Source organism: Tenrec ecaudatus, chromosome 1, assembly GCF_050624435.1.
Source record: "Tenrec ecaudatus isolate mTenEca1 chromosome 1, mTenEca1.hap1, whole genome shotgun sequence".
Classification (NCBI taxonomy): Eukaryota; Metazoa; Chordata; class Mammalia; order Afrosoricida; family Tenrecidae; genus Tenrec; species Tenrec ecaudatus.
In genome coordinates, this window is record NC_134530.1 from 193,380,318 (window position 1) to 193,452,406 (window position 72,089).

The 72,089-nt window shown below is 40.1% G+C and overlaps 2 protein-coding genes across 10 annotated transcripts in view; one reads left to right on the top strand and one right to left on the bottom strand.

The window, feature by feature from the left end:
* Nucleotides 1-294: 294 nt before the first annotated feature.
* On the bottom strand, nt 295-40,033 carry TOR1AIP2 (torsin 1A interacting protein 2). Of its 6 annotated transcripts, none has more exons than XM_075527999.1 (8): nt 39,839-39,990; nt 28,492-28,662; nt 18,125-18,405; nt 16,936-17,115; nt 14,507-15,025; nt 7,371-7,889; nt 4,412-4,498; nt 295-3,435 (listed from the first exon to the last, which is right to left on the bottom strand). In XM_075527999.1, the coding sequence occupies exons 4-8, from the start codon at nt 16,967-16,969 to the stop codon at nt 2,663-2,665; spliced, it is 1,932 nt and encodes a 643-aa protein (XP_075384114.1). In that variant the 5' UTR covers nt 16,970-17,115; nt 18,125-18,405; nt 28,492-28,662; nt 39,839-39,990; the 3' UTR covers nt 295-2,662. The 6 variants fall into 6 exon arrangements, 4 of the variants coding, with proteins under 4 accessions (XP_075384114.1, XP_075384110.1, XP_075384109.1 ...); XM_075527995.1 differs by lacking the exon at nt 18,125-18,405 and adding an exon at nt 38,581-38,640 and having other exon boundaries at nt 39,839-39,961; XM_075527994.1 differs by lacking the exon at nt 18,125-18,405.
* Nucleotides 40,034-44,123: 4,090 nt separating this feature from the next.
* TOR1AIP1 (torsin 1A interacting protein 1) overlaps nt 44,124-72,089 on the top strand; it is a 40,311-nt gene continuing 12,345 nt past the window's right edge. The window contains exons 1-8 of one of the 4 annotated variants that reach the window (XM_075528015.1): nt 44,139-44,933; nt 47,722-47,781; nt 51,722-51,781; nt 52,881-52,925; nt 59,163-59,204; nt 63,140-63,214; nt 68,957-69,013; nt 71,524-71,568. In XM_075528015.1, the coding sequence (XP_075384130.1) occupies nt 44,453-44,933; nt 47,722-47,781; nt 51,722-51,781; nt 52,881-52,925; nt 59,163-59,204; nt 63,140-63,214; nt 68,957-69,013; nt 71,524-71,568 (865 nt within the window). In that variant the 5' untranslated portion in view covers nt 44,139-44,452. Of the gene's footprint in view, nt 44,934-47,721; nt 47,782-51,721; nt 51,782-52,880; nt 52,926-59,162; nt 59,205-63,139; nt 63,215-68,956; nt 69,014-71,523; nt 71,569-72,089 lie in introns of all 4 variants that reach the window. The other 3 variants (XM_075528012.1, XM_075528018.1, XM_075528017.1) reach the window with 3 other exon arrangements.

Genomic DNA, 72,089 nt, shown 5'->3' on the forward strand with positions numbered 1-72,089 from the left:
GTTATACTAAGGCGCTGTGCACGCAATGCTGCTCCATGATCCACAATTCAAAAGGGATGCCTGGGTAGCCCATCGGAATCACATGCCCACAAACTATTTTCCTAAGGCAAGGAAGCAACCTATCTATTACAGTAACAAAAAGTACCCGAAAGGAAGTTGGGACCCTTGCCAACATAAAACCACATGCAAATGGAAAAGCAAAACCTAAGAGGAAGCACATCAGATCGAAGATGTTCACTATGGGCACATGTAAGAGAGTCTTTGTTTTACGCATTAAAAACAATCATTTCCGTCTTATTCCACAAGGGAGTCCAGGGTTCTTTAATACATTGCTTCTTCTTTTTAAGGTGATGTTTGAAACAGAGGACAATTATAGCTGATTGCACTTATACAGGGAAGGAAAAACACAATGCCTGGACAATTAAAAAGTTGTGATTCTTGGAAATGTCTTTTGCTAAGTTACATTGAGAGGAAAGGACGAAAAACTATATTCAACTGAATGAAGAAACCAGAGCCTTGCTATCGACTGTGAACTGAGCCCTTGCTGAGAGCTGAGAGAACGCTTCCTGCTGGTTCCTTCCTTGACATGAGGTAGCACAGGCCAGGCCAACGCTTCCGTCCTATAAGGCACCACTGGTCTTTTGGACGGGCATGCTGGCATCTACAATCTAGAAATAATGAGCTTGAGTATCAAACAGAGACTGCTCTTCATTTCCTCTGGTCTTATACTGACGTTGACCGTCACTGTGCTTTCATTTCTTGTTCAGATCTTTCTTAATTCTATCGACGTTTCCTTCACAAAATTCCAAGTTCAGCTTGTTCCTTTAGCTGTGCCTGCACATACATCAAGGGGCGCAGCTTAAGGCATTGGTAAAAGGAGGCTTGTGTGTCCTTCCCGTGGCAGGTATTTCTATCAGATTCTTCCCGTCTTTCTGATCTCTTTCTCGAGATCACTAACTATCCCTGGGTCCTCTTAGTGTTTCCTAAAATGCTTCCACACTGTACTCACATCGCCTTTGGCTTCTTATGTTGGTATGTGTGCATGTGTGTGTTACTGTGTGCCTCTCGGTCATTTCCAACTCAAAGCAACCCTGTAGCACAAAGCTGCCCCATAGGGTTTCCAAGGCTGTAATCTTGAAGAGAGCCGACTGTCCCACCTTTCTCCCCTGGAGAGCCGGTAGGTCACACACAGTTGCACATACACTCTCACTAGAAGCAGAGGAGGCCCAAGCCTAGTGGGAACGTTCCCAGACCGTCCTTCAGAACGCTTTCCCTTGTACCAGAACAGCCCCTTCATTAGGCGACGGTCAGTCACTTTACTAGATTTCTGCTTTCAGGACTCAAATGCCAATCAACACCTACTGTTTCAGTCTTTCTCACAATCACAGGATCTATCGACCATGCTCTTTCCTCTTACGTATAATAGTCTTGCATTTCTTTCATCTTCATAGTGCTTCTACCTGGCCATGAAATGAACTGCATTATATCATGTCCCATCACCACACAGCAAATGAAAGTTTGCAAAGCTAGGTCAATGTACCCCAATGAGACCTAAGATCTACAATTTGATTGGCCATTGAAATCCATTCTGCTCAAAGGACACTCTCATTCTTGAAGATTATAAAAATTCCATGCAGGGGAGAGTGAAATTATAGGATAAATTAACAAAAGCACCAGAAACATGCCAGTCAATGATAGTGCACAAACTGCTGTTCCTCTGGATGTAGTCTGGATCCTCCATAAGCAGCACTTCTATACATTCAGCCTATGTCACTGCCACTCTTCCTACTCCTAAATTTCAATACATTCATTTGTTTCCACCTACTTCCTAATCCTCTAAGATGTTTCCCACTTAATCAGTAGCTTCAAACCTCCATGATCTAGGGAAATCTTATAGAAAAAACCCAACATATAAAATACTCAAAAGCCCAACTATTCCCCTTCAAAAGGGAAGGGATGCAGGTAGCTTGAAAACCATGGCTCTGAGTCATTCAAGAAAGCTGAAATAAAGAGAGCCGATGGGAATTTCTTCCTTTCCCATGGTTATAAACAATTTCCCCTTTTACTAGATGGCTTCCACGTCAGCTCAATAACGGAATAAAAGCACAGTGCTTGATGGGCAGTATTTAGGTAAGCATGATGGTTTGATGCCCGGTGCCTTTTTTCATACGACACGAAAGTGCAAGTATAGCATAAAATGTAATCCCATGACAAGGTTATTTAAGGGGCTTAAAAATATTATTTTTCTAAACATGATCACTGCTTCATAACTGTAATTGCCTTATTCAGAGTCTAAGCATTATCAAAAAGACTCCTTACAGTCTCACACTAGAAAATAAAAATCACTCTGTAGTTTCTGTGGGAAGCAAGGGTTTCTTCCTGTGCAAACGCTTTGTCGCTGTTTTGGGATTTAAAAAAAATCCTCAATTATATATGCCAGGCTGAAAGGGAAAGCAAGGGGAAAAATCAGGTCCGTTTTTAGCTTTGTCGCATATGGATTAGAAAAATACCATGAAAAGTGAAAAGGGCAATTTTTTTCTAAAGCATGCTCACTTGTACTTTTCCATCTACTAGCATTTATCAACCACCTTCCCCATCAATGGAAGGCTTTAAGCTGGCTTAGGGAAAAAGAAATCCACCTCTCCGATAGCCAACTCGGTGCTTAGCTTTCTAATGGGCACCCCTGTTCTTCGATGGTCCTCACGGGCTGGACGGGCAGGACCAGGTGTGAAATACGGCTCCACAGCCCGCTCAGTTTGTCCGAGTCCATGTGGTTGAAGGAATTGGGAGTGTTGGAGTTGGTAAACCGGGCCCAGAGCAAATCCCTCACTTTTTCCTCCGTCTCCCTTGGGCCGACACTGGCTTCCAATGTTTCCTCTTCTAGAAGGACTGTCAGGACCAGGGCCACATCTTTGAAGGCTGCATTCTCATGGTCACAATACTTGTAGAAGATCAGAGTGGAGCCGGCAGGAAGGGATTCAAAGCGGTGCACCACGGCCGCCTTCCGGCCATTCTCAAATCCAGAGCTCAGCTCGAGGTCGACTACCAGCTTGACCATGTCACTGTCCTGCCAGGTTCTTGCTGCGCCATCGATCTGAATGGCAGAGACTTTCTGGGATGAGGTATAGGCATCTGCCACGTGGTAGCTCAGGCACTTCAGGGTCTCTCGCCCCTCCCGGGCGGCTGTGAATATGACGGTGGCTGGCTCTGTGGGGTTGGAGACATTGAGGTGCTTCTGTAGAAACTTGCGTCCCCTCTGCCACAGGAAAGCACTCTGCCCTGGAAATTTATCCTTCAACTGGGTGAAATGAGCCAGGAAGGTCTCCAGAGCCGGATTTTTGTGCACTCGTTGGGCTTGAGAGAAATAGTAACTACTGACAGCACTGAGCAGAAAGATAGCCAGGCCTATCCCCGCGACGACAAAAATGATGTATCCTGTGGGAGGGTGAGAAAACGAGACAGAGTAAGTAGGAACAGAGCCTGGGGTAAGCGGAAGTGACGTGTAGAGACAGTGCTGTATCGTGCTGGTGCTGGTGGGTTTCTTTCTCCCAGCTCCTCTGCACGTTCTGTGATGAAAGTCCATCAGAACAACCTTCCCATTCATTGCTTCTCCGATTTATTGATGGAAGACACGGTATCTTTGTTAAAAGGTAAAACTGGGTTTATGCTTTTATTGGAACAATTAGTAATGTGATTACAAACTGAGCTATTAGGATAGTCTTCCGTCTTAGCAATATATCAGTTACCTGGCGAAACTTCCCTTTTCCTCAGGGCCCAGACTCAAAAAGGCCTCAAGAGAAACTAATATAGGCAAAGCTTAGCGCTCCTACAGGCTTGGCAGCAGGCTACCACAATTACAGGAACAGCACAAGCAAAATGAGGTGCACAGACTTTGGGGGATCTCAAGGCATGTAAAAAAGTATGTGCACCCTAAAGTCTACTGGGTATGCGAGCATTATGAAAAAGGTGGAAATACTGTGAGAATTAGCAAAATGTGAAAGAGACCCTAAATGAACTCATGTTGTAGGAACAGTGGCACCGACAGACTTGCTCAATGCAGGGTTGCCACAAGCCTTCAGTTCGTATAAAACAAATATACACCAAAAAACGGAGTCTTTGCGAAATGCAAGAAAGTGACGCTCAATACGATGAGGCACGCCTGGACTCTAAAGAGGCTGGCTCGCGTTCTTGTTTCTGAAAAGCCCTTCTTAATTTGAGAATTGGTGTTTGGTTGAGTACACCAAAATATCAGCCAGTTCTCCCTGAAGGGAAAACTCCTCAAGGTCCAAGCTGTGATTGTCACACTACTTCTCTGAAAAAGTACCATACTCTGCCAGTTCACTCCAGGCCCTGTTCCCTGGGGATTTCTGACCGCGAATCCACACTACGGTGAGACCAGCTCTGCTCTTACCATAATGGAATAGCTTCCTTCTGCCACCTTGTGTTCTCTTTTCGTTTTCTTCCCATTTTTGTTCTGCCTGCAGGTGACGTGTGGGCTCTGGGTGGGGGAAAGAACATCATGATTAAACTTCGCACTGAGAGTGTATGTGCATCTTTCTACTTCTCTCTTTTCAAAACAAAGAATTGCATGACTGGGAGGATGTCTACATAGCGAATATTCTCATTTTACCTAACCTTTCCCCTGTCTTTCCCTTCAGGCACAAAATTGCTTTTGTTTATTGCTACTTAGGAGAATAAAAAGAAGCACTGCGAAATTCATTTAAGGATGATGTTGCCACTTCACAGTTCTCCACTGGTCCTGATATCACACTCAAAGAAACACACTTTCTATCTATTACAGCCAAACCAAACTAAAACATGATTGGCCAAAATGTGCAAAATTAAGAAAGGTTTTAAGAAGTGCTCATTGTTTATGAGACTCAAAATCATAAGCTAATAGTGGTCTAGTTCCAGTGTTCAAGTCTCGCCTGGCTCCTTCAGACCCTCGAGTATACAAGGAACCCAAAGTTAAACCCAACCCATTGCCGTGAGCTGGATTCTGACTCAAGTGACCCGAAAAGTCCGAGGAGCGCTGCTCCACAGGCGTTGCAAGGCTCAGTCTTTGTGAATCTTTCTCACTCACAGCAGCTGGTGGGTTCAAACCATGGTACTATTGAGTAGCAGTCCAATGCTTATCCACTGTGCCGCCAAGACTCCTTGTACAAATGAGAGGGGCAGTGAATTCAGAGTAAGCAGAGATGACTGTACAGTTTACAAATCAGTTAGAAACTCTTGGTGAAGGAAGTAAACTCAGAAAGGAATATAAGGTTGGGAGTCCTGGTGGTGCAGTGGTTAGGCATTGGGCTACACTCCACATGGTCTGCTGCTCAAAACTACCAACAGTTCTGAGGGAGAACGACTGGGCTTTCTACTCCTGCCAACAGTCTCCACCTTGGGAACCAATAAGAGGGGGGGGGTGTCACTATGAATTGGCATTGAGTCAACGGTGGGAGAGAGGTGAAATATTAGAATCCAGGCCAATTAAAAATGTCTGACCGATTACAGGGATCTACATATAACCTCCTCCCTGGGCAACGGACAACAGAAAAGTGGGTGAAGGGAGACGTCAGACAGTGTAAGATATAACAAAATAATAATTTATAAATTATCAAGGGTTCATGAGGGAGTGGGGGAGGGGAAAAATGAGGAGCTGATGCCAGGGGCTTAGATGGAGAGCAAAATGTTTTGAGAATGATGAGGGCAATGAATGTACAAATGTGCTTGACACAATTGATATATGTATGGATTGTGATAAGAGTTATATGAGCCCCTAATAAAACGATTAAAAAAAAGAGTTGTATGAGGCCCCAATAATATGATTAAAATAAGAGTCTGACAGAAAGCAAAAGCGCACCTTGTAGCACTCTAAACAGAAACACTAGACAACTGAGCCTGTGTGGACCCCAGCCAGGTATCTCCAACTAGTGAGAACAAAGTTCTGCCCATAACTCAGCATGCAAAAACTCCCATACATATTTCTTTATTTACACAGATAGGCAGATTTATCTCCACCTATAAAGAAGCCATTTAATCATCCTTACCAAAAAGAACCCCCAGTTTTTAAATATCCTATCACAGAATCTAAGGAATAAAATTAACTTTAATCTAAAAAAGAAAGGGGTTCTTTAACGATCACCTGCTCCACCCCTACTTTACCTGTCACATAAAATGCCCAAGCACACGAAGGGCTTGCCAAAGGCCACCTGAAGACATGATGGCAATAAAGTTCACTGCCATCAAGTCAACTCTGACTCACTGCAACCCTGCAGGGCAGGGCAGAACTGCCCCTGTGGGTTTCTGAGACTGCACCTCTTTACAGGAGCAGAAAGCTTCATTTTCTCCTGTGGAGTGGCAAGTAAATTTGAACTGGTGGCCTTGTGGTTAACTGCCAATAAGGTTTCCTATCTCCTAGATTTCAATATAAGTTGCTTCCCACACATAAAACTACTTTGTGCAGAACAGGGGAGTGTTTTCCATTAATAGACTTCCATTTTAAAGGCAGTTTTAGGTTCACTGGAAGAAAAACACACAAGAAATGCAGAGTGCCCAAATACTCTTGTACCCACTACGCACATTTTCTCTTATTATTGCCATGCATTAATGTAGGATATATGTGTTACAACAGAAGACTGAGTACTGATATGCTATCAACCAAAGCCAATAATTGACAATAGGGTTCACAATGTTGTATAGTTTGCAGAATTTGGATAAATGCATACTTTTATGAGCCCATCATGACCAATCTGCATTTTAAAGCAGTGATTTTCTACTCTAATGGTGAAAGTTTGATCGCATTTAGTGATCTACAAAAGATCTACTCATTGAAACTTGAGAGTAGTAGTTTAAGAAAGAACAAGGCCAGGCCACTAGGGGAACAGGGAAAAAGTGGGTCTGTAGAGCCTTCCAAGCAGAGGGGAACGGGGGCAGAGAGAAGGGGGCAGGGGCAATACTTATGCTAGAGGATACAGAGCATCCCTCATCAATTCTCTCTCGAGCTTACTCCTCCAGAAATCAAGAGGGCAGAGGTGGGAGTCTGGCACCAGCTGGAGCAGGTAGGGAAATTGCCTCTAATGGAGGGTGAAGACATCTAGAGCAGCTTTCTAGGCTTGGGCTAAAGACAACCTGTGGGCAGCAACTAAGACTGCACTCAGCAACATTTTATGGCACATGCCAATACCCTACACACTAGCAGGAACCATGCAAGGCCACGGGAGGAAAATAAGGAAGTAAACCCGTAAGTTCTATTTTACCTTTACCTTGGGAAACAAAGGCAAACTAGTCGCCAAGAAAGAAAGAAGACTTTGACTTCTGCTCTTCTCTCAGCAGCAGAGCAACATAAAGCAGGCCTGACATTCAGTGGGTCCTCTCACCTGGTGCCACTAGCCGCCTCCTCAGGGCTTCCTGGCTCTCCAGGCCTGTCCTGGGACCACCAGAAGCCTGGGCATCCTGGGAGTCTGGGGCAGGGGGCTCCTGGGAAGCTGCGGTGCTGAGACGCCCTTCCTCAGGGAGGGCTGCAGAGAGACTCCCTGGGTGTGCACCTGCTCTTCCTACCATGCCACCAGGAGAATGGTTAGGATCTGGATCCAAGAGTCTTTCCCCAGGACTTCCTGGATGGAAGTGGTGGCCCTGCTCTCCATCCTGGAATATCCTGTTGGTCTCTTGCTCGCGTCCATCGTCTGGATGTTTCTCATCCATCGTGTCATCTGGACCTTCAGATCTAGCACCTGTGTCTGCACCCCCTGGACCCAATTCCTCTATCCCATGGGGGGCTTTGTTAAGGCCAGAGGCAGGCCTTGCGGACTGAGCTTCTTTGGTGGCACTCTCTGGGACTGTGGTCTTCTGTGCCTGAGAACTGACTGCTGGGACATTTTCCAAATGCCTTTGAGAATCTATTGAGATAAAAAAGGATCATTTTTCAGTGGAAAACAGTATAAGGCTCCTATTTAGCAACAATATTTATATAATAGGTTTTTATGGTTTATAAGGCACTATTCTTCAGTATTATTTTCCTTGACTTTTACTAAAAATTAATAAAACAAAATTTATTACCATGTTCATCAACCTAACAACATTAGTGCAATCATTTTTTGAAAGGCAAGCTAACTTTTAGTTATAGTAAACATATCCTCTTCCCTAAAAGAGAGCATATAGAAGCAATGCTTATCAATGGCACCTAAAATCATTAGATAAAAGAGGGATTTTGTATGCATGAATCTTAACATCACAGAAGAGAGCCAGATAGCCCCTACGCAATGTCATAGCAAGTACACTACCTCACCTAGAAGTGTCCGTGCCAGAAACTGAACCTAAGTCCAAACCCGTCTCTAGATCGACTGGTTTCCCAGAAATGTAAGAATACAGGGATTTATTAAATGATGCTTTAGGAATGTAATTAGCAAAGCCAGAGTGAGAAATTCCAAGAGATAAAGACTTTGGTTTTAAAGTAATGCCAAGAAATAAAAACAAGCGGAAGGAAGGGGAGAAAGCCTTCTTACCTACAGATTAAGAGGCTTCGGAGATTTATCAATCAAACACAGTGTGTGGACCTTATTGATAGCCAGTTTCAAAGAACCAATTCCTAAACATATTTATAAGACAGGGCATTCTGAATACTGGAATTTGATATTAAGAAAATCTTTTTTGTCCTTTTTAAATGTGATTAAGGTGTTGTGATTCAGATTTTTTTAAAATCCTTATCTTTTAGAGATATAATCAAGTGTTCATAGCCAGAATCTACTTCAATGCAATCTCTGAGGGAAAAAAGGGAATAGAGGATACAATGGAAATTCCTATCTTGGTTGATGAATACATGAGTTGTTGTTTTTCACATTTCTACTTTCTTGTGTTTGACATTTTCTCTTTTTTTAAAAAGCAACTCAAGAGATTTGCCAACTAAAAACCCTCTAGAGGGACCCTTGTTTAGTTAAATCTTGATTCAACAAACCCAACTGTAACAGGGAAATCTGAACAATGACCATATAATAATATTAAGGAATAATGGCCAATTAAATTTTAAGTGTGATCATTAATATTTTGGTTGTTTTTAAAAATATCCTCTAAGAGATAAAAACTAAAGCACTTACAGATAAAATGTTTTGATTTGTATTAAAATAATCCCAGGCAAGTAAAGATAAGCCTTATGTGGATATCGTTGCAGATGGATGCTGAAACATAGTGAAATTTGGATGGCAGATGATGGTCCTTACAAGTCATATCTGTTTGACAAATACTCACAAAGTCTTTACTCAGTGCCAGGTGCCATATGTACATGATAACAGAGAAAAACACAGTCCTTGCCTACAGTCAAGCTGTAGATGATGCTAATGGTTAATGAATATTGAAGACATATCACTGATTTACAATGAAGTCATATTTTAACAATTTATATTTGTATTTGGCAAGGCAAAGGAATATAAAATATGAAGGGGCTTCCTCAAGTTCATGGAGAAATGGAATGAAAAGATAATAGATTTTTTTCCACATACTTTTTGAAGCCCCTTCATGTTTTCTATTCCACTGACAAAAGGGCATTATAGCAGCCAGTCTCAAAGTTTGGAAAGAAGTTGAAACTATGTTTTTCTGAAAGCAAGTCATTTTTTAAAGCTGACTGTTTGTTCCCATCTTTAATTCCCATTGTGTGTACATTCTCACTGCCTCATAGCAACCCTGTAGGACAGCGTACACCTGCCCCCTGTGGGTTTCCAGACTAATTCTGAAAGTCTCGTCATTCTCCTGAAGAGCACTGATCGTCTCTCGAATGGCTGACCACATAACCACTACACTGTGACCAGGGCTCCTGAAGTGTATACCACCTTAACTACATGCTATTCAGAGGTGAGTTAATTGCAAAATTACTCAATCTAGTTTTCCTAAATTGGTAACAAACTTGAGGACAGGAACCGGATTTTAAGAATGTTTAAAGGCACATAGCTGACATCTATTTATTGTAACATGCTGAATAAAATTTCCGTGGAGGGGCAATGCCTACTTGAAACTCAGATTCTTTATACATGCTGATGAAAAGGTGTTTTTTTTTTGTGAAATCCAGAACCCAGGAATTACAAAGTTTTTCATCGTCTGTAAGGCTGTTTTCAGTGGAAAGGGGGATAGAATATTGTAGTCAGAGTTGAGAGTCTGAGAACAGTTACACAACAGAAGCAATGCAGTGTGTGTTTTCCTTATCGAAGTATAAAGTGAGCGGCCCTGCTACACGATCAGCAGACACTGAAGCCTGAGGTCCACGGTAAAAGGAAATGAAATTTCCATGAGGTTGGTAAGACACTTATTACTAGCATTTAAACTTCTTGGAGACATGAATCCAGCATTTTTTACATGTCTAATTCAGTGAGTCTGGTGACAGCCTTTGAGATGTGCAACCATTCTCTCTATCCTGTCCCAAACGATCACTGCCCTCTCAGCTGTACAGATGTACTGTGGTCAATTTAAGGTGTCCTGGAGGCACGAGGGGCTACGCGTTAGGCTACTAACTGCAGGGGCAATGGTTCAAACACAGCAATTCCAGGAAGACAGATGGTGCTGTCTGCTCGAATAAAGATTTAGTCTTAGAAACCCTAAGGCAGGGTTGTAATCTCTTCTAAGGGGTCATTTAGTCCAAATGACTCAGAGTGCACAGATGGTGGTCCATTTGATTCTCTACAGATAGCGTCTTAAGAGGAAAATACCTCAGTAAGCATTCTTTACTAAGGAAACAAAATAACTATTTGGTTTAAAGAGGACTTCAGGTGACAGGTTGGGTGTATTTAAAGACTACCCCAAGCAATAATCTAAGAGGGTCACCCAGCAACAATGGCTCCAGAAAATCGAGATTCCACGTTGTTTTAAGTGATGCCATGGAGGTCTGACTCAGGCACTGCTCATTGCCTGTCCTCACAATCGTTGCTGTGCTGAGCCCACTGTTGCAGGCACAGTAGCACCCCACTTCATTTTCCTTTGTTGATGCCCCGCTAGGCTTTCCCAAACATGATGGTCTTCTTCAACAATTGATCCTTCCTCATAAAATGCCCAGAATATTGAGTCAAGGTCTCATCACCCTCGCTTCCAAGGAGCATTCCTGCTGTATTCTCCGAGACACATATGTTTGTTCTCCTGAAAGTCTTGGCACTTTCAATGTGCAAGCACTCAATTGGCAGTCATCCTTAATCCTTGTCCACTTGCCCAATGCCTGTGAGGTGACTTGGGTCATGAAATAACATGACTAGGGGCAGGTGTATCTTTGATTTGTGTTGCTTTAAATTTACAGGTCTTTTGCTATAGATTTGTCCAATGTGATATGTCATCTGATTTCTCAACTGCTGCCTCCATAGGCAATGATTGTGAATACAAGTGAAAAATGAGTCTCTAACTTCAATCTTTTCCCTATTGTAATGTTTATTGGCTCAACTGTGAGGATTTTTGTTTTCTTTATACTGAGTTATAATTCATACCGAAAGCTGTGGTCTCCCAATTTTCATCAGTGCTTCATGTCTTCTTCACTTTCGGCAAGCAAAGTTGAACCATCTGCATAGCCACAGCTGTTATGAGTTTCCCTCCAACCTAGATGCTACATTCTTCATATAGTATAGCTTCTTGGATTATTTGTTCAGCATACAATAGAACAAGTGTGTGAAAGAATACAATTGATGCGTACTCATAATTTTCAAATACATACCCTTGCTTTTTGTAAAAACTGCCTCTTGGTCTATGTACAGTAAGTGTTAATTCTCATTCTTCACTTGCCATCCACAATTTCTAACAAATGGCACAGTTGATAAAACAAAGTCAGTCCACAAAGTGGGGAGTCAGTAAAACACAGTCAATAAAGTACAAATAAACACTTTTTCTGGTATTCTCTGGTTTTGGCCAAGATCAATCTGATGTCAGCAATGCTATCTCCCATTCTACGTCCTCTAATGAACCAACGTGAATTTCTAATAGTTTCCTGTTGATATATTGCTATAACCCTTTTCAGTTATCCCTAGCAAAGGTTATTTACCAGTTTATGGTATTAACTGCATTCTGCTGGATCATCATCTTTAGAATGGGCACAAATGTGGATCTCTTATAGTTGATTGGCCAGGTAGCTGTCCTCCAAATTTCTTGGCATCGATGTGACCACTTCAAGTGCTGGATCCATTTGTTGGAATATTTCAATTGATATTCAATTCGTTTGGGAGCCTTTTCTTCTACCAGTGCCTTCAGTGCCACTTGCTCGTCTTTCAATTCTATCAATTCTTGATCATAAGATACCCCCAGAAATGGCTGACCTTGAGCCAATCCTTGCTATTACAATAAATCTATGTCTATTCTTTCCATCATCCCTTTGTACTTCCTTCTCATTACAAATTCTGCTGATAGAATCCTTCAACATTGAGGTTTGAGGCTTGACTTTTTTCTTCAGTCCTTTCATCTTGAGAAATGTCAAGCTTACAGTTCCCCTTTGGGCTTCTATTTACATGTATGCACTTTTCACTACAAACCTTTTTTACTTTTGTCTTCTAGAGATGCTATTTGAAATCTTCTGTTCAGCTCTTGCTTCAATTCTTCCATTCGCTTTATCTACTTTAAATTCAGAAGCAAGTTTCAGACTCTCTTCTGACATCCATTTGGTTTTTTCTTCCTTCTTTTTTTAAAATCATTTTATTGGGTGCTCTTACAGCTCTTAATATAATCCATACATTCACCAATTGTGTCAAGCACATTCATACATATGTTGCCATCATCATTTTCAAAACATTTTCCTTCCACTTGAGTCCTTGATATCAGCTCATTCTTGCCCCCTTCCCTCCCTTGTGAACCCTTAATTCTTAACTTTTTTTTCATGTCTTATATCAATTGCTGTCTCCCTTTACCCACTTTTCTGTAGTCAGTCCCCTGGAACAGGGTTATATGTCGATCATTGTGACCTGGTCCCAGTCTTTTCTTTCTTATCACCTTTTGCATTCTTCATATATAATGTCCCTGCAATCATCCTCTAATTCATCTACGTCCTTAGTGTTTAATGTGTCAAATCTCGAGATGGTTCTAAATTCAGGTAGGAATTACTCAAGGTCATAGTTTGGCTCTCATGGACTTGTTTTATTTTTCTTCAGCTGCAAGCGGAACTTACATATAAGCAAGTGATATCTATTCTGCATTCAGCCTCAGGTCCTATTCTGACTGGAACTGAGCTCCCTTGTTTCTTTCAACAAATGTAGTTGATTTGATTTCTATGTATTCCATGAGGTCCAGATGTAAGATTGAATACCTTTATGTTGTTGAATAAAGGTATCTGCAGTGAGTAAGTTAAGCTGTCAGAATTCTATCATGAGATCCCTACTTCTTTATAACCAACTTACTTGATTGTCATCTTCAACAAGTATCAATGCATCCTGACTGTACATTTTATCAACTTCTGATTGCAGATATTGTTAAAAACCTTCAATTTCTTCATCTTTGGTGGTAGGTGTGGGTGCATAAATTTGAGTAATTTTTTAAAATACAGGTGATGGAAATTCTAGAACTTGAAATTCAGTTCCTCATGTCCCATTGTTTGAACAGGACCCTTATAGAATCATAGATTAAAAACATTCAGTAACGGTAACTGGTACCATCCTCTCCTAGTCTCAATGAAAAAGGATACATTTATTCAATGAGCTCATTAGAATGCATTCCAATTCCTCTTCAGACTCCCGCCTCTCACACCTTTGTTGCAACTCCAAGCAAACATAACCCAATTGTTATACCGTGTATGGCCTCTGCAGATCTTTAAGATCAAAAGGACTATACAACCAACGGCTCGGCTTTTATAAAAAGGCGATCAAATAATGTGGTTGCACACTGAAATACACCGATGGTGCACATATTATAATACTTAACCTATAAAACATCATTTTATAATTTGTTTTATTCAATTAGAATTGAGACTTGTAGAGTGTGTGGGAAGGAGAGATCAGGGAGTAGGTCAGTGTGGAAGAAAAAGTTGGGTTCTAGAAAACCTACTAGACATCAAAAGATTAAGAAATAGAAGAAAACAAGAGGCAAATAAGAAACAAGCAAAGGGTATTCTTTATGCCCCTCCAGAGATCAAGGGTTCTTCTTAGTCCTCCTGCTGGGAACAAGGTGAGGGGGCTGGCACCAGGTAGAGCAGGTAGGGAACCACAAATCCTGGAGAACACATTTCCTTACAGCAGAGAGTCGCCAGTGAATGGAGGGTGAAGACATCTAGAGCAGCTTTCTAGGCTTGGGCTAAAGACAACCTGTGGGCAGCAACTAAGACTGCACTCAGCAACATTTTATGGCACATGCCAATACCCTACACATTAGCAGGAACCATGCAAGGCCACGGAGGAACACGCCGCCTGCTTCCCAGTAGGAAAATAAGGAAGTAAACCCGTAAGTTCTATTTTACCTTTACCTTGGGAAACAAAGGCAAACTAGTCGCCAAGAAAGAAAGAAGACTTTGACTTCTGCTCTTCTCTCAGCAGCAGAGCAACATAAAGCAGGCCTGACATTCAGTGGGTCCTCTCACCTGGTGCCACTAGCCGCCTCCTCAGGGCTTCCTGGCTCTCCAGGCCTGTCCTGGGACCACCAGAAGCCTGGGCATCCTGGGAGTCTGGGGCAGGGGGCTCCTGGGAAGCTGCGGTGCTGAGGCGCCCTTCCTCAGGGAGGACTGCAGAGAGACTCCCTGGGTGTGCACCTGCTCTTCCTACCATGCCACCAGGAGAATGGTTAGGATCTGGATCCAAGAGTCTTTCCCCAGGACTTCCTGGATGGAAGTGGTGGCCCTGCTCTCCATCCTGGAATATCCTGTTGGTCTCTTGCTCGCGTCCATCGTCTGGATGTTTCTCATCCATCGTGTCATCTGGACCTTCAGATCTAGCACCTGTGTCTGCACCCCCTGGACCCAATTCCTCTATCCCATGGGGGGCTTTGTTAAGGCCAGAGGCAGGCCTTGCGGACTGAGCTTCTTTGGTGGCACTCTCTGGGACCGTGGTCTTCTGTGCCTGAGAACTGACTGCTGGGACATTTTCCAAATGCCTTTGAGAATCTATTGAGATAAAAAAGGATCATTTTTCAGTGGAAAAACAGTGTTTTTAACAAGGCTCCTAATTAATAGCAATATTTATATAGAGTTGTGACTCACAAGACCCCCTCTAAAACAACATCATGTTAATAAATCGAACAAAGTGAGTGCAAAACAATTCTGAATGATAGAACTAACTGTTGGTTATAGTCAATATATCATATCATCTTCACTAATGAAATCATAAGTTAAGGTGATGATCACCAATGACAGCAAAAACTATTAATTTGAAGAGGAATATTATAATGGATGAAGCAGACTGATCAATCTTATTACAGAAGCGAGTGAAACCAGACCCCTCTTGATGCAATGTCATAGCACATACTCCCTCTCACCTGTGATGTGTGAGTGTCAGAAACGAAATCTGAATCCAATGCAATCTCTAGCTCTAACTGCTAGTGGCCAAGAACTAGAATAATCAAGGAGTACATTAAATGATGCCTCAGGGTTATAATCCACAAAACCCAGGGCATAGGAAAGTCAAAGGACAATGACTTTGTGTTTTCAATGATGGCAAGGAAACAAAATAAATAGCAGGGAATGAGAGAGAGAAGAAAGTGAGATTTAATCTGCCAATTAAGAGGTTGTAGAAACTTATCAATGAAGTGAGATATGAGGGTATTTTAGATGTAGTTTTTACAAACCAATAAGAAAACATTTATAATAAGTAGGAAGGATGTGATATTGGAATTTGGTACTAGGAATATTGGATATTTGCTACTAGAGAATTAATGTTCATGCTTTTATGTGTGGTTAATCTTTGTGGTTATTTTTTTCATTGTGACTTTTAGAGATAAACACTCAAGTTTTAATGATGTTCAGATTTTGCTTCAGTGTACTGAGGTGAGAAAGGGCAATGAGGAGGGGTGGGGAACTGGAGCTCTTTGAGGGGTCCATGGCAGCGTGCATCTCACATTTTCCCTGCCCTGGGTACAGCTGAAAGTCCCTATACTACAATTAAAAGCAAAGACAAGCAGCCCAAGAGCTCCACCAGCTAACTGCAGGCTGCGGCCCTTGTTTAGAACCTGACTGAGACAAACCTAAACCAGATAGGGAGGAAGAGGGAGAGAACAAGAGAAGGAGGAAAAGAATGGAGACAATCTGAATCCTGATTATACATGCGGTACTATTATTAAGGAATAATTTTCTATTTATTTTCTAGGTATGATAAAGATACTTTTAAGAAACGATCTTTAGGAGCTATAAACCATTTACAGATGACTTAATGACCAAGGTTTAAAGGCCACTTCTCCAGAGCAACAACCAGTTGGGCCTTTAGATTGTAAGAGTTAGATGCTGGTGTGTGGGGCTCATCACCCTGTCCTACTCACTGCTGCCCAGTCTTCCATGATGCACAGCGGGACACACGAGCGTGCGGCTCATTTTAAAACCTCCATAATTAAAGATCTAAAGTAAACATATTCTCCTCGTCTGAGGAATCTATTTCATATTTTGTCAATTTCAAAACATATACATGTAAATAGCAAGAACAGTTTTAACTTTATCTTCTATAATTCAAAGATCCCTTCGAGATACAGCACACTACACGCCTTAATATTATAAATACTGTCTGAAGACCTGTCTACCACTTATTTAAATATGCACTTCATTTTTTCCCCTCAAAACTTCAGTCCCCTTCTTACTGCTGTCTCTAGAACATTAGTATTCCTTGCATTATGACTAGGGCCTGGTGTAACGGTAAAATTCAGTAAATATCACAGATAATGAACCATTCATCACAAACTAATCAAATTTAAATGAATTCACTTCAGTTTTACTTGAAGCCTTCCGATTTTAGTCCTCAAAGAGTTATTTCTCCTACCACAACTCTCGTTTCCTGGCGCAGAACTCCCAGCACCGTGTGGCCGCCTTACCCTCTGGAGGATCTCGGAGTCCACTGTCGGTCATGGCTGTGTTCTAACCCTGCCTTCACGTCTCAGGTACTCTTTTAGTGTCTGCTTTGCCTGGAGAAGATGTCTTGTTTTCTGCTTGTCCAAGCTCCCAAGAGACTCATGCTTCCCGTGGACCCAGGAAATAAGGCATATAGACAGTGACTAAAACAAAATGCAAAAAACCCAATGATTTAAGATGAAAATGTCCACTTCAGATGTATATTTCCTTTTTAGCAGTATTTACTAATTTTTTAGTGAAGAAAAACTGCATTCATGAGGATCATACGCCAATATCTGGCCTATTAACAGCTGAAATTTTCTACACTAAAGAAGAAAACGTCCAGGCTATTAATCTTGCATAGATTCCATAACCTCTTAATACATTCCAGTGTGGCTGAAGGCATGTGCCAAGTGACCAGACTCTTAGAGAAAACAGGTTTGAAACTGAGGCAAAAAGGATTCTATCACTGAACAGAAATGTCAGTCATTGCTGATGTAAGAATTGCAGATTTACCTGTGGCCAATTTCTGTCCTGTGTAATTTTCTCAGAGTCTGTCAGAAAATTTCATTTATCATTAACCATAAACAATGCATAGCTCAACTACGAAGGCTACCTTGAAATATCAGGAAAATAATGACTTTGAAATAACACGTTTGGAGTTACATCACTGCTTTCTTTGTTTTTTTCTCACAGCATTTTTAAAAATAAAGTCATCTTTTATACAACAACTGGGTAATGCCCGAAAATGTAAAAAGTGCTTTAAACTATACAAAAAGACTCAAAATCAGAAACAAAGTAAAAGCCAGAAAAATTAATCCTCTCCAAAGTGACAACTAAAGTGGAAACGATCGAATTGGTCCCTGTTCGGCTCTTTATAGTCCCAATAGCAAGAAATAATTTCCTTTTTAAATGATCATTGCACTCCACTGTAAGGTCAAACCTCTATGCCAAAAGCAATATTTTATTAGCAAACCACCAAACTTCCATATTCTATAAAAATGATTGTTTTGAGGATTCACGACTAAACGATACATGAGAAGAACTTTGTCAGGTACCGTGTTGTTGGTAGCCCAGGGAGAGGGTATCCACTAACATCAGGGTTTTTCTCACGGCATTGTTTGCTCACCATTACAAAAAACAATGTTTCTTCCCAAGTGCCCTGCACAGTACCTGGTGTGCCGTGAAAGCCATCTATCAGTTTGAAAGTGTGCAGATGAGTGCAGAGCTTCCATAGGCCAGGAGGGGAGGGGCACGGTAGGACAGGTTCTGGGAAGGACCGTGTCCCAGGCTTGGAGGGTTCCTCCTGTCTCCCCCTTTATCTTTTTCAAGCTCCTGGGATCAAACTTCCAACTTTTATTTTCATCACCATCATATCCTACATGGATTCGTGATAGAAGATAAGAGTCTCCAACTGTTCCAAAGCGAGGAGAGAGAAAGAGTTTTCCTCCTGGCTAAAAAAAAATAGGTAAAATGCTTCCTAAGCACCAATAACAAAAATGTTAGAAAACAAAGGTGCTATTCACACTAACAATTAAGAACCTAGTAATAAAACTACATGGTACCTAGGCAAATGGCATTCACAATGGATTATTTGAGGAGTGAATTTTATGGTAGATTGTACCCCCAAATAAGGTTGGTTTTAAAAGAACTGTTGAGAGAAAAAGATAAAATGTATCAAAAGACATAAAAAGGGGACTAAAAACATGCATCTCATAGTGATGCACAGTCAGACTTAAACTGTTAAATGTCAATTCTCTCCTAATAAGTTCAACACAATTTGAAAGAAAATGCAAAATGTTTTTTCGTTGTTTGCTTCTCATGGAACAAACAAGCTGATCGTAAAATTCACAATGAACAATAGGCCAAGAATAGGCAAGGAATTATAAAGGAAGAAGGCTATTTATACCAGGTATTAAATTATTGCAAACTTAAGTGTCATGAAAATAATGGAGTATTGGACGTGGCAACACTGTGCGGCAGAGAACAACCCTTTAGGATTTACAGAGCTGTAAATCTACAGAAGCAGGAAGCCACATCTTTCTGCCATGAAGCAGCTGGATTTGAACCTCTACCTTTGGTTAGCAGTATAATGCTTAATTCATGGTGCCACAAGGGCTCTAGAAACATAAAAAGAATGCATGGTATAACTCTAACCCAAACCCACTGCCACTGAGTGGATTCCGACTTTGAGGATTGAGAGGAACTCTGGTTTCTGAAATTCAAAATCTATATCAATGCACACTGCCTTTTCTTTCTCTCCTGGAATGACTGGTAGGTTTGAACTGTCAATCAACACGACTTATTCTTATGAAACGTAGTATTATAGAGTAATTAAAATGAATAAATCAAACATACACCAGTATAGCTAAACCTCAAAAAATTACCAAAGAACAGTACAACTGCATATATTTGAAAAATTTTAAATACTGTATGAAATTTTTTAAATTTAAACAAAAGAATAAAAATGAACCAACTACTGATGTAGACCACAAAATGGATGAATCCTAAAATATGTGAGAGAAGTCAGACATACAGGATTATATGCCCAAACGATTCCATTTAAAGTTCTAGAACAGGCAAAACTAATGTATGGTGACAGGAAGCAGATGACTGGAGGGAAGGAAGTACTGAATGCAAAAGTGCACAGGGGACTTTTTGAGCCAGGCAATATTTCACTTGCACATATTCATTGACATGGTGGCTACTCTTGCTATCAAACTTAACATCTGTACATTTTAGTTTCATGTAGATTGCCCTTAATAAACTGTATTCCAAACATAATTGAACGCTCTAAAAAAACTGCCGTACAATGTTACTATGTTGCAACCCAAAACTAATCTGCACAGGAACCACCACAGATACACCATCTTACCAATGTTCACAGGGCCTTGTTCCCTCACCAGGCACACCTCAAGCCTGCAGCCCATTTCAATCAGACCTCTGCAGTCACTGTTCATCATTGAAATGGCATTTATTTCTTCAAGACTGTTCAGAAATCACAAGATGGGGTATCTGGGAGATCTGGAGGCCACTGTTCCAGAAGGAGGTCAATCTTGAGCAGAATGACCTACCCACATTAGGAAATATGCTTATTAAGAACCTCTGAGCTGCAACCAGACCCCACCACACAGGAGTGAACGCTAAGGGTGTGCAACAGAGCAGCAAGGGGAGCAAAGCAATTAAGTCCCTAGGGAGTACCAAAAATAGACTTTGGGGCCAGGGTGTGGCACCCTATCAGACTTGACTGAAAAATACTGCTAAAGGTCAACAAACAGACCTGGAACTATTCATAGGCTTTTCTTTCTGTCCATAATTTTTTGTTTTCTTTTGCTGTCTTGTTTTTATGCTATTGTTGTCTCTGCGTATCTATTTAGATAAGATAGGCAGGATAAACAATCCAGAGGAGAAAACATCGGACCCATGGTTGGGAATGGGAAACATGGGGGGATGGGCATGGGAGAAGAGGAGGCAGGGGAAAGGAAGTGGGTGTTAACAAACCCAGGACAAGGGAACAAGTGGTCTAAAATTGATGGCAGGCGAGGAGGGCGTAGGATACCTGGTAGGGATTGATTAAGGGCAATGTAACCTAATGGAATTACTGAAACATGAATGAAAGCTGAACATGATAGTGGGAAAAACGTAAAAGGAAATAGAGGAATGAACTAGGAGGCAAAGGATATTTATAGAGGTCTAAATACAAGCATGCACATATGTAAATATATTTATATATTACAATAGGTAAATATATCTATGTACATATATTTATATGTTAAATATTAGGATAGTAGATAGACAATAAGCCTCTACTCAAAACTCCCTCAATGCAAGAACACTTTGTTCTAATAACTTGACATTCCATGATGCTCACTTTCCTGATATGATCACTGAAGACAATGAGTGCATAAACAAATGTGAAGAAAGTTGATGATGCCTGACTATCAAAAGATATAGTGTCTGGGGTCTTATAGGGTTGAAGATAAACAAGCAGCCATCTAGCTGAGAAGTGACAAAGTCCTCATGGAAGAAGCACACCATTCTGTGTGATCATGAGGTCTCAATGGGATCAGGTATCAGGCATCAAAGACCCAGAACAAAAAAATCATATCAATGTGAATGAGGGGGAGTGCAGAATGGAGACCCAAAGTCCATCTGCAGACAACTGGACATCCCCTTGTAGAAGGGTCACAAGTAAGAGACTAGCCAGTCAGGGTGCAATATAACACCAATGAAACACAACTTTCCTCTAGTTCTTTAATGCCGCCCCCCCCCACTATTATGACCCCAATTCTACCTTACAAATCTGGCTAGACCAGAGCATGTACACTGGTACAGATAAGGACTGGAAACACAGGGAATACAGGACAGATAAACCCCCTCAGGGCCAATAATGAGAGTAGCAATACCAGGAAGGGAGGGTAAGGTGGGGGGAGAAAGGGACAATCAATCACAATGATCTACATATAACCCCCTCCCAGGGGGATGGACAACAGAAAAGTGGGTGAAGGGAGAGATCGGTCAATGTAAAACGTGAAAAAAATATATAAATCATCAAGGGTTCATGGAGGTTGGGTGGATGGGAATGAGGAGCTGATACCAAGGGTTCAGGTAAAAGCAAATGTTTTGAAAATGATGATGGCAACCTATGTATAAATGTGCTTGATACAATGGATGTATGGATTGTGATAAGAGCTGTGATGAGCCCCCAATTAAAAAACCAAACCAAACCTGTGGGCTAATGAAGTTGTTAGGAGGCACTTTATGGTGAGAGAAAAATTCATTCACTAGATCTCTGAAATACAATTCCTATGATGCTTTTACAAAATGGAACATGCATTGCTTCATTTAGGCCAAGTCATTGCCTACAAGTGAGACCCTTCCAAATACGATTTGTAGTGCCCCCCCCCCCCAACCTGGAAGCTATGGCAGCTCATTTCCCACTTACATGTCTCACGATTACCGGTCACCTGCACTTCTTGGTGACCCTGAAGATGGCAGCAAGACGTGTATTACTGGTTTTACTTGAACGGTCTTCATTAGAGCGTGAAAACCCAGTGAATACTGTTTCATTCTCCTCACATTTGTGGAACATAATGGATACATGAAAGGCGTACCAAATGGCAGGCAGAGGGCTGCCTGACTCAGTTTCAACTTCTGGGACTTCCCGAGAAGTAAACAGGCTTGCCCTCACTGGTCCCTGTGCACACAAGATGCCCATTGCTAGCTAAGTTGCATCCTCGCTGCCCACTGGATTAATGCTGGGCACTTCACAACAGGCTGGTTGGCGTTCACTGTCTGGCACACCGAATGGTCCTTGTACAGCAGTCACACAGTCAAGTTAAGTGGAGTACCACATACAAACTTGGAAAATGTGAAGGTAACTACGAATCAATGTATATTTTGGTCTTGTGTTACACGTAATAATGAATATTTGAAAGTGTTCAATTCTTTTTAATTAGATGCCTTTTATATGTTTACACGTATGAAAGCATGTAATGAAAAATATGCAGGAGTGGAAAGGAAACATCAATTTCTAGTTAGTGTTTATCTCTGGAGAGGGAGGAAAAAGGTGAAGTAGATGTGTCATCAAGGTGTTTTAGATTTGGGTATACATCCATTTGTTATGCATTTGCTCTGTAATATTTTTTATATGTTTGACATAGTTCACATTAAGAAAACAAACCTGAAGACACTAGCTTTGTTAGGAACAAGTACGAAAAGCAAATATCTTTAACAGTAACTCTAAGGTCACACACAATGGACTCATTACAGGCACACTTCAGCCAGCTGGGAGGGGCAAAGACTAGGCAAAATGGGGTTAGGAGAGTTAGACTACTTCTAGTCTTCCTCTGGGGCCCAGGGGGAAGGAAGTGGGGAGGAGAGAGAGGAGCACGTATCAGGAAGCACTGGATGTGCAACGCTAAGATTTAAAACAAAATTAAAAACGAAAAGTAGAAGTGTAGCAGCTAAGAAAAAAGAAAATCAGCCTTCCCAGAATGGTAGTTCGGTCTAAAAATACCATTTGATAAGGGTATGGTAGTCTGGGCCCAATAAGTCATGCCCACTCACCACCCATTTTTTGGAAAGTTTTATTTTAATGAGTGATGTCATTTTAGGCTCCAGAGATAAAAAAGATATCTCAGCTATCAAGCAATTGACAAGCATGCTTTTGAAACAAAAATAAAACATATGCAATAAAGAATTTATTGAGTGCCTTCTCTCGGCCAGGTAGCAAAGCACCTTGTATACGCAACTCGTGGAATTCTTACAACAATCTTAAAAAGTAGTTATTAAAATTTCTAATAATTTTACAAATGAGGAAGCTGAGGCTAATAACCTTACTCAAGAGCATGCCACCAGTGAGTGGCAGAGGCAAGAGTTGACATTTTTAGCTCATAAGGAACACACTGCAAAGTGCCCAAAATCTGGAATGTTTGAATCTAGGTTTGAATTATGCCTCTGTGCATAGGCAAATGCGGTGAAGAAAGCTGATGGAGCCCAGTTGTCAAAATATATAGAATCTGGGGTCCCATAGACTGGAAGATAAACAAGGGGCCGTCTAATTGAGAAACAACAAAGCCCACATGGAAAATGCACACCACCCTGTGAGATGACAAGGTGTTGATGGGATCAGGTATCAGGCATCAACGACAAAAAAGAAAAAAATCATAGCATTGTGAATGAGGGGGAGTGCAGAGTGGGGACCCAGGGCCCATCTGGGGGGAAATTGGACATCCCCTTGTAGAAGGGCTGTGGGGAGGTGATGAGCCAGTCGGAGTGCAGTGTAGCAACGACGAAACATACAATTTTCCTCTAGTTCTTAAATGCTTCCACCCTCCCCCCCCCCCACTATCATGATCCCAATTCTACCTTACATAACCTGCTGGGCTGGAATATGTACACTGGCACAGATAGGAACTGGAAATACAGGGAATCCAGGACAGATGAAACCCTCAGGATCAGTGGTTGAGAGTGGCGATGTCAGGAGGGTGGAGGGAGGGTGAGAGAGAAAGGGGGAACAGATGACAAGGTCTACATATAACCTCCTTCCTGGAGGACGGACAGCAGAGAACTGGGTGAGGGAGATGTCGGATGGTGTAAGATATGGTAAAATAATTATTTATAAATTATCAAGGGTTCAGGGGAGGGAGGAGCAGAAAAATGAGAAGCTGATACCAAGGGCTCAAGTAGAAAGCAGTTGTTTTGAGAATGATAATGGCAACCTACATATGAATGTGCTGGGCACAAATGATGTATGTACGGATTGTGAAGAGTTGTAAGAGCCCCTAATAAAATGACTTAAAAAAAATTAGACCTCTAACCCTATGTTCTGGATGGATGAATAAGTCCTCTAACTCTTCAGAATCTGCCTCTCAGATGTATGGGAATTCTCAGATGATATTAATTCATTTGTTTTATAATTATGATAAGCAAGATCCCCCAAATGTGACAAGGAGTCATTCATCCCTCCAGATCTCTCCATTTCACACCCAAGACCATCTGAGTAGCAACAGGCTCAATTTCAGTCCCAAAGCCAATCTTATCCTTGACCAGAAGGGCTTTCCCAAGTTTGGGTAATGCAGTAACCGGCTTTCGTTGTTCTTCTGCAATGTATGCCCTCGTTCTGTCTTGTTCCCTGCGTTGCTCTGTATGATATATGCTTGGTATATGTGGCAATCACATTCAAACCCCACAACAGTAATGAGGGAGGGCAGTGTAATACCTCTTTCACAAATGAAGAAACTGACACAGACAGGTGAAAATGCCCATGGTCATTTAATAGTGTCAGATTTGGGATACAAACCTAGGTCAGTCAGCTGACTCCAAGGCCATTATTTATCCTCTATGGCAATCAGTTCTCAAGCGGCATTCCCAAGATCCCCTGGCGACTCAAGGGCTGTCAGGGAGGCTAGAAAAGTGGAGGGCGTTCTCATTACACATTTAGGGATAGCTGTAACTTGACTGCCACATGCTCTTCAAATGCCACCTATCTTTTTTTGCCTGCCTGCCTGCCTGCTGGGCTTCCTTCTCCAATCTCTTGGAGAGGGATCTTAATCCAAACACATCCACCTTGGCGCATTCATCTTCTTCCCAGTTGCTCCAGCTCGGCTCCAGTTAACTCTTTCACTCCCAGCTCTCTCCCAAAATAACAGGTATTAGTCATGAGGGTAATCTTAGAAATGAGAACACTGAGGAAGTAAACTGATGTGGCTCAGCCATCTAGAATACTAGATGACCTCCCAGGTCATTCGTCCTTAAGACTTAATTTCTGCAAAATAATTTCATTATAAAATTCACTATTCACACCACCTAGTTTAAAAGAGGAACCCTTGTGGCACTGTTGAGTAACTGCTGGAGTGCTACCCACAAAGTCAGAGGGTTGGACCTACCAGCTACTCGAGGGCGAAGGTTGCCTGCCTCAGAAACCCTACACCAAGGTGGCCAGGAGTCAGAACCCACTCAACGCAGTGCATTTATTCTAAAACAGTCTGCAACGCTTCAAATCAAGTGGCATCACACTAAAAGGAATTAAGTTGAAAAGCTGCAATGTTTTTAAAAATGTTCTCCTTTGCATAATTTTATGTTACCATGACGTTTATTTCTGAAAGAGTTAATGGGTGAGAGAATAATTGAGTTTGAAGATATTTTTTTAAATCTTTATTTTTAATTTATTGCTCATGACAAATACGCCCGTAGCTCACAGTAACACCAAACAAAGTATTTTATGAGGTGGCTATGAAACAGTCATTTATTTTAATTAATGAAAAAAAGGTTGACTGATCAACAGTGACCTTCAGTTTGACAACATGAGACTTCTTTAGGTCATTAGCAAAGTAAAGTGCACTAGGTATCACTACCTTGCCGTGTCACCAACTCAGGACGCATGCTTTTCAAAGCCAGACAGTTACACACCGTAAAACTCTGCTGGGGCGCGATGCATAAAAAGCAAACTTCTAGGCACCAAGAGAAGCCCAAGGTATGAAAGCTTCTTTAATGGTAATCAGGAAAGGTTCATGTCGAACAAACTGTTATTTATTCAAATTAGTACATATGCTTCCTGATTTGTCTTCACAATTTAAATGAGGGAACCCTGGTAGCGTAGTTTTAATGAGATAAATTAAAACAAAACCAAAGCAACTTTTATTGATTGTGGCCCCTAACACAAACATCCCCTAACAACTGGGGAGTTTTAAAGAGACAATAATACCATGCTCAAAAGCACTATTTCCAAATGTTCACTTTCTCAGATGAGCTGCTGAGGAATTTTGAATCAAGGGTCAATGATAAACTAACTAGTCTTCACTCCATTTCGTTCACAGTTTATTAGCAATAGTATGAGAAAACCTCCATCATGATAGACATAAAAGTAAATACAGGAAAGATGCAGAAGGTACATTATTTTATACAAACTAACAGATAACCTTAAGTTTCACCACACGTACCAGGCATGATTTTTAGCATGCCAACCATTAATTCCCCACACTTCCATCTTCCTCGTTTTATTTGCAGGGGAGGGGTGGCTCTGTCCTGCCCAGGTAATACCAACCCATCCCCTTGGCCAGGCTTTTCCAGACTCCCTTTGAACCAGCACTGACTGGTGAGATGTAAGAAGACATTTGCTAGGGGCTTCAGTCAAAGATTTTCTTCTCAAATAAAGGGATAAAAAACTTTAAAGGAGAAAACCATTTGTCCCCTAAGTCCAGCCTCTTGTTGGGGTTGAAATGTTTGAAGCAGCAACAAGGCATATTTTTAGCCTCATGAGGGAACAATAGGAGAACAAAAAGCCAAAATAAGGATCCCAGCGGGGAAGAACAGGAAGAACCTGGGTCTTTGATAACATTGTTGAGCTGTTACACAAGCACTGAACTACCTTTTCTTTACTTCTGATATTGTTCAGTGGCCTCTGAGATGATCTCAGTAGCCTGCTTGAATTTGTTAAACCTCAATTCCAGTTCTGTGATAGATTAATGCCTGAAGGCCAGAAGTGGTTGAAGCTAACCAGACCTTCTTAGTTCTGAGACAGAGAGTTCTCCTAGACTGTTAATAGTATGTATGGTACAGGCACTTTCCCATTTCCAGGAACAAATCTTTTGCTTGTACAGGGTCAAGTAAGTTCCTGTTTTGTGTAACCTGTGTAGGTGCTGCCTGATAAACTGTGATTTCTCTATGAGTAGTTATCAATAAGATAGCCATATCGACGATGGCACAGAGTAAACAATGAATGTATGAATATACGGTATGTGTGTTCAGGAGATGTACATGCATATATCAGCAGCAGCATCACTGGTCAATATCTACAAGAGTGGATTCAGAACGGAACCTCTTAATGAAAGTGCAAAATGTCAAGTTGTTTTACTGGAATAATCTAGGTCCAATTATGGTGAGGATATTAGTCCCCTCAAATTAGCCCTGGGCCTATCATTGTGGAGCCTCTTGTCATATGACAATAATTAGGATGTGGAACTTTTTAGGAGTTTGGCCTCCTATCATCTTGGGAGGCAAGGTTTATTCGGTTTTAGATGAGCAGTCTAGCTGGAATACTGAATTTGTGCTGAATAAAATATGCCTCAGCCAAGGAAGCATATTCTAAGTAGTGGTAGTGTGGCAGAAGTGAGTCGTTTTCCCATCTACCCTAGGCTACTAACACTAAAGCCTCTGGACTGGTAACTAAAAAGTTACTTGCTTTGGCCAAGTTTTTTGTTTAAGGTTTTGTCTGTTCTGCTCAAGACTAGCTGTAGAGCCGGGTTAAAACCAGCTACTCTGGAGTCATGGATCCTTTTCCTAACCAGGGGTGGACCTAGAAGAAATGGGTGGCAAGCTTTTTCAAAGGTCCACCTGGAGAGGTTTTGGGGAGCCCATTCAAGTGGAAAAGACCAAGGAAGAACAAGGCTTCTATTGGTAGGATTATCAGGGTAACATTCAGGGCAATAATCAGCTCTGTTAATCCGGTCTAAAAAGACTTGGTAACATTCATTTTCAATAAGTTCGGTTTGATACAACCAATGGCCTAGTTCTAAACTAGGGAACCACTGCTGTCCACAGTCAGGGCAGTGTGAATTATCTGCGAACATCTGGGCCTAGAGAGACAATACAAAGTAACAGCAGGGCACAATGGTAAAGGGACCCCCCAAGCAGCCAGGCCTATTACAGGTTTGGTTTAGCAATTTCTCAGTCCACCCCACAGTAACTTAGGAAAGTCAGCTTTGGCTCGCACCTCCGTGCAATTCTTCAGGATTTCGTTGTCTATTTTCCACTCAACTGTCATTCAGTCTCTGCACTCAAGGACCCGATGCAGTCTACTATGTTATCAGTCACAGATCTCAGAGCCTTCAAATCCCAGCTTCTCAAGGAAACACAGGGCTCTAGTACAAATTAGTCTTTCTTGCACGTTATCAGTTGGTGGCGCTGTTAAAGAGAGACACTTGGCTTACTCTGCTTTGTTGGAAAGGTTAATATAGCTACTTGGTGAAACAGTGGAACTGATAGGTCCAACGAATCTTTTGTTGGTGCTGGCACGCTTGCCGTTGTAATACACGTACCCAAGTCTGAAGGCGTTGGCGCTTTAGCACTGTAGGAAGGTCAGATAAACCTGGTAGGGAATTCTTGAGAGTGGATCCAATGACGTCTTTCTTGAGGGGATCTTAACAGAACCCAATAAGCAGCAGTAGCTGATGTAAGTTGGTTGGAGAGTCTAAGGATTCTTCACACACCTGCAAATGATAAAACTTCAGATGACTCATATGGGTTTGACAGGTATTCACAGTATAATTATAAGCATGCATTTGGAAATTATTTGGATCAGTCAAGGTGGACGAGAACTTGTTTCTTGAGTCTCTCCATGGGAATTTAACATGGATTCAAATCAACTTACCTGCTGGGAGTTATTTATATGCTTAAATGGGTATCAGGGAAGGTTTACGTTCATTTAAGATTTGTACTAGCACTAGTTTACTTTTTAGGACTGCATTTTTTCTACTGCTTTTTATTCTTTGGGAATTCTACAGTCTATGTAAATCAAGTTTAATTTGGTAAAACTTTTGAGATTTCTTTTATACATCTTTTGAGAACTGAGTACTATATGCAGTTTTATTCCCTGGGTAGGAGAATGATGGAGATATTAAGACTTTCCAAAGTAAGCTTGAACCCACACAGGTGAAAAGCCCACAGAAAGATTAGATAACTTATTAATGGCTAACCATACAAAGTTATTTGAAATCCTTTGGAAGGATAAAGAACTCAAGAAAGGAAAGCCTCACTGCCACCTTACTGGAAGTTTGTAAAGGCCAAGTAAGGCAGTAGTCCTGAGCTACTCAAGGAAATGTCTTGAAATTTTTAAGTGGTCTAATCGTCTTTATACTCCTCCATGACACTGAATATAACATATAAGTAAGGTGGGTTAGTGGAACTTTTAGGATACTAGGGCATGCCACAGTTTATCAGAATGCAATGTGTATCCTGCCTTTCTCCTCTGCTTTTTTCTGTTGAGAATTTAGGGCTTGATCCTAGAATATTAAGAAACACTGGAGAAGGGTGAGTTTTAAACTGTATAAAGATATGGCCTGAATGACAAAAAAAAAATTTTTTTTTAACTTTGTTTTTAAATAAAGATTTGGCCTGAAAAGCAGAGGAAGTAACATTCTTCATTGTGGTCAGTCAAAGTATTCTGAGATTTCAAAGTGAAAATCTTAAAAGGATACTGAAGAGCCTCTGACAGTATCACCTGTAGGTTTGCTGGGCGCCCCAGACGAGGAGAACGAGACAGTCAGTTGTGGACACCGAGTGGGGATTTGAGGTTAGGTAATAATGCCTGGACCAATTCAGCTTCTCAGAGTGGACACACAGTAGGGATGATCCTGGCTCCATGACTTCACACTTGGCAATGGCACAGGGCATAGCAAATTCCCCTGCATCTCTGTTGACCACAGCCATCAGGGCAGAGGCTTCAGTTGTTGAATTACGAAATCTTGGGTGATTCGTCATGGTACAGATAGGCAATGAATAAAACCCACATAGTCTTGGAGCTCATGGAAAAAAGAGATTAGTATAGGGGTTAAGTCTGACATTAAAAAGTGGATTTTTTTTAAGTAGATTATTTAGGGAAAATTAAAACCACAGCTATGTAACATTTCACATCCACCAGGCAGGCAAATACTAACAAGTCTCACAATGGGGGTTACATGTGCTATAGGCAAAAGCACCCTTTGTGGGGCTCCTCATCTCCATGGAAGGCATCAAGAAGCAGCACCGGAGCTCCAAGCGCTCACAGTTTAAGCCCACACTTCCCCAACCTTCACTCCTCCTAAGCTGAGTCAAGCAAGCACCAGAGCACCCAGGCATCCTGGAATCAAGAGAATTCCAGTCAATGTTTGTATGTTTCTGCCCATGGTCCTCTATGCAACCAAGGGTAGGGATCAGAGGAGGCCCCAGAGACTAAGTGTTCACAATAACATCTCATCACTGGCTCCCTCACTCATTTCTTATCCTCATTGCTAAGGTGGGACCCAGGAGTATTCCTAAAAATTGCTAACCTCTCTCCACCCAAAATTCTCAGCTTCACTGTTTTCTGCTTAAAAGTGTGAGGATCAACCCATCATGTCCTCCATCTCTGTTTACGTCAGTCACCACAGGAAACACGGAACTTCTCAGTCATCCCTTACCTATCCATCCCCTCAGACCTAATCCCTGTCTATTCTAAGAGCCATGAGAAAACACACCTTCCCTTACTTTATTGTCGCTATAAAAGATGTATACCACCATTTGATAACTGTTTAGCTGTTAGTCTAAAATAGCTCCCTGAGAAGCATGCATCTCTAGCTTCTTAATTACTGCTACAAAGTGTCCAATAAATATACACTGAATGGATAAATGGCACACATAAAGAGCAACTTGAATCTTGACAATCTTACAATAGGACAGGACGTTGGTATAGCCACTTTTACATTACACCTAGTAAAGCTGAAGGCAAGCATTTCCTAAAACCCTGCCATTTTACACCCTAGAGAAACTTGCACATTCGAGTATATAAAAGCCTGTATAAAAGTACTGTGGTAAACTCATGTAACAGCAAAAATGACCCAGCCAAAATCTACAAACAAAATATCTAAGTAAACTAGGGTAGAATTTAATAGACCCTTTCTGGAGGCTCTGGGATAGGAATTGGGCTGCTAACAAGGTCTCAGAAACCCTCAGTCACTATGAAAGAATCAACTCATTTAAAGTGGGTTGGGGTTTCTCGTGAAGCAGAACCAACAATTCACCACAGCAATAACCAGTCACACTTATGAAGGAATGTATGTGTGTGCAGGAATGGTGCTACGTCACATGGTGCCTCTGTGGAATCACAGAACCTCACTGATGATGGAATCAAAGGTACAATGATCCTGTCTGTGAAACACTACTAGTGGAATAGCAAAAGATAGTGACTAAGTGCCACTTTCATTCACCTATTAAAAAAAAAAAAAAGGCTCCATCAAGCCAATTCCAGCTCATACTGACCCTACAGAACTGCCACTGTGGATTTCTAAGACCAGGAGGAAAATCTCATCTTTCTCCTGGTGGTTCTGAATGCTAACCTTGGCCTAGTAACTCAAAACTCCTCACTTCACATATATGAACTCATTTAACCTTAAAAAAAATAAACCCAAAGGGGGGATTATTATGCCCATTTCAGAGTTAGGAAAACAGAGAAGTTACACAATTTGCTGGAGGTCACAGGCAGCTGTAGAGAAACCAAGATTTGAATCAAGACAGACTGGTTCTGGAGCCTGCATTCTTGTTGCTAGCTTGCTGAAACAGTAAAGCTGAGGTAAAATCCATTGTGCAAGCTGTTTGCCAAGCTACACGAGGCTCTACAATTGTGTCAATGTATTGGGGCGGGGGGGGGGGGGGGAAGGTCTCCCCTCATAATTTTCCATTTCCAAACAAAAAGATCCAGGAGAGGTTTGAGGGAGTACCATATCCTTTGGAATTATGTTTAAATTTCTTTTTCAACTTATAGTCATCTTATCACTTGGATTGTACTTGATTCCTTGTTATTCCTATTATTCCTTGACTTGTTCCATGGACATTGGGAACTCTAGCAAGTTGGTTCTTGCATTCATTTGCGACTCCATCATGGAGGCTTTTGCGTACTTGCCTCCTAGTACAAATGAATGCCTCAGCTTCACTGGGTGTGAAGGGATTCAAAGTTCATAGAAACATTCCTTATCTTTCAGTCACATTTTCCCACAAACTTTTTGAAGCTCCTTTTTTATCTGCCCTGGAATCAACCATCTCCCCATGGAGCCCTGGTTCCTTTACTGGAGAAGGATAACTAGGGGGGAAAACCCTGAATGCTTGGGGTGTTTCTTAGTATTTGTCATCAGCGTTTCTAGCCTCTCTCAGATTTAAGAGCCATGTGTAAGTACACAGTTGCTCTCACCGTAGCCATCAGATCCGCTCCAAATCACAGCAGCCCTAGGCACAACAGGCCCACATGCTGCCCGGGCCTGTGTCATCCTCACTCTCACTGTTTTCTCAAGTCCATGGCTCCAGCACTGTGAATGTTGTCATGCAAAACGTTTTATGTACACATGATGTTCAAATAAAATCTGTAACCCTGTAACAGTTCAGAACCATCAAGGCTCAATAGTTCCTAATCGGTTTACTATCAAGACCACCACCTACCCTCAATACTTCACCCTTCCCTTTTCACATTTTGGTTAAGATATCCAAAAAACCTGCACTCTTGCAATAATTTCACTTGCTTTAATCAGATGTAACGATCTGCTAATAACCAACATCCCTACTTTTTATCTAGCAATGTTCCATATTTTAAAACTATCAATTCTATTAAATGACTGTAAATTTAAAGAACTGGGCCTCACCCAAACAGAGTCCACTTGGGATATATGGGTCTCATATAATTGTATTAAAATCCATATTGCCTCAAAAAACTTTCTCCCCTTTATTTCAGTATGACTTCCATTACTGAAACACATAATATCATTGAAGTTTTAATAAAAAGCAACCAATACAAGGTAAATATATAATTTATGGAAATGCTGAAAATGTCATGAAAACCACAATTCTCCTCATTATTACAAGTTATTGTTTAAGTTATTGAGATAACCGCCACGTGTTAAGCCCAATGCCAAGCACTATAGGCCCAGAGAGGAAAATCTTACGTCCTAGATGTCCTATAAAATCCATACTGGGAATCAGTACTTTTGGTGAAGGACAGGGGTTTTTAGATCGATCTAGAAAGAGCTCCTGGGGAAATAAAAGGATATTAAGGAATGCCCACAAGTGGTGGAATGCCTATATTCTCTGGCAAACCTTTGACCAGCAAGAGCATGCAAAAATCACACCAATGTTACACAAAATTAAAAACAAGTCAGGCTTTTCTGAGTGCTTCCTAAAAATGTATTAGAAGCAACAATTTAGAAGAGTGCTTTAATATTAAAATAGAATATGCAGTACTATTTAATCTACTGGTATTGACGAATATGAACCATGAACTTTATACATGTATCTTCTCTATTCTAGTTCTACTTCACGCTTGCCTATTTCCTAGTGAGTATTAGTAAAAACAAACCAAAAAACTCAAAAGATTGCCTCTATAGACAAAAACTCCTTTTTAGTGCTTTACATGTGACAATTAGAAATAACTCACTCCAAGTAATATAGCCTTCAGATTTCAGCCTTGACCAACTCCTCATACCAATAAAAACCAAAGGCTTCAAACCAAACCAGTTGCCATGAGTGAATTCCAACTCTTAGTTGGCCCATATGTGTCACAGCGGAACTGGCCTCAATTGGGTTTTCAATGGCTTATGATTGGAAGTTCTTCCAGGGGCCGTGTAGACTCAAAGCTCCAATCTTTCATAAGCAATTAGCACACTAGCCATTTGCATTACCCTGTCCCCTCACTACAAACAGAAGCAATGCCATCAAGTTGATTCTAATGCACGGCAACCCTTTAGGGACAGGACAGACTGCCCCTGTGGGTTTTCAAGACTGTAACTCTTTACTGGAGTAAAAAGCCTATTTCTTCTGAGGAGCAGTTGGTGGTTTTAAACTACTGACCTTGTGTTTAGCAGCCCACTGTGTAACCTACTATGCTACAGCATGCCTCCCTAGGGATTCCAAAATCAAAGGCTAGGCATATAAAAAAATGCAAATGCTTTATATACCCATGAGTCTTCACTTTAAATCTTTTCTTGCCTGGAGTATAGTGTAAATTCTAAGGCTGACCAATAATCCTAAGTAGTTTCTCTAAGTTTCACCTACAAATTGAAATCTAAGATTTTCATATTTTGCAACTAGTTCTGAGTATAGGTGACAGGAGAGGAAGCAATATGTAAAAAAATTTAAAAAGGAATCACTCTTCTCTTTGGATTCATGTAATTCTGTATTAAAAATCTATTATGAAAATAAATGTCCCTGAAAGTATCTTCAATCATTTTGTAATGAACAACTTTTAATTTAGTCTCAAAATACTGAAACAAAGTAATCTTTTGCTACAATTTACCACTGTTCTTTCAAGGATAGTTAATCCAAATGAAAATACAATCCTGAGTTACACACAGCTGCAGTGTTTTCCTTGCTCTTATCCCAGAAAGTGTCTAACAAAACAAGTATGTGTGCATTGCTAACATGCTTGTTTGCTTTCGGGCACCTAACGGATCAAAAGTCCATAGTTCAAGTTCCGCCAATGATTGCAATTGAAATACCAGCAGTTGAAACTTCAAGACGAATAATATGCAGCAAGATGAGGATAAATAGCATTCAACAGTGGCACCTAGTACTAAATTTAATTTTTTTACACTTGTAATAGCTATTTTTAAAATGTTATTTAAAACTGAATTTCTAAATGTTGTCCGTTCCTGTGCCCATAGCCATAGTCATAATAGCCTAGTGTTATTGCTTTAACCAATTTTCTATCAATGTGTTTTCACTAGTGATCTAATTCTTATTTCTGAAAAGGAGTCATTTTGAAAAAACAATACCCTAGCCATAAAAAACACTGCAACTGCTTCCTTGGGAAACTTTTTTTTAAGGTAGGCACTGAATGCCTGGAGTAGTTCTCATACTGCATCCAAACAGGCTTCAAAAAGTTCGTGGAAACTTCCATTATCTTTTCATTACATTTTTTCCTAACTTTTTGAAGACTCCTCAAATATTTTCTGAGTACAGACATCTTCCTTTTCCTACTTACCCTCTCCCTTATCCCCTCCAAATTTCCTAGGTATGGTCTGATCATTTAAAAGCAAAAAGCACTACACAAAGACTCAAGAGTTTGCTAGGAGTCCTATAGTAGTTCACTAACTAAGATTTTTAGTTCAATTCCCTGCTTCAAGCTAAAACATTACCATCAAACTTTTTATTTTAAACTAATTTTAAATTTACAGAAAAGTTGTAAAATAGTAGAGTTCCCATACACCATCATCCAGCTTCCTACAAAATCCAGCGTCTTGGTTATGCACAATGCTCAAACCGTGAAATTAGCATTTGTACAATTCACTATGTAAACTACAGATACAGACCATATTCCATATATTTGTCACATAATCTAAGTGACTCATTTAAGATCTATTTTACTTAGTTTCCTAACTTAGAGATGACAATTATGAGCCTATAATTTACAAATAAAGTAAGTTCAGAATTTAGCTAATTATTTGAGGATTTAATTTTATTGTATAGTTGACTGTTTGGGGCCTTAAAAGTCACTTTAAATTATCTTCTGTGGACATGCACATTTTTCTGACATACCCCTTGAATTACCTGAAGGAAGATTTGTTCAGAGTGGCCTAGTCTCTGAGGTTGTATGCTAACCCTATTCTACAGGGAACAATTCCAAATGAGGAAGATCGTAAAGGGGACTCCACTACCTTTAAAAATATGAGCAGTAAAGAAATAACTCATTTTTTTTGTACGTAGGGCTTTAATTATATTAAAATCTTACTAATATTTCTACATATTAAAAATAATTCATTTAACTGTTTCCCACAAAAGATATTCAGTGTTATGATGATACTTTATCTTAAACTTTGAATAGGGCACCATTAGAGACTAAGGAAAGATGTCTCCAACATTAGTTGTAAGAATAAACTTTGGAATCAGAACAGAGTTTGGATTCCTGTCTGTCACTCTGAGCCAGTTCCTGATACAAAGTGGAGATTCATAGGATTAATATTTGGAATAATACATGGAACAGTTTTAAGGACTCAGTAAAAGAAAACCAGGATTACTCTTTGGGCTACTTCTCTGAGATTTAAATGAAGTTGGCACATGATTTTCATCAAGCTATAAAAAAAAAAAAATACCTGTAACTCCACTACCTCAACAATTCAATTTTTGTGTTCTTTTAAAAAAAAATCATTTTATGGGGGGCTCAAACAATTCTTATCACAATCCATACATACATCCATTGTATCAAGAACATATGTACAAAAAAAATATGTACATTTGTTGCCATCATCATTCTCAAAACATTTGCCTTCTACATGAGCCCTTAATATCTGCTGCTCATTTCCCCAATTTTTTTTAGTTTTCATATATTCTATTTTTATATTTTAATTGATTTTTATATATTCTATATTTGTAATCCATTATTCCTGATTTAATTTTTTCATTGTTTTGATTTTTCATTAGCTTTTCACCATTGGAAAAGCTGACTCCCACTGAGGTGATTCTACTTGTAGAACTGTTCTACAGGGTTTCCAAGGCTATAAATCTTTTTTCCCCCTGAGAAAAAAAAGCAAGAAACATTAAAGTAGAACAAGTTTTTTTAAAGGCAAAAGGAAGATCAAATGATCAGGTATTACATTTTAACCTAATAATATCTGCTATAAACAAGTTTACAGTACTGTGTTTGACACCAAGATTATTTTCATCCCTAAAGTATGGTCAAGGGGAATTCACCAAAGGCTTAATTCATGTAGGGCCCTTCTAAATCAATTTTGGGCTCCCACTGTCAACCATAACCTACTGTAAATTAGGTGTTCACAATGGAAGCTCTGATGCAATTTCCTCCTTCAGATTTGGATTTTATGTATCATCCCTGGATCACATGACTAGCGAGTGGGTTTGAACCACCAACCTCTCAGCAGCCCAACACCTAACTCACTACCATCATGGCTCCATAAACCACAAGTATACATAATGGCAAAATAGAATTTTTTCTTTAGCCAAGTTTCTAATGTAAAACATTGGCTTGCTAACTTCTCAGGGTTTTGCTTTAATAATGTAAATAGAATTTTCTGGCTGTGCCTTCATTCTGTTCTCGTGAAGAAACAGAATTTCCCATTAGTACACTTTCCACTTTCTCTTGCTCTGCAGAAGAAAGTTGGGGCTATCTGCTCCCATGAAACTTACTGACACCCTATAAATTTTATATATATATAGCTGTTGAGTCGAAATTGAATCAGTGGTAGTGGATCTGGTTTGTGTTCCACAGTGCTCAGTGTACTGTTAGTCTCATTTAACCCTCACAGCACCTGCTGTTTCATCTAGGCTGTGTTCACCAAATCTAATATTGGAGCAACCCTCCAGGCAGGCCTGAACACTCTGGAATTTGGGGGAAGCTGTGGAACCAACCTCCTTTGTGTTCTTTGCCTGCTCAGAACTTTTCCCTGTAAAACAGGGATAGCATACAACCTGAGACAAAGTCAATCTGAGCAAACCTTCCCTCAGGCAATTAAAATGCATTTCCATAGAATACAAATTAAAATGACAAATAAGTTATATGTACAATGAAATTAATAAAATACCCAACCATCCTGAAACAATTAGCTAGTCTTAAGTTATGTATGAATTGTAGAAGCTCTTCAAGGTAATAAAGTCACCTCTAGCAAGGAAAGTAGGTGAAAATGAGTCACCTGAATGAGCCACTCAGGTTACAAGAGGACAAATCTAGTTCTCAAGATGTGGATTTGCACTCAATATAACAAACATTTCTGAAAGCCTTCTTTCTTTCCATAGCAAATGCTGGTGTTTAAAACTTTTCTGCTCCACACAAAAGACGTGGTCAGTAAAGTCTGAAGTTCAAAATCATCAGGAGCAAGATGAGGCTTTCTACTCCCTTGAAGGGTTAGTCTCAGAAACCCATAGGGGCAATTCTGCCCTATCCTAGAGGATTGTATGTTGTATGTTGCCTGCCAACCACAGTCGGAAATTCGAACCCACCAGCCACCGTGGGCAGGAGAAAGATGACACTTTATGGAGAGTTATCTCAAAAACTCACACAAGTTATGCCCAAGCCAAGTACTACAGTCAGACTCTAGCAGGGGTTGGAACTGACTCTTTGTCAGGGAGTTAGTGAGCAGCTCTAGGGGAGAAAGATGAAGTTTTCTATTTCCTTATCTTGGAAACCCACAAGGGTTGTAGGGGTAGTTGTACTTTGTCCTATGAGTAGCTTGGAGTCGATGATAGGGTAAGTTTTATTTATATACTGGATTTCCTTGGGTAGCTTAAAAAGGTAAACTCTCAATCAGTAAGCACTCGACTACCAGTCAAGTTTGGCCATTGGACTGCCACTCAGAAGTGCCTTAGGAACAGGTCTAGTGATCTGCTTCCCAAAGGAAGCATCCACAGCCACTATGAGTTAGAATCAACTCAAGGGCAAAGGGTTTAATTTTTCAGCTTACCATGAACTTCCTTTTCCTATTAAATGGCTTTCTGCTGGCTGTGTACACATTAATCACGTGCTAAAATAAAATAAGATGAAACAGATACATATGGAGAGCTGTCATGATTTTAATTCTAGAAAAAAATCAATGACAAAAAGATCTCTGATACAAATCCAAAATAATTTCTTTAAACTGGGGCTGGATAAAAATGAAACCAAGATAGTATGTTTAGTCAGAGGTAACTCATTTCTTTATCAGCATTCATAGTATAAAGTCTAACACTTAAAGACAAGTGTTAGACAAGTAGTTGCTGACAAGTAGTTCGTGTCAGGACTTTTTGAACTTTGTTCAATGAAGAAACAAGGGGTTAACTTTTTTATCGGGTATGAAACATAGAAAGTGGAGTTCATATATAATATGGAAACCCTGGTGGAACCGTGGCCAAGGACTTGGCTAAGCCAAGTTTGCTGTTCCAAACTGCGGGAGAGAAACATGGGATCGGCTTCCATAGCTTTGGAAACCTTACAGGGCGACTCTGAGTCAGATTCCATGCTACAGCCTGTCTTTTTAAATTGTTTTGTATACTAGATAAATAAAAAGTCAGTTGTAGGGTCTTCAAAAACCTTCTAAGTTTTTACCTTTTTGCACCATTAAGGTTTTAAAGGAACTCCCAGGGTAGTGCAAACGGGTGAGCAGCCAAGGACTATCAAAAGCCTGCCCTTTGGAATTCGCCCCTAAGATAGGCCTGAATATCTACTTGGGAAAGGTCACAGCCTTGAAAGCCACAGAGAGCGCACTTCTACTCTACAGAGGTGGGCTTACCGCAAGTCGGAGTAAACTCGGAGAAAAGAAGTTTGATTGTTTGGGAGACCTTTTTTTTAAGGCTTTAAAAATAAAACTTTTTAAAGGCACTATTTTCAAAGATTAAAATGAACGACGGGTTTGTTGTGAGGTACATTCACTTTCTATTCACAAGTAGAGTACTGGCTACCTGCACTGGGAGCTTTCGAATTTACACTTTGAACCCTATTAGACTTCTCAACTTAAGATTTTAAAAAAAAATTCACAACTCACATGATCTCTTTCAATGCTTTTAAGATCCTTTTTCTCTTTTCTAACTCCCAAACAAAAATATATCCCCACCCTAACCCATTTAATGTTTTTGCTGTAGCGTGGTGGGGGTAGGGAGGAATCGTTTCTAAAAGCGCTTTCAAAAGAAGAGATCAATTCAAATATTAAAACATGGACACGTAGAATATTCAATTCGCTTACTTACACATTCGAGAGATGTCTGAAATCGTCGACCGCTAAGGAGAGGGCGAGCCTTCGAAGTGTGCTTCCGGCTCCACAACAGCGGGCTACACCCCGCGGCCGCCTCAGCAACTGGGCACCGCCCGCGGCCCCATACGCGGCCACGTGACGCCGACCTCCGCCGCGAGGCGCCCGCCCGCTGCATGCTGGGAGTCGTAGTCTCGGGGCCCCGCCCCTTCCTCCCCGCTCCCACCCCCGGGGAGCTGGCGGTCCCAAACTGGGCGCCTGAACGCACGGAATCACGCATGTGCCAGGTTTCTGATGTTGCTTCATCCGGAACCCAGGAATGCAGGCATCTCGGCTGGAGTCCGACAACCCTGACCCTTCTCATCTGAGGCTCCCGGCTGGAAAAGCCACGTTAGTGAGGAGCCAGGGTCAAATGATAGTGACGCGACTTAGAATCCCGCGTCTGTGCTTGTCCTTCTGTTGTTACTAGGTGTGTGTCCTCGGTCGTTACTTAGTTAGCATGCCTCCGTTTTGCTCACGTCATATGCCAAGTAAAGACACTACCTGATTCATAAGGTGTTTGTCACTAAATGAGCTGACGTACCTCGCGATATCTACTCAATGGTATTAGTTCACGATCAAGAAAAGGTAGTTATTTTGATCTAAATTTTATCAATGTAAAAAATGGGAGAAGGGAAGCGATTGCCCAAGGAGAACAAAGCTAAGTAGGCCGAAAATTCAGATTTTCCAGGTTTTTAGACCCATTTAAGACAACCTAGATTTCTACTTACATGGACGTATTCCCCTCTCCCCATAACACACGTGACCAGCACACTGATTTTTGTCGGACTTCTTCCTTAAAGCATCACCTCTAAGAAGAGTAGTGAGGGCGTTTTGTCTTTTGGTTTGTTTTGGTCACTGCCGAATCCACAACACCTAGAGCAGTAGGCCTGGCTAGAACATAGCAGAAGTGTACAGATTTGTTTAAGTATCCCTATAGTTGATTTTCAGTGCCTTCACCTCTTTTAGCAGCAGTCACAAGACTTGGGGCACACCCCTTATGTTCATTAATTGCGATATATAATTCAAGAAAGAATAAAGGGAAGAAAGAGCTTCCAAAAGAACAGGAGAAAATGGAATGAAAAGATAGTGGAATTTTCCCACAAAATTTCTGAAGCCCCTTCATTATGTATTATATGTCATTTACCTCATGTTTTTATAATCTCAGCATAGCATTTCCAGCAATTATTTTCATTTAACAGTATTTGAAATGTTTTTCTATCACTTGTGAAAATGCAGGGGAAGGGCAGAGGAATGGAACAGCTAATATATTTGTAATCCACTTGCTCATGTAATATTTTAATCACCTTTCCTTATCAAAAATTAACAGTTACCCTTTTCTACTAAACTATAACCCCAAAGACATTCACTTTCCTATCAGTAAGTGACTGGATGTCTGTTCCTTAAGTACAGTCAAAATGATTTCAACTCATGGAGGGCCCCAAGACACAGTAGAACTATTCCGCATGGTTTTCTAGGCTGGAATCGTCATGGGAGATCACCAGTTTGTCCGTGGAGCGGCTGGTTGGGATCAAACCTCCCAGTTTGGGGTAAGCAAAGTGCTAACTGTTGCATCACCAGGACTCCTCGGGATTTCCATTTACCCCAAATAAACTCAAGTACAAAAATGATTTGATCAATTATCACAAAAGAATCATTTAAAGTATGTAACCTAGGAGAGCCAGAAATTTTCTGCCCGTGACAGGATGCAGATCTTACCACTTTTCTGTCACTTGTTTTAGTAAAAAGCAAGAATTTTCATTCTCCTGACAGGTTTCTCCCTTATATAGGTTTCTCAGGGGTTTTCACATTTTCACATTTTACTGTTAACTGCTTTACATAGAATTCACTATCACTAATTGGCTGGGTTATATGAGTTAATGCAATCACCTACTGTGAATTATATGAAATGAACTGCTAAAAGCAAGGTCAGCGGTTCGAAACCATCATATGCTCTTTGGGAAACAGATGAGTTACAGATGGCTAACTCTGGTAAAGTTAGTCTAAGAAAGCCCTTGGGCTCAGTTTAGCCCTGACCTCTATGGTCCTCATGGGTGGGAATCCATTCATGGCTGTAAGTCTTCTTGAAATGTGGCAATTTCACTAGTGGTGACTATCTTTTTTTGCATAGGATACATCACTGAACCCTTAGTAACTGTCTCATGGCCAAATGCCAGGCCTCCTCTTAGCTTTGGCACAGCAGTTTCCTAGTAATACTGGCTATGGGTCTATGGTCTCTGTGATGTCACCTCTCCAGAGTCACCATTGTAGTTTGGAAAATATAGCAGCTATCTAGTTAGATAAGAAGTTAACCCTCACAGTTAGCAGTGAAAGTTTGGTATTTGTAAAGTTGCTTGGTGTGCGATGCAACTACCTAAACAAGGGAAAATCCTAAGTGTCTCTGCTTTTGCGTCAGATTCTCTGATTCATTTCTTTTGAAAGTTGGTCTTAAATCATTTGAAAGCATTTTAATTACAAATTAATACATGTGCTGATTATTTAATAATATATACAGCCTCTCATCATTCTCTTTCATTATCTCCTCAAATCTAAATTTTATAAGCTTGTAACCAAGATTCTGTCCCTGTCTAGTTGCCTTCCTGGTAAAAATTTTAAAATTAATATTCATAATATGAACTTTGTGTAGTAATTAATAAAATTTTATATCCTTTAATAATTATACCTATTACCAAACATTCACAGTTGTGTGCTGGTAATGATTAGTAGATTAATAGAGGGCATTACTTCAAACAAAATGTAACCAATGTCATGAACAATATGTACAGTCATTGTTAAGTGGTAACCTAACTTGCTGTGTAAACTCACTAAAAACAATAAAACATTTGTTTTTAACCCCATAAATAAATATGAGGTGTTACCAAGTATCATTACTTTTCAGCATTTTGTCCTAACCTAGGCTAACAAGAAAGAGTTGTGTGTTTGATTATCCTTACAGATGAAGAGAACTACTTGTATTACTTTTCCTCTAGTTTAATTGACTGCATGGTATATAATCAAGTTAAACTAAATAATAAAATATCAAGACTAAGCAAAAGCTTTAACGGGTTGGGCAGCTCTCTAAAGCATTTAATTTCTGCTATCTGCTGCCAAATTTAGACGGTTAGTGAACACATACACACTGAAACACTTGAGGAAGCTGAAATTTGTCCCCATTTTGAGCAAGGACTACAATAAACATATGGTTATTATATAAAACACTTGAAAGCTGTAGGCACCTTCACATCTGTCAGAATCCTTCGTTGTTAAATAGTACCCAAGTTGCAAAAATGTTTAATCTACTTACGAAAATTAATCATAAAACCCTCCAAGAAGTGGTATAGTGAAGGTAACACAATTATTCAGACTACCCTAATGTAAACATACTTTCTTTTAACTTAAGTAAATTTGGTTAGATACTTGCGGATTGTCCAAATCCACAAGTGTGCTAGAAGGCAGAAAAGCAAAAGGCTTTTATCATGCTTCTTTATCCAGTAAACACCAGCGCCCTAAACCAAATGCAGTATATCATGTCCTACCCAGAATCAAAATGACAAAGTGACAACTTAAAACTATGCGACTCTCTTAATAAGCAGTATTTATTCATATGGCGTGCCTAGCGCGGCGCTACTGCCTTCTTCTGAGCCTGCTGCTGGAAGAGCGCCTACAGGAATGTGTGCGGTGCACGCATCTGCAAATGGACACCCACCCCACGAGTCCCACAGCTCCGAGGACTCCAAACACCCAGCCGTCGCCCCCCGGCAGGCTGGTGGTCAGCGCGGGCTCAGCGACCGGGCAGCGCAGCCCTCCCTGCTCCTGGGCATCTCTCCGGGCAGTCAGCCTCCCGCTTCTCCCCCACCCAGCCGCGACCCACCTGCTACAGGGCAGCCGAGCGCTGGACGCGCTACCCTACCACTGGAAACGGGGAAAACGAAAACTGAAAAGTGTCGACCTAAAAGGGCATGTGTCAAAGTTTCTCTTTCTAAGCCTCATTCTTGCTAAGGACATTCGCAGGGAAGGGCCAAGGTGGCAGTCGATCAAAAAAACAAAACCAAAACGCCAAAAACCAGGTCCCAGGAAAAGTGCGCAACAGTTTTCAGTGCGAGCTCGTGGACTCCGTCCTCTCCGCGCTCCTCCCCGCCCAGCCGGCCGGGACTCGGGAGGACGGCCCGGGCGGGCGTCGGCCCTGGCCGGGTGCGCTGGGATTAGGGCGGGCAACGTGCCCAGTCACTTGTCCCTCCCGTTGCCCCTTGCCCTCTCCTTAAAGCCGAGGGCAGCGACGTCCTTCTACTCCACCTCTTTGGCGCTCCAGCCAGGAGGCGGGAGTGGCTCGGAACAGCTGACCAGAGCAGTCGCAGCCTCTCCCACAGCCCTCCGGAGCCACCATGGGCACAGAGGCAAGTTCGCAGCGCGGCAGCGACGACGCGGGTGGCGCCCGGGCGACTCTCAGCTGCCTCCCCGATCGCCGCGACCACAGCCCCACAACCCGAGACACCGCTGCCCTCGGTGACAGGAGCGTCTAGGGCTAGGCGCCCCCAAGCGAGCCTCGGCACCGACACAAGATACGTCAACAGCGATGGCGGGCGAGGGGCGGAGGGTAGAGCCCGTGGGGGAAGGATGGGGTGTGCGCGTCACGCCCAGAGCGCCCATTCGCGAGGGGAGGCGCCGGCTCTCTCCGCAAGATGGCGGCGGCGGCGGTGACGCGCGTGCGCACGGCGCTCCCCCGTCGCCGCGCCAGGGCCGACGGGAAGTGAGGTTTTCCGAAGAGCCGCCCGAAGTGTACGGCGACTTCATGCCCCGGCTAACCAAAGAAAGGTCCTCGGTGAGAAGACCAACCCCGCCACAAGTGTTCCGGGCCGACGCTGAGGAGGAGGAAGTGACTGGAAGCGCCTATAACCTCAGGTCCCGACAGCGGCGCCCGCCGGGACTGCAGAAAGCCGCGGAAATGAAGACCCGCAGGGCCACCCGCCTCCAGCAGCCGCCCGCCGAGCAGCCTCGGCCTCCGCCGTCTCCGGTTACGGCCCGCCGAGGGCTGCGGGACGCTCCCTCTTCCGAAGGTGAGGTCGGTGGAGGGCGCGCGGCGCCGCCGCCGCACGGGAAGCGAGCTTGGGGCGGGGGAGGTGGCCGGGCGGCCGCTTGCAGGCTGCGCTGTCCGGCGCTCCGCGGCCCCGGAGACCTGCGCCCGCCCGGACCCGCTGGCGGGAAAAGGAGGTCGTGCGGAACCTCACCTGGGGCAGAGCCGAGGGCGGACATCATTGGGGGGAGGCGGGGTGGCCCTTTTCTGCAGCCCCCCCCCCCACACACACACTCGCGGGGACCGCGAGTTACGCCACAGTCGGCGCCGCGAATCTCGCCAGTGTCGGTTTCATTTCAGCCCCTTCTGCTGCGTTTATTTTTACCGAAACCACTTTCATTTCCTTTTTTTTTTTAATTACCAGCGGCCCTAAGACCGTTGCTCAGGCGTCCCGCTTCGAATTTAACTTTAAAGTCGTTTTCCATCCTCCCCCCAGTGGGTCTGGGAGGAGGGAAGATTGTGAGGACGAGGGTGTTGCCTGGGTTAACGGAGTTGCCACGCAAATCCTCGCACCTGCGTGAGAGTCAGTCAGTCTTCGGGAGCTGAAGGTTCCCAAGGCCTGGTAAACGAGCCCACCTGGGCGCCTCTTCGAAAATAAACCTCGTCTAAGGAGCGCTCAGACTAGCCGCAGTGGTGCTGGCAAGACTGGTCACTGGCAGCGTGGCCATATAGATCTAGGTAAGGCACAGGCGAATCAACTCCCTTAACCCATACTCTCCCACCCTGCCCACGGGGAAATCCACAGTGAATTTCCAGGTAAGGCGCCCATAAAACAAAATCCGGGGCGTGTTGAAGGAGGTTGAGTCACAGTGCTATGACAGACCCCCGGTGGCTATGCAGAGGCAGTGGTTTGTTGTTCAGAAGCTGGTAGTAGCTGAAGGTTTTTCTGCTGACACAGGAAGCGTTGACACATTTGACAACGTGCTGATTTGAGACATTTCATATCAAAGATATGTAAGCTTGCTGAGCTGAAAATATAAATGTTTGTCTCTTTTTAAAATTAGAAACAGTAGGAAGACAAGGATAACCTATATTTGAAAGACAGTAGCTTGCTTCACTCAGGCCATGTGTTACTGCCCTGTCCACTTAGGACATAGAACACTTGCACATGGTACACAGTAAATGTTACATTGTATTGGCTCTCATCCAAGAAATGTACCTTGTTACTAAATCTAGGAGCCCTGGTGGCTCAGTGAGTTAAGCATTGGGCTGTTAACCACAGTGGTGGTGGTTAAAACCCACCAGTCCCTTCTCAGATGAGGCTGTCTACTCCCAAGACTATGAACAGTCTTCTGCATGATAGGGTCTTTATGAGTTGCTATTGACAAAACAGCATTGGATTTAGTAAATATTAAGGATCTGAATATTTGTACTTATCTGCTTCATAATTTTTTTAATGATTTTAGCCTATGTTTTAAAATCTTCTGAATGTTTTTGTTGTAAAGTGATAACTACTTATTTTTATATTCTGAACAAAGTTTTTTGTTTTTGATTTTTTCTTTTTAATTGTGATTTTTGCTGAAACTTGTATAGCAAATTAGGTTTTCCTTTAACAATTTTTGACATATTACTCACCGTGATATATTATTCAAGGTGGTACAGTGAGTTAAGTGTTGGGCAGCTAACTACAAGGTTGGCTTTTCAAACCATCAGCTGCTCCGTGGGAAAAATGAGGCTGTCTGCATCTGTAAAGGTTTGCAGTCTTAGAAAGTACAATCCTAAAGTTCTGTCAGAGGGTCACGGTGATTCAGAATCACCTCAATGGCAGTGGGCTTGGGTTTTTACATATTACTCGGTGGCGTGGTTTACACTTCTCACAACGTGTCAGCATTCTCCTTAGTTCTGTTCGGATGATCTGTTTGCGTGGATCTGATGTCTCCCTGGTCAGAGCAATCAGTACTTTTAGCTGGGCACTTCTGAGTTCTTAGAGTCAGGCTCAAGCGAGGCGAGATTGTGGTTCATGTCGACTTCTTTGTCCGTGGACTAATTTCTTTTATTGAGGTTCTGTTTCCTCAATCAGGAGTTCCACTTTAGGTGGCTGCTCGCCGGTATTTGAAACCCTAGCAGCTCCTCACCAGACTAAAATATGGAGCGTTGTCTTCATGAGCCATGGAAGCCAGTAGCTAAGTTGCTCGTGGAGACTGTGGTTCTAAGCCCTCAACCCAGTTCCCCAGTTCCACAAGTTTTCTGTCGAGATTAGACCTTACCAGATATATCATTTCCAAAGCTTTTCCCTAGTTGGTTGACTCTTCTTTTTGTAAAGTTTCTGTTGAGCGTGGAAGTACAGTTATCTAGCTTGTCTTCTGGTACTTGTGTGTTTGTGGTTGTGTTTGTAATCGATTACTGGAAAACGTTAGGTGACTTGAGTTTCTAGTCTAAGAGTGACCACAAACCAAGCCTGCTGCTGCCATGTCAATACCAACTCAAAGTAGGACTGCTTCCGCGGGTTTCCAAGGCTGTGAATCTTGCAGGAGCAGGCAGCCTCATCTTTCAGCTAGGAGTGCTGCTGGCCTCTGACTGCTGGCCTAGTGGTCAGCAGCCCAACAGATAGCCCACCATGCCCTCGGGACCGGGTAATGTGATCCCAAAGTTTTAGTAAGCCTAATTACATTGTTTTTTTTTTTCCACATAGCTCTTTATTGAAGCTAATTACGTATTTCTAAAAAATGAATTCCTTACATTTCTGCTTATGTATCGATGCGAATATGCATACTCTGTACCATGATTTCCTAGGACATGTATTATAACTCTTGTTTTTTTGAATCTTTAAGAGGATGATCCATCTCCCCCATATGTCTCAAAGAAAACTGTCAGAACAGAAGAAGTTCCAGGTAAGAGTAGTTGAGTTTTTGGTTTGCTCTTGAACTGCCTTTCTTAATTTAATGTGCAGACTCACCAAAGGTCTCAACACACAACTTTATTTAGAGTTTCATCGAGTCTGTACTATATTCAGACCTTTGAGTCAATTCTGACTCCTGGCAACCATATAGGACAGCGTAGAACTGCCCCTGGGGGTTTCCAAGACTGCAACTCTTTATCGGAGTAGAAAGCCCATCTTTCCCTCAGAATCATCTCTATAGATTCACTGAATTTAATAATACAGAAGTGTGTCAAGAAGAGATAGTGGCTGACACGTGACTGCCTCCTAAGAACTAATTGATCTGGACCCTTTCAGGATAGATATTCCCACTTCATAGGTATGAAAGCTGGAGCGCACAGTGATTAAGACTCTTCTCAAGAGCACGTGGTAGATGGCTGAGCCAAAATTCAGACCCAGGTTCTCTTTTCCAGAGCTTTTTTATTTTCGTCAAGCACCTCTCATGCTTCTGTGTAATCATTGGCTACTTGTTTATGTTTGCTAAGTGTTGAATGTGTGAATGTACCACGCTGCTCACCATTCAAAATGCATGACATTTAAAACCATGATACAGTCAGTCTTGTCCGTTTCATGTTATATACACTCCAAGATGCCATCAGATGTAAGATACACTAGCATCGTTTTATTTACCACCTAGAACAAAACAGTGCTGTCGTTTAAATTATTGTGTTCTGTAGTTTACAAGACGCTAAGGAGCTCTGGTGGCACAATGCCTAGACCAGGGGTCCTCGAACTTTTTAAACAGGGGCCCAGTGCATTGTCCCTCAGACCTGTTGGAGGGCTGGACTATAGTTTTTAAAAAAAAAAAAAAAAACTATGAACAAATTCCTACGCACACTGCACGTATCTTATTTTGAAGTTAAATAAAAAACAGGCAAAACCACCAGTGGCGGGATAAATGTCCGAGTTTGAGGACCCCTGCTAAGCACTGGCTGTGAACCAAAAGGTTAGCAATTTGAGCCCACCAGCTGCTCTACAGGAGAAAAATGGGGCAGCCAGCTCCCATAAAGACTTTATCGCCTTGTAAACCCTGTGAGCAATCCTCTGTTTTAAAGGGTTACTATGATGTTAAAATATCCCCCAAATTTGCATTTTAGAATCAATGAAGCATGGGAATCGGCCACATTTAATAGTCCATTTAAGTTATAAAAACTATTTGAAATGCTTTCAAAAGCAGGGAAAGGATAACATTCAGCTAAATTATTATGCTTAGTATCCTTTGTTGCTTAATTTTGTTTTCTTTTTGGTTTTAGGAAAGTGTCCTACACCACCACAATAAGTGGTTCTAGTTAATGAAGCTAATCATCTAGAGGGGGTTGTTTTTGTTTTTTAAGTTGGGTTAGATGGTTGCTTTTACTTAAGTCTCAACTTATTATCTTATTCATTCTTTCCAATAAGATATGCTTTCTATTTTTAACTATTTTTCCAATTTAGAGTAAAGTATTATCTGGCTCAAGTTTGGTTCCAAATAAATAGCACACCTTCATGTTTAAGTCCCTAAAAAGCCTATGTTACTATGTTAAGACTATAAACTATTTTAGTAACATGCTTTGGTAATGAGTGCTACAATCAGATTTTCAGGACATTTGGAAAAACCTTAATCTTGGCATTTTACTTAGAATAGATTTCATTGTATGCCTCGCACCCAAGAAACAAAATTACCATATATACTTGAAAATAAGCCGACCCAAGTATAAGCAGAGGTACCTAATTATTACCTGACTCGAGTATAAGCCTAGGGTGGAAAATGCAGAAGCTATTGGGGAATTTCAACAATTAAAACAAATGAAAATAAAATTACTAAAAATTGAGACATCAGTGGGGTGATGTATTTAAATATTTTAAATTAAAAAAATAAAAGGATAACAAGTCATTTAACATTAGTAAACCAGCACAGTAAGTGGAAAATAGGTTCAACAAAAACAATAAGGTATCAGCAATGATACCTTAAGAGTACTATTCCCTGAGCTCAATCAGCAACCAAGCTAAAATGTAGAGTTAAAATCCTTCAAAACTAGATTCTTCATCATCATCTGTATCCCAACGCAGAGCTTCAGCTGGTGTGAGGTCATCATAGACGCTGTCCTCACTGAGATCGCCGTCATCACCATCCCTGCTGTCATTTTCATACAAAGCGCAGTCTTTACTGCCATCCATAACATTACTAATACTACATTTCTGGAAGGCACGTCTCACCATGTCTTCTGGAATGTCTTCCCATGCATCTCGAACCCACTTTGCTATTAACTCTATGTCAGGCTTCATGAGATTTCCTCCTTTTGTTAGTCGGGCTTGACCAGATGACATCCATTCATGCCACATCCTTCGCACGCGGTCTTTAAAAGGCTTATTCAGAGATACACGTCATAGGACGGCTCTGATTGGTTAGATGTGAGTAAAGAAACATTCAAAGCCCTGCCGTGTCAGCGGGGCTTTGAATGAACAGCGGAGGAATGGCAATCACCTGGGAGATAATAGGCGCTCATCCCATTTACCTGGTGGGAAGGGTTGGCAGCAAGATGTTATACCTCGCTGGGGTACTACTGACCCGTGTATAAGCTGAACTCCAGTTTTTCAGCACATTGATTTGTGCTGAAAAACTTAGCTTATACACGAGTATATACAGTAATTTTCAAGATCTTGAATACATAAAATAAGATTTACATAAAAATTCTCACTCTCACTTCCATTGAGTCCATTCTAACTTCTGTAGGACACAGTAAACTACCCCTGTGGGTTTTTAAGACTTTAAATTTTTATGAAAGCAAACAGCCTCATCTTTCTCCCTCAGAGTAGCTGGTGCATTCCAACTGCTAACTTGTGGTTAGCAGATCAGTGTCTAGCCCACTAAACTACCAGGGCTCCTTAAATAAAAATGAGGAGCCCTTGCATAATATTTAAATAAGTTAAAATAATGAAGACAGTACCATTAAAGTCCCTTTCCCATCTCTGAGCTTCAGATCCTTCATGTTGTCTGCACTTCGTAATTCACTACAAGTATGAGAGAATCTGTGCAAAGTCACTTTGTAAACTGTAAAGTGTACAGATACACGGTATTCTTTTTTCATGAAATTGTACTGGAGAGTACATCTTCTCCAGCCTACTTATGGGATGCACAACAAGGTGTTCGTTTAGTATTTTTTGTGCAAATGAATGCATATCCTTCCAAGATGACTGTTCTAGGTACTGGAATTGGCCACGTCAGTTTTATAAAAGCAGCCATAAGCAGCTAATGTCACGGAGCAAGCCATTGATAGCCAGTCCGAATTGTTTGCAGTTCTCAGGCAAACCCAAAACAAGGCTTTTGTTATATAGATGGGTGAAACATAGGTTCATCTAAATTGAATTTATATGTTGGCTTTTGGAATATGTATGAGGCTCTTTGAGAAAGTATACATTAATATTTAGAGTTTGCATTTCTTGAATACACACAAAATTAAACAGTTTCAGGGAAGAAGTATGAAGGGCCTTCAAAATGTTTGTAGAAAAATGGAATTGAAAGATAGTAGAATTCTGCTACAATACTTTGAAGTTCCCATAAGGTATTAACTTTCAAGAAGTTAGCCCTAAAATTAAAATATATACCATTAATAATCTATAATGTTAAGCCACAAAGGAACATAGAAAATTGTAATGGTACTATGTTAAAGATTTTGGTCTTAAATTCAGAAATTGAGTTTTATTTGAAGTATTGTATACAAATATTGTCAGCTAAGAAAATTATACATTTTTCCAAACAGACTATAAGTATTATATGTCTCTTATTCACTATTGTATACTCAGACCTATTTTAATGTAATGTTTAATAAACCTTTATTGTATAAAGAGATGAATGTATAATAAATATATACATTTACTATTTTATATTAAACGTTTTCTTTTTCTAAAATTAGTGGGGAGTGAAGACGTTCCAGGGAGCCTGCTTAGACCCCCTCTCAGAAACTCAAGATCTGGTAAGAGATAGTTTTGCATTATGGTTTAATACTTTCATAAATATAAATTTATTTTAAAATAAGCTATTACATGTATTCATATGGTCCAGAATTCAAAAAGTACTGTAACTATAAGGTGGATAGTTTTTCTACCATCTATTCATAGCCACCCAGCCTTGAGGAAAAATAAATCCTCACTAACATTAAGATAATTCTGACTCAGAGTGACTCTACAGGACAGGGTAGAACTGCTCCTGGGGGTTTTCAAGATTGTAAATCTTTACGATGGTAGAAAGCCTCATCTTTCCTCTGAGAAGCAGCTGATGATTTCAAAATACTGACCATCCCAATACGGGTGACCCAACTCAACACACAAACAGGGCTCCCTCCCACCCAGTCTCCTCACAGGCAACCAGTGTTGTCCAGGTCTAAAGTATTTTTCCAGAGCTATAGTTGGTGATATTAAGAAATTCATGTGTACATCACTTCATCACTTTTAAAACATAACTTTCAGCATGGTACTCTTCTCACCTACTTATTTTTTGTTTGTTTAAGGTTACTTAGCACAAATTGGAAGAACTTTCTACCCTCAAGGACTTTCCCCTCCATAAAAGCCTTCCTCATTCAGTTTAAGAAGTATTCCTGAGGTGTTGCTGTAGTTCTTTTTGTTAGCTTGACAGCTCTTTTGTTACTTGTTACTAGTATATACTAAGGTCAGAAACATTTTATTCTTTTCAATATAATGCTAATAAAAGAATTCAGGAATGAGGATTTGTGACTCAAGGCTATCAAATTACCTCTGTGGGGTTGGGGGGCATTCTTAAAACCTTAGGAAGTATTGCCCTTAGATTCATCTCATATCTATAGAGAAAAACTTTTGTAGGTTTCCATGTGTCTACTTCCTCTTTATTTTCAGTGTTTTCTTGGCCCCCTAAGAATGTCAGTGGAAGGAGAGAATTGTGTTCCCCTTAGCAGTTAAGACGGTTCTTAAAATAGTTGACTACTCCTTTTGGTCTACCAGTGATAGCGATCTGTTGCAATTTTGATGTACATCTTGTGGTAGGAACTGTATGATGCATTTCCTTTTCAGCTCTAATCATTTTCTTACTGTCTCTTACAGATTCATCATACAACACAAATGGAAATTCCAAAATGAGTGAATTTGGTTGGTTTTCTATCATTCTTGCAGGTTCTCTTGCGGAGTCTAATTATCAGTAGAAAGAAAAACACGTATTTGTGTCATAGACTTGAGACTGTTCCTTGGTTAATATCTCGTCGTGTGAAACATTGCCCCTATGGTGTGAGCTTTGTTTAGAACCTTTTGTTTTTATTATTTCTGAAATTATTTATGTATGTGCTTAAATTAATTTTTTTAAATGTCATAGCATTTCTGGCTCATAATTACTCAGTAAGACAGAACTGCCCCAGTAGTTTTCCAAGACTGACTGCCTCAACTTTCTCCCTCAGACTCAAACCCCTTATCATTTGATTGGCGGCCAAATATTTAATCACTCACCATCAGGAATCTTTTACAAGTCATATAAAGGGCGTGCAATAACAAATGCATTGTCATTTATATTAGCCTTTGTTAAATTCACACTACTAACAAGAAAAATAGTAGCTTACCAATTAAAGTTCTTTTTCTTTATTTACAAAATTAGTTTTGAGATGTTTGTAGGCACTTCAGTGTCCTTTGCTAGGTTTGTTGAACTGGATTACATACTTTTCGATTTCTTCTTTGGTATATCAGGCATTAGGAACCAAGATCTGTGGTTTTAAGTGAGTCAACATTGATTGGACTTGTTTTTTTTTTAAGTAGCAGGTCTTTTCTAAATTTGTGGAAGGTTCACAAAGAGTAAAGACATTTTTAAAAAGAGGTAATCACCAATTTCCTTTTTAAAAAGTTGCAACTTCCTGGTGGCTAGTTCCAGTCAAACAGCACAGGAAACCCTGCGGGGTGGGGCTACGGGGTCCTATCATGTTGCAGTGAGCCGAACTTGATGTGATGGCGACTAATACCAGTGCTTCATGGGGTTTAGAGTGATTGGTGAATGACCCTGCCCCGCCCCCTTCTCGCTTTCTCTCCCATGTGACAGAGCAGGAAAACAAAAATTGATCTCTCACTTTAGTTCAGAGCAATTTCTTTAGCGATTTCAGCATGTATATTTAGGTCTGAAAACAAATTTTGTGATATGCAGCTTAGGTGTTATTGTACCTAACAGTTTCTCATGTGAGCTATTTAAGGCTTTTTTAGAACAGTATGTTTTCAGATCTTAGGTTATTAATTAGATGATAATTTAGACTATTTCATAAGACTAGTAGAGCTGAAATAATGAAATATTCTTGCCTATTCTACTTAAAAACTTTGTGTACACTTTATGGCAACTTTTTAAAAATAATTTTATTAGGGGCTCATACAACTCTTATCACAATCCATACATACATCAGTTGTGTAAAGCACATTTGTACTTTCATTGCCCTCATCGCTGTAAAAACATTTGCTCTCTACTTAAGTCCTTGGCTTCAGCTCCTCATTTTTCCTCCTCCTTCCCCGGTCCCCCCACCCTTATGAACCCTTGATAATTTATGCATTATTATTTAGTCATATCTTTACACTGTCTAGCGTCTCCTTCACCCACTTTTCTTTTGTCCTCCCAGGGAGGAGGTTATATGTAGATCCTTGTAATCGGTTCCCCGTTTCTATCCCACCCTCCTTTCACCCTCCCGGTATCACCACTCTCAGCACTGGTCTTGAAGGGATCATCTGTCCTGGATTCCCTGTGTTTTCAGTTCCTATCTGTACCAGTTTACATCCTCTGGTCTAGCCAGTTTTGTAAGGTGGAATTGGGATCATGATAGTGATGGGGAGGAAGCATTTAGGAACTAGAGCAAAGTTGTATGTTTCATCATTGCTACACTGCACTCTGACAGACTCATCTCCTCCTCATGACCTTTTTGTAAGGGGATGTCTAATTGTCTACAGATGGGGTTTGGGTCCCCACTCCACACTCCCCCTCATTCACAATGATAAGATTTTTTGTTCTTTGATGCCTGATACCTGATCCCTTTGACACCTCGTTATCGCACAGGCTGGTGTGCTTCTTCCATGTGGGCTTTGTTGCTTCTGAGCCAAATGGCCGTTTGTTTACCTTCAAGCCTTTAAGACCCCAGGTGCTATATCTTTTGATAGCTGAGCACCATCAGCTTTCTTCACATTTGCTTTATGCATCCATTGGTCTTCAGCAATCGTGTCAGGAAGGTGAGCTTCATGGGATGCCTGTTTAATAGAACAAAGTATTCTTGCATTGAGGGAATACTTGAGTGGATGCCCCATGTCCATCTGCTACCTTAATACTAAACCTATAAATATGTGCACATAGATCTATTTCCCCATCCTCATATATAAATTATATATGTACATGCCTTTATTTAGACATCTATAAATGTCCTTTGCCTCCTAGCTCTTTCCTCTAGTTCCTTTACTTTCCTCTTGTCCCACTATCATGCTCAGCCTTCATTTGGGTTTTAGTAATTCCTCTCAGTTACATTACCCTTGATCATGCCCTACCAGGCCTCCTACACCTTCCTCACCACCAATTTGGATCACTTGTTGCTCCCTTGTCCCTGAGTTTGTTAACACCACTTCCTTTCCACCCCCCACCTCCCCCTCTCTCCTGCCCCCCCCCCACCCAACCGTTGGTCCTGTTTTCTCCTCCAGATTGTTCATCCAACTTAACTTAATTCTAGAGATTTACATTTTTTAAGAGTTGTAAAAAAATTTGCCTATGTGGCCCACAAAGTTTTAAATACATAACAATTTGAGCTTTTATGGAAGAAGTTTGCCAATCCCTGATTCTTATCACCGGTAGGAATGAAGAAACAAGAAAACAGATGAAACCCCACATTTAATGAGCCCTGTGTTCTATCCAGTCTTCTCTTTGAGACAGCATTCTAGTCTCATTTATCTCCATATTTTTGTCTCCAGTCAAAGCAGGAATAATCCATTTTCTTTTGTCTTCATTCCTCATAACTAGCACAATCCCAAAACCGATTCCACTACACATCAAGTCAATTACAACTCATAGCTGCCCTAGGTAGGTTTTCTGAGCCTATAAAATCTTCATGGGGCCAAGTTGCCTCTGCTTTCTCCCACCTACTGGCTAGTGGGTTGATCTGCTGACATTGCAGCAGTCTTTTTTCTGCTTGATCAAGAGAAACTAGAAGGGCATTCTGTCTAAGGATGCCACTTTAAAACTACCTTTTTAAGAATAAAATGGCATTATTGACAATTTCCTGAGAGTTAGTTTTTTCCTGGCAAAAAATGTTGGAACTGTGTTTCAGGTACACTTGCCACTGCCAAAGAGGAGCATTTTCACTGGAGCCCCTTGGAGCAGTATTATCACTAACCTGATTTGAGAAATAAATCTGCAAATTTACCATGTGTTGACAGTGCCTTCCGTGTTGGTTTCCATTTTAAAAGATGAGTAGAGCTTCAAATCAAGAGCAGTAAAAGCTGACAAAAATTCTTAGCTTTCTTCAATGAGTTTGATGTGTGTTACTTTTTGGCTTATGATCATTTGGCAATATATTAGCCCAATTATGCAATCCAATGTGTTGAATGGATCTCTTTTAATTAATTTATCTTTTAAGAAAGTTTATGATAGTCAATCTATTTAAAACACTGTATTTAAGTCTGCATTTACAACTTCACAGTCCAACAGCCTAATCAAAGCATGGTCATGATAGTTTCTTTACCAAAGAGCATATTCGAATGTCCAACAAACACGGGAGAAGATGCTCAGCATTATTAGCCATTAGGATGATATAAATGAAAACCAACACGAGATATCACCTGACACCCATTAGAATAACAGTTGTTTTGTTTTTTCGTTTTTGATTTTCTAAGTGTTTTTTTTTAATCTTACTATTTTGTTAATCATTTTATTGGGGGCTCATACAACTCTCATCACAATCCACTCATACATCAGTATTATAAAAGCACATTTGTACATTTGTTAACCTCATCATTCTCAAAACATTTGCTCTCCACATAAGCCCCTGTCATCAACTCATTTTCCCCCCTCCCTCTCTGCTCCCACTTCCCTTATGAACTCTTGATCATTTTTAAATTATTATTTTGTCATATCTTACACTGTCTGACATCTCCCTTCACCCATTTTTCTGTTGTCCAACCCCGAGGGAGGAGGTTATATGTAGATCCCTGTAATCGGTTCCCCCTTTCTACCCCATTTCATTTTTTCTTAGTGGAGATCAAGAAATGTTAATGATATTTTGGAGAAACTAGAACCTTCTTCCAGTGCTGGTGGGGAATGTAAGATGACGGAGCTGTTGTGCGCAAAACATTTTGACGATTCCTCAAAAAGTTAATTTTTGTGACCCGTGGGACATGTATTGCCCACTATCATTTTCAGCCTCAGATTTCTTAGGAAATTCTCTGTTTCAGTTGAATTGCATATTACCGCGTGGTAGAGATTTATATAAATACATGAACCTGAAGAAATGAGTTTCACACCACCAATTCTACCACAAGAGTTCACTTGGGACGTGTGGCCCATATAATTATATCAAAATCCACAAGTAAAGTCTTCACAAGGTTCATAAAAGATGCAGAGTATGTAAAACTATGCATGGATTCCTTTATTTTTTACCAGGTAAACTTTTACTGATTTGTTATCACATCTCAATAGGCTCTTCAGTGTGAAGTATTGAAAAGAGTAAGACAACAGTTTGTGAAGAACACCCATAAAGAATACCATGAATTCTGTTAAAATTGAAGCAATTATAAACATCAGATTCATGGTGAAACTTGTGTGGTAGAATGTGAGATCGCTGATACAAAAAAAAGTTTATGGGAACGATGCTCCAAAGAAACAGAAAATTTACAAATGAGTCACTTGATTTAAGAAGGGATGAGATGTGGGGGACGGGGAATATTTTGTAAATGATCAAGGGTTCATGAGGGAGGGGGTTAAATGAGCTGATAAGGGCTCAAGTCGAAATGTTTTGAAAATATGGCAACATGTACAAATGTGCTTGACATGATGGATATATGGATTGTGATAAAAGTTGTAAGAACCCTCCCCCCCAATAAAATTGTTAATTCAATTTTTTAAAAATAAGTGTTTTAAAAGAAGGGATGAGATGAAAGATGAAGCCTGCAGTGGCAAACAATTGACAACAAATTGTAGGGGGAAAGTAAGCTTTTCATGCCCTAATTGAAGAGGACCGAGGACTGATTGCAGAAACAATAACCACTACCAAAACATCTCAAGTGGTTCAGTTTACACAATTCTGATGGGAAAAGTTGAGCATTCTGCTGAATAGCTGCCAAAACTCTCATGCCCAGATCAGCTGCGAACAGAAGCAGAGCTTTCTATGGAAATTTAAACAAGTGAGGTCTATATTCTAAAGCATCCTTGAAAGAATATATACAGGATGTGAACTAAGGCTTTCCCAGAATGATCTTGAAGGCAAAGCAGAGGCTACCCTAGAGAAGGAAGTGGCCAGTCCGAACAAAAGCAGGCTAGTCAAGAACAGATCATGGCAGTAGGGTTTTGGTTTTGATGTTCATGGCACTTTGTTCAGATTCTGTTCAAGAAGAAGCAGTGATGTGGGAAACCAGCTGTAACTAGAAAGAAGCTTTCTTGCCCTCTCTGGAGTCCTTGGATGTACCAGGGCACTAATAGGAGTAGTTCATCCATTCGACTGGTGGCCTAGGGTTATCAAGGAAATGTAAAGAGTCTAACACATAGCAAAATGAAAATCGAGACTAACCAACTAACCCACTGCCATTGAATTGATTTCACCTGTGAGAGCAGACAACCTCATCTTTCTCCACAGAGTAGTGGGTGGGTTTGATGCCCACATTGCAGGTACTAGACTAATGCATACCTGGGCGGTTTATAAAGATTAGTGTGTTTAGTTTTTCTGCATACATAGGTTATTTGTACATGGGTATAAATAGGCCTGTAGCTGAAGAAAAATCGTTAATTTAATTTCTGATTCTGGTTAATATTATTTCTGAAATAGCCTAAGAAGAAATAGTAGATTCTTTAGGACCAGCAGTTCTCAACCTGTTAGTCGTAATCCCTTTTGGGGAGGAGGGGGTCAAACGACCCTTTCACAGGGGTCGCCCAATTCATAACAGTACCAAAATTATAGTTATGAAGTAGCAACAAAAATAGCTTTATAGTTGGGGGATCACCACAACATGAACTGTATTAAAGGATCGTGGCATTAGGAAGGTTGAGAACCACTGCTTTAGGAATAACATTAAAAAAAAAAACCTATGTAATGTGTCTTTATGTTTACTTTTCCATATTAGATAATTTATTCATAACCTTTAGCTTTTATTATAGACATTTATGCTTTTCTCTTTTAGAAACCACTAAAGACCAACCGGAGGTCAGTTTTTCTGAAGAAGGTAAAATATATATCTTTCTTTTTGTAAAATATTTTCAAATCATGTAATTATAAATATGTTTCTTATTAAAGTAATGTTTAAAATGTTAAATGTTTTTATTGTGAATTAGGTGAAAGGTTACAGAACAGATGATCAGTTTTGCATTCAACAATTCTTACACAGTTTGTTTGAGCTCATTCATTGCAGTCCCCTCAGGATGACATCACTGATCTTAGTTCCTGTTTCTATTTCACCACCTTTCCTTTTTTTTTTCCACCTTTCCTAATCCTTCTGAACTTTGTCCTTAAGTCTATTGTGATCTTTGATCTCAAATGGTTATTTTAAACTGTGTCACCAGTGTTGGTTGTTCCCCTTATAGACCTGTTAGTCATTTGGCTGAGCATTGAGCTGTAGGGATCGGATCTAGACCTAACATGAGTAAGAGTTGTGGTCTTTCTTCTTCTCTTGTTCACTCTTTATTGTGAAGTAGCGGATGGTTTGCAGAACAGCATAGTTTCACATTCAACAATCTGATTCAGCTTACCCATTGCGGCTCCCTCAGTGTACCATTGTTTATTTATCCCACATCTTTCCTGTGGTTCTTGTTTCCATTCCATCACTCCTAGCCCTCTGAATTTGTCCTTGGGTAAATGCTTCCCTTTTGATTTTAAATGCTTGATTATTCTAACAGTTGATTTCCGTTTCAGCCCTCAAAGGTGACTACTAAAACCAATAGTCTTAGGGGGTCTGCCAGTTAACTAAGCCTGGTCCTTTCCATGATTTAGAATTTTGGTCCATATTTTTCTTCCAGGACTTTCTAATGTCCCTTTCCGAGCATTTGCTAGTGGTTGTCAGATGCCATCCATTTCTTCTGGTCTCAAGGTTGTGGAGATAACCAATCTATTTTTGGCTTGTACAGCAGAAAAATTTAGTATATTTTGAAGATGAAATTATTCACCTAAAGACTGAAATGTGTGAAGCATTCATGCCTTCACTGATCTTGCTGAATTTAATTGTATAACAACCGTAGACAGTCCCCTGCCCTCTCTGTCCCATCCCCGTCTGTGCCCCTCGCCCTGAGGTAAAAATTTCCCACTATTTATTGCTTATTTATTGTTTTTTAGTATATTATAGCTGAATATAGTTTTTAAGATCGTCTCTTTTAGTATATGTGATGCGGAAGTGAGCACAGTAGTCTTTTATTATTTATTTAATCATGTTATTGGAGGCTCGTACATCTCTTATTGCATTCCATACGTCCTTAAGACCCCAGACACTATATCTTTGGATAGCTGGGCACCATCAGCTTTCTTCACCACTTTTGCTTATGCACCCATTTTTCTTCAGCGATCTTATTGGGAAGGTGAGCACATAATATGATTTTTTGTTCTTTGATGCCTGATAACTGATCCCTTTGGCACCTGGTGATCACCGACTGGTGTACATCTTCCATGTGGGCTTTGTTGCTTAATAACATGCACAAAAACAAGACAGCAAAACAAAGCAACAAAAGAAAACAAAACAACCAAAAAGAAAAGTCTATAGTTAGTTCAAGGACTGCTGGACTACTTCTAGGAGTGTTTTCCAGTCGAGTCAGATGGGGTGCCACGCTCTGGGCCCAAAGTCTATTTTTTATATTCCCTGGGGACTTTGTTGCTCTGTTCCCCTTGCTGTTCTGTTGCACGCCCTTAAGTGTTTTGCCTCGGTGTGGTCAGATCGGGTGCAATTCCCACACTGTGTCTCCATTATTGTCCCTTGTAAGGCTACGGGTCAGTGAAGGATGCTATGTCTCATAGTGGGGCCGGCCATATGGTCTTCTCTGTGGATTGACTGCTCTGAGTGGGAATATCATGCTCAAGGCTGCGTGGGCCAGGATGTACTGCTCTCTTTCTTCCCTTTCATTTGCTCCTGTGTGCTCTGATCAGACATGTCCCTCTCCCTGAGCTGTAGCTTCAGTGCTGTCCTCTGAAATAAGTTCTGCGGGGAGGGGCAGGTGTCCACATAGTTGGGATTAGGACCCACCCCTCAGACCTCTCCACTGGTTCCCTACTCCATGCTGGTATGTTGCATTCACATCTTGGAGCACTGAGTTGGAGGTCTGGTCCCTCTTTCCCTGTGGAGATATAAACAATACCCTTCCCTTGGGTGGGTTAGTTCCCTGTTCCCCCCACTACCCTTTCTTTTTTTTCCTACCATATGTATCCCTGGATTTGGCTGGCCCCTGTCATACTACCTGGTCCTCACCCCAGGAATGTTTGTATACAGTAGCTTTTTTCCCAATGCCCCATTTGCATTTTTTTCAAACTTACCTCGGCCGACTTATGTTGTACTTGTCCTTTTGAGCTTGATTTCCTTCACTAAACATAATTTCCTCCAGTTCTTCCCATGTGGCGAGGTGCTTCATACGTTTATCACTGCTTTTTAGCGGTGCCTAGTACTCTATTGTATGTATGTGCCACAGTTTTTTAATCCACTTGTCTGTTGATAGGAATTTGGGTTGTTTCCAACTCCTTGCAATTGTGAACTTGTGCTTCAATGAACATTGGAGCTCAGATGTCTGGCCGTGGTTTGTTTCTTGCCTCGTCTGGGTATATACCCAGTAGGGGGATTGCTGGGTCATATGGTAACTCTATTTCGATCTGTTTTAGATATCGCCAGATTGATTTCCATAGTTGCTGTACATACCTACAGGTCCACCAGCAATGGATGAGAGTTCCTGTCTCCCCACAACCCTTCCAACGCTTGTTGCTTTCTGATTTTTTGAATTAGGCTATCTTTGAGGGTGTTAGGTCGTATCTCATTGTTGTTTTAATTTGCATTTCTCTTATGGCTAAAGATTGGGAAGATTTTCTCATATGTTTATTGGCCATTCGGATTTCTGCTTCTGAAATTTCAGGTCCTATGCCCATCTCCTCAGTGAGCAATTAGCTTTTTTCTTTTTGGAAGCTAGCAGAGTATTGTAGATTTTAGTAACAAGGCCTTTGTCTGATGTGTCATTGCTAAAGATGTTTCCCAGTCGGTTGGCTCTCTTATTACTCTCTTGGTGAATTCTTTCAATGTACACAGGTGTATTTCATCTTCAGCATATCTGGTTACCATTGGATGTTTTTGGTGCCCTTATCAAAGATCCTTTGTCTGTATGCTGATGATTTTATATCTGGGGTTTCCGTTCTTTTCCATTGGTCTGAGTATCTGTCATTATACCATGCTGTTTTGACAACTGTGGCTGTATTTAATATGTGCTAAAGTCATGTAAAGCAAGTCCTCCCACTGTGTCCTCCTTGAAGAGTTCTCTGCTTATTTCTGGGTTTATTCCTTCTCCATATGAAGTTGGTCATCCGTTTTTCCATTTCTTTGAAGAAAGATGAGGGAATTGTATTGGGATTGCATTAAACTTATATAGTGCCTTAGGCAGAACTGACATCATTACTATATTGAGTCTTCCAGTCCACGAGCATGGGATATTCTTCCATTTGTTGAGGTCACTCTTGGTTTCTTGTAATAGTGTTCTGTAGTTTTCCTCATAAGATAGACTTAAATATTTGTTTAGGGCATAGACTTTCTGTACCCTTTTGAGAAAAAAAATTACTCGGTGCGCCCCTGGCAGTTAAGAACTTTTGCATTATAACCCATAATCCAGGATAAAGTGTCGGTTTCTGCTTTTGCCGCCCCCAACCCCCATATCATTCTAGGGAGAGGCATTGCCCACTTTGAAATCTATGTGTTTCAAAAGAACCAAAAATAAGCTCACTTTTGGTCTATTTGAAACTTTATGGTTCAAAATAATAAGCATGGAAAATAGCAATTTTGTATCTGATTACTAAAAAGGCCTTTGTGTTAATTTTGAAGCACTTTAATTACTTGGTATTGTTTTTTAACCCAGATCTTTTTTGTATTACAATAAAGACTGAACAAGTGTATTCTCTCCCCTACCTCCTTCTTTATTTTTTTAAAAGGAGAAACTGAGGAAGAGGAACCAGGCTGTTCTGACAATAATAAGTTCAGATCCGGGGAGTCAGCTGAGTCTGGAGGTACCAATGCTTACAGATAGAACTTTCTTTTCCTTTCTATCTAACTTTTTCCCCAAACAGTTTTTTTAAATTTAATTTTCTTCCCACCAGCTTATTGGCATATAATTCACATATCACACAATTCAGTAGTTCACTCACATCCAAAAGAATTGTACAATCATCACCACAATCAGTTTTAGAACATCTTCAATTCTTGTAACCATCGTTACTTGTTGCCCATTTCTCCCGAACCCCTCCTGCCATACCCTCATTAATCCGGTTACTGTGTCTATTGATTACCTATCCTGGATTTCATATACAAAAAAAAAACAGTTTTTCTAAAAAAACAAGAGCAAAGTAATAGATAAAAATCTCAATTGAGAAGAAAGCGAATTTAAATAGATCATAAAGGAAATCAAATGATAAATTGCTAAATTTTAACCTAACTGCATACTGGTAGAGCAACTTACCTTACCAACTATTTTTTAAATTTAAATATAAAGATATTTTGTGATTTTCTTTTTTTAATGCTTTTTAAAAGTAGTGTTCCCTTAATAGTCATTACATATTGAATTGCTGATCCTACTTGTATATTTGGCTAGTAATAAAATATCAAAACAAATAAATCATTTTAAAATCTGCTTTGATATCTATGGAAAATGAGTTGATTTGTGTTTAAAAGAAGAGTAAGTTTTTAATTTGCCTTTGGACTTTGTAGAGAAACTGTTCACACTGTCATTGGGCCTTGGTTCACTACTAGGCTTGTTGGTTAGCTCCTAGTAAGTTTTCTTATACTTAGATCACTATTTCTAACTCTGGATCGTTCAAATGCATACCACGTGAATAATAACCTCTGATTTTTCATGTGAATTTATCCTTAAGTTTATTCAAGGAAAGAATTGTCTAAAGATAGAAAATTATCAATTTGAGGCATAAGGAGATGCTGAATGAATTTGTAAACTCAACAATAAGTGACTTTAATAATTTGTCCTGTGTAAGAGTAATTCCTGACTTTCCCCTTTCTGCCTCTTGAGCATTTCTATAATTCCTGTGTTTTACTTTATCATTCTATGCATAAAATATTGTATATACTCGAGTATAAGCTGACCCGAATATCAGCCAAGTTACCTAATTTCACCACAAAAACGGCATTTAAAAATGTGCTGGGAAACACTGCTATATCCAGTACGTCTACAAATGGGTTTCGAGGCATTCAGTATTCCCTCAAGTTCTCCCATTCTTTGTTCAGACAAATGCATAATGGTTAGACTAGTGTCTGGAGCCAGAATCTCTAGATTCAGGCCTGTACGTAGTAGGCGTGTACCCTTAACTTCAGTGTTCCTGAGTGTCCTCATCTGCATCATTGTAAAGATTGAATTAATTTGTAAATGGCGTGCTTAGTGAAGAAGGCTGGTGCTGATTGGGAGACCAGTGCTTGAATGAGCATTGTGGCCCCAGGGGCATGGGCAGGGGACTGCAACAACTTCAGCAAGAGCCCTCAGGTAACGAGAGGATGGCATGCCCTGAGCCATAGCTGCTCAGGTCCTTCAGCCCTCCATTTCTCCCAAGTCTGTGCCCTGAGGGGGCAGCAGAGATCAAGGGAAGCCATCATTGGGTTCTTTGAGTGTAGCACCTCAACAAGCAGTACCAACAGGAGGTAGTTTAGTCTTTTAAAACACATTCACATAACTTAGCACAGACGAGCAGAAAGATGAAAAGAAGCCTATAGACGGAATTGTGATAGATATGGAGGTTTGTGAATCTTTAGAACAAGCAGTAGATGTTTTCTGTTTACTCACCAGTGAAAGATGAGCCTTCTATTTCACTCACTTAATGCTGTGACATTCCAAAATTAGTATATGGGTTCTTGATGAAATACAGGAAAACATAGGGAAATTTTTAGAATAATTCAGAAAAATAATAGAGGAGGAAATCAAGAAATTTGATAGGAACCTTAAGTAAAAAGTAACTAGAAATTCTGAAGTGTAATATTAAACTAACAAAAACAAAGTCCCTTTAGAAGAATATGGAAGTAGAGCGAAAACAATGGAAGCAAGAATCCGTGAACTAGAAGACAAAGACTCTTGAGCTTGCACAGATTGAAGAACATGTAGGGAAAAAAATGAATAGCACTTAAAGATTCTGAGGGACATTGAGAGAAATTGTGTATGCATAATAGGGATTCCAGGAAGAGAACAGAGGAAACCAAGTCCAGAGCTATTTTTGAAAAAATAAAGAAAATTTCCCAAATATGAAGGAAAGAATATCAGTTAAGATGCTCAATGAACTCCATATAGGTTAAACATTAAGGAAATTCCACAAGTCATCATAATCAAACTTTTTATATACAAAGATAGAGACTTGAGAGCAACACAAAATACGGGGAAAGTCACAAGGAGCCTCAGTAAGATTAAATGGTGATATTTCATCCACAACTCTGCCCAGAAGTCAATAAGGTGACATAACAAAGCCTTGAAAGAATCTACCGAGCAAAATCATTACCCAAAAATGCAGGTGAAACTAGAATTTTCCCAGATAAACAAATTAAGGGAATTCATAACCACCAGCCTAGCCCTGCAAGAATATTAAAGGGGGTTTCCTAGGAAGAAAACATGATACCAGCTCAGTAATTCAAAGTGTTTGATACTGAACAACCACCTGAATACATATAATAAAATCCATTTATATTGAGATTATAGGGAATCTGGGCTATATGATTGTAATTGACAATAACATACAATGGGAGGGATTTGCGAAAAAGGTGTGCTGTGATCTGCGTGATTAGCAGTTTAAAACCAACTGCAGCTCTGAGGGAGAGAGACTGGGCTTTCTACTCCTGCAAACCTTTACAGCCTCAGAAACCTACAGGGGGTCGCTATGAGTCAGCATTGACTCGATGACGATGAATGGCATAGAGACCTTTCACGTGTTAACGAGGAAGTTTAAGTGATTTGGTAATAAAATTTCTCAAATTGGGGGGGGGGGAGGATTCTTAAAAAAAATAATTCAACTTTGAAGATAGAGGACAAAGAAACCCATCACTCTCAGGGGGAGGAGGGTATGTTTAACCAAATCTTTGAAATAAATTCTCCCCTTTAGGTAATTAATTGCTGTGAATATAGGTGGATGAAATTCTCCAGTAAAGAAACTGGTAGACAACTAAAAATATGACACATTTGTATATTATCTAACCTTAAGCACAGGTGTGTACATAGATGAAAGTGTAAGGAGGAAGGCATTCAACATAACAAGCAGTAATACAAATCGAGCATGAGTGGCAGTATTAATACGTGACAGTCAGTTTTAAGTCAAAATTTACTATAAGACAAGGATATTGTATGCACAACTATTTGATGATGAATGGAACAATTTAAAAAGTGATTAGAAAATACTTGCAATAATAGTAACCCCGCCATCTGGACCTAACAGCTATGGAGCACGTCACTCAGTAATAGCATACTTCACACTCTGTGTCATTGCTCATGTATTTGTTGTAGAGTATTTTCAGATACAAAGTATATTTCTGTAAGTTTAAAAAGATTGAAATTACATAAAGCATGGAATATGACCATAATAGAAGGAAGCTAGAAAGAGATAACAAAAAGAATAAGGAAAGCTGTATAAATTTATGGAAATTTACACACTTGAATTTATTAATCTGTTGGGTTATCAAAGAAATCAAGAGGATACTTAGAATCTTAAGAATGTAGTCTGAAAAAAAGGTGTAGTCTTTAAAAGGTGTGATTTTATTGAGTCTTGATCTTAAGAGTACACACAGTTTTAGTAGCCTGTGTGACAAGATGAGAGGGTTATTTAATGTGCTTTGCTGGAGATCCAAATAGGATGATTTAATTGTAGAAAAGCATTTGGGCTGTAAATTGGCCTACCCACTTTTATCACAGATCATTTTTGTTGAAAAAATTACTAACAGACGGGTGGTGGCTATTTAAACTTTATCATGTGGCAGGAATTTTCTCAAATTGTGTCTGTTGCATTTCTTCAAATAAACAACTGGCAGTGTTCATTGCCATGGCAAAATATAAATTGCTGTGCAGAAGTTAGGATGATGAGGAACACTTTGCTGCCACCAGCTTCTCTTCATCTGAGACAGTGCCATTAACACATGAGAACTTTTTGAATAATGCCATATGCCCGCATTTAGAAGTCATGCGTATTGCATACTTGGTGAACCCAACATCTTCCCAACACTGTTACTGAAAATGTAAGGGAGAGAGTCCAGTTGATTTTAATGTACCTAGTATAAGAACGTTGATGAAAACTACCACTTGTCAAGTTTGGGTGTGGTATCTAAGAAGAATACTTAGTTAACTGAAATGATTTTAAAATCTTTTTCTCCTTCACCCAAAAATATTTCCTGCCTGTTGAGCATTGTGCTGCTTTAACACCGGTCTATAGGAGATCAGATTTACAGTACGTGTTGGGAAGATTAGAGAGAGACCTGGTGGGGCAATGAGTTTGTTAATGAGAGAGGGTGCCACTGCTTGCAGCTGCAAGAGTGTAATCACGATCACTAAATTCCACATGTACAAACTACGTTTTATGTATATTCAACAGTAAAATTTTTTAAATCTCCCCTTTTGTAAGTAAATAAAATTAATGTGCAGCCATTTAAAGGCTTTTGTGAAGTATTTAGAAAGTTATATGGCATATAGTAAATACTCAAATTAAGTACTATTATTAGTTTTAGTCTATGTATATGTGAAGCTCTTAAAAGAGGCTAATTAAGCCATTAATATAGTTAATAGTTTTACTGCCAGCATATTGCTATTTGAAAGCACATAAATCCTAGTTGGTCTCTGATCCTTCTAGAACTGTAACGAATTCTGTGATTTATGGGAGCCTAAGCGCTCACATGCAGAAGAAAATAGTTGTAAAAGAACAAAGGGATGAGGCATAGCACAGAGCCGACTGCCCTCGTCCTCAGTTACCTTTCGGCCAGTCATCATTCGAATCGAAGAATAAATTATTAGAATTTCATTATTTAAAATTTTTTTATCCATTTAAAATGCTTCTTTTGAGATCTTATAATCTACACACCGATTAATATTGTGATTCAGTCACATGCATCTAATGTCAGAAATAGTTATCAGAAGTTGATGCTTAAAACTTCTTTAGTAAATAGGAGGATACTGTCAAAAAATACTTAGCCACCATTCCTCTGTGTCAAATTCTTCTGTGCCCAAGTTAGCAGTCTAATTTTTATACAAATTTAGTTACAAATCCTACTTTTTAAATGTGGGAAAAGTTTGTAAGAAGATTGCGCAATATAATGTGTTACCCACTGGCCAGAAGATTCTAAAGCAAATGAATGGTTTTCTGTTTTGTTTTTTTACCCCTCCCCCCACAATGAATGGGTTTTTTGGTTTGTTTTGGGGGATTTTTTTTTTGGAATGTTAATGATTTCAAAATGGTTCATCATTGCAAATGTTCACATTTTTTCCCAACTTAAAGGTTTTTTCACCTTCCATACTATATGTTGTGTTTCATTTCTTATCATTTTGTCCTTTTAAAAATGGTTTGGGAAAAGACAGAAGATTTGCATATTCTTTTACATAAACTCTTTAGAAACTCGTTTTGTTTGTAGCTTTAAATAAGTTATGTATCCAGGTATTAAATGCCTGGGATTTATCTCAGTACTTTCTCCCTTTTGATTAAGTATGTATGGTTCTTTTATAAAGTGTACATTTAAAAAGTCCAACATACTTTAGCGTGTGCTATAGGTTTTTTCCCTTCTTTTTTTAGATCCAAACATCAGATCAACTAGCCACTATCCAGAATCACCTTGGCAGTCATCACAAAGTAAGTAAAACCATATCTTACACTCCTACAGGTCTGCTGTGAAGAAAACTTGTCCTGGTTCTGAAGATCCACTTTGTATTTGGATGAACATTTCAGAACCGACCTTTAGTGAATTCTAAACTAACTCATCACATATTTCTCTTGGAATTCACTTCTTGGGTTACTCATGTTTGTACCTTGGCCTGGATTTGAGTTAAACAAAAAACAGATGGGAAAATAATATAAATTTCTGCAATAGTTGAAACCATTGACTTTGGTAAAACTTTGTTGACTTTTTTATTTTACTGTAAAGTTGATATTTTGTAGCCTTTCTACAGGAGATATGCATTAGGAACAGACATAGGAGTTTGTGTTTCAGATTTGTATTTGAATAAAATACCAGAATTTACATTAATCACCTAAAATATATTTATTTGTATAAGACTTCCAAGTATTTTTTTTCCTTCCCTATCACCTCTGTTAGAATATGAGACTATTTCTAGAGAAAAGGCATTTAGCATTCTGTTCCATAATGAGTGTTCTTTTTTTTTTAATAATCTGTTTTCATAGAAATCCATTTTAAATATACACAGGGGCTTCAAAAAGCTTATGGAAAAATTAAAGAAAGTCCCCTTGTATGTATTTAGTTAGTTTTTAATAGGCACCTGGGTTTGTTAACTGAAACATAAGAAAAATAAAATAAGCTACTCACAAGAAATACGTTAGTGAAGAATTTTTCTTTGAATCCATTTATATCCGTTTGTCCTTTGTTACCACTATGATCTCTAGAAGCTCTTAAATATACCTATATAAACGATGATACACCCATACAATGGAATTCTGTTCACCAATGAAAATGAGTTGGTTCTTTGTAAATTCACAAATAGGTGGTTAAGATTCGAGGAATCTAAGATGCCAATGACTTTATGTATCCCTGAAAGAGAACCAGCTCCCATCAAGTTAAACCATGACACAACACTGATTATAACATGCAACCTTAATTCATAGGCGTTTGGAAAAAGTGCTTCTTAGAATTAATGAAAGTCAAGACTTTCTTTTTTAAAAAGCAAGTAGGAGGGCTTCAGAAAGTGTGTGGAAAAATTCTGTTATCCCTTAATTCCGTTTTGTTTTATTAATTCCGGGTGTTTTTTTAATTCTATTTCTTAACAAACCTAGAAGCCTCTTTTTTTAAGAAGAATGTTGTTGATAAGTCTTCAAACAAATGTGGAAGAATAAGTTAGACATTTCTAGAATTATTTTACAGCTGCCATTTCATTTTTACTCAAAAAACATATTTAGATTATTTTTTATACATTGTTTCAGATGTGTATTTATTTGTAAAACTTCCAAGTATACAAATAAGTGGTTAGAACTAACTCCATGAGAACACATTTGGAGCTCAACTTTGTTGTAATTGTTTAACAACCTTTTGTAACTATTCCATTGTATATTTTTATAAATTGTCTTTAAATACCTCTCCAAAACTTGAAGTCATATCTTTCACATTGTAGCTACTATCTAAATCTACTAAGATGCTTATGTAATAAAGTCTAGTTGCCATCACATCAGTTCAAACTCCTGGCCACCCCGCATGTGTTGAGTAGAGCTGTGCTCCATCAGGTTTTCAATGGCTGCGTTTTGGAAGTAGATCTTCCAAGGTGCCTCTGGGTAGAACTCGAACCTCTAGCATTCCAAGTGCCAACAGCCCCTAGTAAACTGTTTGCATTACTCAGCTAGTAAATCCATCTAGGACAGTCATAGGGGATGAGAATGAAGTAAAATTTTATGTGACACCTGATAAACGTTTAATACATTGCAGCTATTTTAATGATATTGATTCTAAATCTGACCTTTTATCCAATTCCTGAACATTTTGAAGTTTTGAAAATGAGAAATTATAATTATTATCTAAGTGTTGGATTTGTGAGTGATAAAAACTTTTTTTTAATCATTTTATTGGGGGTTTGTAAAACTCATAACCATCCATCCATCTATCCATTGTGTCAAGCACATTTGTACATATGTTTCCATCATCATTCTCAAAACATTTTCTTTCTACTTGAGCCCTTGGTATCAGTTCCTCATTTTTCCCCCTCCCTCACCCTCCCTCCCTCCCTCACAAACCCTTGATAATGTATAAATAATTATTATTTCATGTCTTATACTAACCGATGTCTCCCTTCACCCACTTTTAGTTGTCTGGCCCCCTGGGAGGGGTTATATGTAGATAATTGTGATTGCTTCCCCCTTTTTCCCCCCACCTTTCCCTTTCCCTCTTAGTATCGCTACTGTCATTATTGGTCCTGAGGAGTTTATCTGTCTTGAATTCCCTGTGTTTCCCGCTCTTAACTGATCTACCAGTGTACATGCTCTTCTGGTCTAGCTGGATTTGTAAGGTAGAATTGGGGTCATGATAGTGGGGGGGAGAAAAACTTTTGAATTTTTGATTTTCGGTGCTCGTGCAATAAGCAACACAATGTTTTGTTTTTATTTCAAAATATTCCTTGACTTTATCCCTCTTTCTATTTTAGCCTGGGATTTCACAACAGCTCATGATAAGCAAGCTGGAGTACAGAGTAAGTGATTGGTGATTTGCTCTTTTTTCAGTCCATTAGTTCAAATTATTATGTATTCTGCCAATATAATGTCCTTATAAGGACATTTTACCTTCTTTGCCTTTTTATCCACCAAACATATACTGTGCTATATTAAAATAGATCAGGAATATTTTACCAAAGATCATTTATTTGCAAGACGAAATAATTTTTATAAATCATTTTATTGTTATCTAAATATCATACAGTTCGGTAATTTAATATCAAAGTGTTGTACAATCATTACCAGAACTAATTTTTAAAAATTTTATTTTTCTGTTAATAGCTCCCATTGCTCCCAACCTTCCCTGCCATAACCATAAGGAACCCTGAATCCAGTTACTGTCTCTTATCTCTATAGAGTCACCCGTCCTGGATTTCGTGTGCTGATAAACATTTAAAAATATAAAAAAGCAAAGAGTCAGAAGAAAAAGCTAACAATAGAAAATAAAGACAGCCTTGCTTGGAAAGAAAGCACTAAAAACTAGAACTACTTTAAAATG

Bases quoted from the DNA above. Each gene is read 5' to 3' on its own strand.
- TOR1AIP2 (XM_075527994.1), bottom strand. From the start codon at position 16,969: ATGACCGACAGTGGACTCCGAGATCCTCCAGAGG. The intron at 7,890-14,506 runs GTGAGAGGACCC...TTATCTCAATAG, and splicing joins GAGGCGGCTAGTGGCACCAG to ATTCTCAAAGGCATTTGGAA. The intron at 3,436-4,411 runs GTAAGAGCAGAG...ACCCTCCCACAG, and splicing joins AAGGAAGCTATTCCATTATG to GATACATCATTTTTGTCGTC.